The sequence below is a fragment of the Mycetomoellerius zeteki genome, unplaced genomic scaffold, assembly GCF_001594055.1.
Source record: "Mycetomoellerius zeteki isolate Tzet28-1 unplaced genomic scaffold, Tzet1.0 scaffold332, whole genome shotgun sequence".
Taxonomy (NCBI): Eukaryota; Metazoa; Arthropoda; class Insecta; order Hymenoptera; family Formicidae; genus Mycetomoellerius; species Mycetomoellerius zeteki.
In genome coordinates this window covers 703,737-775,825 of record NW_017257319.1, presented here as the reverse complement: position 1 = coordinate 775,825, position 72,089 = coordinate 703,737, and the positions used below count along the sequence as shown (strand labels likewise).

At 33.5% G+C, this 72,089-nt stretch overlaps 2 protein-coding genes across 16 annotated transcripts in view; both read left to right on the top strand.

Moving 5' to 3' along the window:
• The first annotated feature begins 32,525 nt into the window (after positions 1-32,525).
• On the top strand, positions 32,526-65,214 carry wupA (troponin wings up A). Of its 15 annotated transcripts, none has more exons than XM_018452156.1 (15): positions 32,526-32,719; positions 36,313-36,356; positions 41,002-41,019; positions 41,656-41,784; positions 43,114-43,237; positions 47,407-47,507; positions 54,771-54,814; positions 55,202-55,343; positions 58,896-58,913; positions 59,674-59,712; positions 62,710-62,932; positions 63,150-63,407; positions 63,931-64,095; positions 64,377-64,457; positions 64,766-65,214. In XM_018452156.1, the coding sequence occupies exons 2-15, from the start codon at positions 36,342-36,344 to the stop codon at positions 64,777-64,779; spliced, it is 1,371 nt and encodes a 456-aa protein (XP_018307658.1). In that variant the 5' UTR covers positions 32,526-32,719; positions 36,313-36,341; the 3' UTR covers positions 64,780-65,214. The 15 variants fall into 15 exon arrangements, with proteins under 15 accessions (XP_018307658.1, XP_018307659.1, XP_018307657.1 ...); XM_018452157.1 differs by lacking the exon at positions 47,407-47,507 and adding an exon at positions 46,363-46,463; XM_018452155.1 differs by lacking the exon at positions 47,407-47,507 and adding an exon at positions 49,418-49,518 and having other exon boundaries at positions 32,527-32,719.
• A 3,821-nt stretch (positions 65,215-69,035) lies between these two features.
• Positions 69,036-72,089, top strand: part of LOC108725260 (CD151 antigen) — a 143,017-nt gene continuing 139,963 nt past the window's right edge. Inside the window, exon 1 of the mRNA XM_018452171.1 lies at positions 69,036-69,377. The gene's annotated coding sequence lies outside the window, so the exon portion shown is untranslated. The remainder of the gene's footprint in view (positions 69,378-72,089) is intronic.

The following is a 72,089-nucleotide window of genomic DNA, read 5'->3' as shown; positions in this document are numbered from 1 at the left end:
GAAGGGTGACTTTAGACAAGAGGGGCCAATGGACGTTCTGCTTTAAGGCTGCAAGACACGTGTTCTTCGGAAATAAGGGCACAAGAATTACGGACGAAATCGTACCTTACTGAAGTTGGCTGATCGAATGGCAACGGCCTATCTGCACGTTTAATGATCGTTTCTGTCCTCAATCTTGATAAATCGTATCTCTATCGCATTATCTTTCGAAGGATTTAAAATAACGAATTCATTTACCAACTAAATCTACATTGTTGCAATAAGACGCTTCCTCTGCAATAAAACTAGCGGATAAGTTTGCAGCAGTTATATCTTTGCATAAGTCATCGCGATCTTCTCAGATTTTGTATACATTTCACGTGGAAACATTTTAATTATTTGTTATTCAAAGAACCTGATAGACATATTCAATTTCTGCGTCAAAAAGTTGATCTTCAGGGCGGAATACCGTCCCCGTTGAGAAAACAATCTGGGTCTTTTCATTTTAAGGGCAATTGCGACGTTGCGTTTTTGCCGATTGTGTAAACCCCTCCTACGAACTTACATAAGAGTTTAGGCTCTGGCCTGGCCGCATTGTCGTTTGTTACAGCCAGTGGTTAGCTGGTGGTGCTGGTAGTGGTGGTGTTTAACGATATTGTGAAGAGGTGAATCCCTAAAACGTACCCCACATACATACCGACGTGAAGCAAGTATTCCGTTCGGTAAGTAGTGGGATCCGGCATTAGGTCGACCTAATTTGTGCATCTTTCATCGCGTTATCGCGATCATGACGGTCATCATGATGGTCATAGATATCACTGATGATTTCCATACATGGGGTTTCTTCGGAATCGAATTTTGTCAATTGTTTTTGTTTGGCATGTTTTTACACACGATTTCCATGCTTGCACATTAAAAAATTAATACAACGCAATTCTTACTACATGCATTATACAAATAATGTGCAAAAACAGTAAATGATCATTTAATTATCATTGATTATCAATTTTCCCGGTGTTATTTTACTGATACGTATCAGCAATTTATACATATTAGCCTCAAATAAATTTCCTATTTCCTACATAAACGTGCGTTCGCTTATCAACACAAATATAATGCAAAAAGGAATTAAAAGCATTGCATTTATAGTGAGAAAATTATGTATAAACCTTTTTTATCTGTACATCTTTTTTTATCTTTATATCAGAATATATCATTTTATATTTTAAACTGTTATCGTACTACACAATTATGGCAAATTGCAAATTTGCTGATTTTGCAAAAGAAACGTGCATTAATACCTGCGGTATTATCAGGTTACTGATCTGAATAAAACTCGAACATGTCATTAATCGTGCAATACAATTATATAATATGTAGTTGGAAAATGTGTATTACATTTAACACATTTCAAGTATTTGAAACGGTTCACTTAAATGTTTGTGTTAATTAACATAAAAATATATTAGAAAGTAACACAAACATTATGTAAAAATTAACATAAAAAATATCACATTTGACATAATTTGGAGCAAATTGTGGAAGCAAAATTCTTCAAAAAACTTAATATTTATTTATATTAAATTAGTACATATATATATATTAATCTTTTATTCATTTATCTTAGAATTTATGTTTTAAAAAACTACGTTATTAAATAGCGTAGCAAACTACTTTATAATTTCACAGTGTCGAGCTTTATTACGTCCGTCCGTCCGTCCGTCCGTCCATCCGTCTGTCCGATTGTTCGTCAGCTGGAGACGATTTAACTTATTCAAATTTTGTTTTCAACAATAGATACTCAAAAATCTTAGCTTCACCTAAGTAAATCAATTGATCGTAAGGGGTCAAAGATTAAGATCAATTTTAACGAAGTTTTCCCAATAATTACAGGTTTTTTGTTGCATTACTTAATTGCATCCGTTGCAAAGGATTAATTTTTATATTATTCATCCATTTACTCATAAATTGTGATTTTAATATTAAAAAATATCAATTTAACATAAAATATTCAAATAACACAATCACATTGTCTTAGAAACACTCGGATATGTTAAAAATTTAACAAAGAACAGTTTTAACACAAGGACAGAATGTTTTTTATCTTGTATGATATTATTGAGTAAATATTGTTGATAAAAATTCTAAAAAATCGTTGCTTCCTACACAAGATATATACCATTATAAGACTGTGTATTATTGCGTCAGCAATATATAAATTACAGTTAGTTACAATTAGTACTAAAACAGTTAGTACAAATCGGTACTGCATAATAAGCGAAAATTTTCGTGAATCTGCACAGAAATGTAGAATCCTTATGTCAGGTCAGAAACATGCGCAAGGAACATCGATGCAAGGTAGAGACAGCAAGGTTCGGCCCGCGCTTTGGCTATATTTGGCGTGCAATACCGTGTAATTCTTGATTATAAAACATAGATGATGAAAATTTTGACAATTTTTTTGAGAAATTAGAGTGAAAATCAAATAGAATTCGGAAATATATCTATTTTCTTACTTGATCAGTTTTTTCGAAAAATTATTTTAAAAAAACAGATATTCATAAGCATTAATTCATAGCTCATCAGATATTCAACAGATATTCTTCAAGCATTGATAGCGTATCTCGTTTAATCCATTATGGCTTTCACAGCTAATTTAATTTAGTGCAATGTGAGAACTATTTGTGTGTGTCGCACTTTACAATTTTAATTTTCACATCCTAGAAAACGTAGGCCAGTAATTTGAAACACGATAGTCTTAAACTTTTCTCTATTTTTACAAAATTATTATTATTATATCCTTGAAATTTAAACTCAACCTCGATTTTGACGGTACAGACCTAAACAGAACAATAGATCATGATAATATCAAAATAACGTTAAAATGAATCGTTACTGATTGAGAGATGACCTTTAGTAATCATTTTGGAGTCATTTTAACTTCGTGATAACTTGTGGTCTGCTTGGGGAAGGCGCGTTTGCTTGCGAAAAAGATTTTGTCAGGACAAGCGAACAAGCGTTTAAAATACGCATGATGGAAAACGAAGGGTTAGGATACCGACTTTACGCCCTTGTGTGTACGAAAGGGGACGCGTGCATCCTCCGTGCAAAAGGGGCACAACGAGGTGAGCCAGGAGTGTCGCGCGGGTAACACTAGCCGAATAAGCTCCGGACACTTTTTAGGATTCATGGCTTATCACCCCTGGTTCCTCAGGCTTCTGTCTGCCTAGGTCTGACTGTCCGCCACGGACACACGCGACTAGGACTCGTTCCGTTTTTCTATGCCAGAAACTTCTTAACTTATGTCTTACTTGCCGGTCGCATTACTCTGAATCGTAGTGATTTCATTTCGTTCCACTGCCGTCGCTTCGTGACTCGACGATAATAATCCGCTATGCTACCACAACAGATTGCTTAAGATAAAACGCTTTTCTCGAATTAAATTATAACATCCTGTATAGAGCTCACACAATAATTAAATGTCTTTTCTGTAGCTGAATTAGTATACACTTGTGAAACTTATGTGTAAAATAGATATATGTCTTTAATTTCAAAAGAGTTTCGTAAATTGAATCAAGAATGTATATGATCGTGTTACTTTAATTAATCGATCCTCTAAGTGTTAGACTCGAAATAAGTACGTATATAACTGGCAATTTATTAGGAATTTGTATCATAAGTCATTATTTATCATGCAAATTTGTTATAATCAACGCTCAAATTGCGATCTGCATAACTCATTTCTTGGTTTTGCAAAATTTTATAAATAACATCTTTGAAAATTTAAGTAGTATTACAATAAGTAGCCAAGTAAATGTATTACTTTCAGTTTTATCTTTTTCGAAACTTATTCTTGCTTTTTTCAAAAAGAAACGTGATTGTATCTCATGATTTGTAAACGTTGCATTTAATTGCGTAACTTGCAATACATGATACAATCTTTCTATATTTCCTATAGAAAACTATTACTAAAATTAAAGTTACACAGATATCAAGATAGAATTTTGGAGAATTTATCATTAAAATTAAAATCATGATTTGTATGGGACATTGCGAATATTTGTTCATTAAAATTTTACTTTTTTTTTGTGAAAAAGATAACATCATTGAATACTATCTTTTTCACGAGAAATCATCTCACTGATTGTACCGTGACAGAACATTGCAATTAATAATTTACAATAAGTAAAATCTTCTCATATATTCTGTAAAAATTTATCACTAAAATTAAAGTCACAATTTAGAACTTCGAGACAAAATTTTGGAGAATCTAATTAAAAAATTAAAATCACGATTTATAAGATATTGTGAATGTTCTGTATCTGTAAACTTACTAAATTTTTTGCTTACTAAGTTTTGCTTACTAAATTTTTACGTGTTGAAAAACACAAAATCGTCAAATGGTTAGCTTAAACTTCATTTGTTTGATGTAGGAAACGATTCACTGATATTTAAATAACATTATATGATAATGATTTATATGATAATGATCATAATGATAAATAATTATAAATAGTTGCATTATCGTGATACTTTAAAACAAATGTAAGGCACACAACATATTTTTAAGCATAACTTATTATTAATAATAAACAATTCGCTTTATTCATTGTTTCTCAATGCTTTCAGTATTTTTGGAGTTCTTTAATTTTCTTATCATAAATAATTATGATGTTTTAATCCATCGTAGTTGAATTCGTCGATTATATAAGCACCCACCTTAAGTTTATGTCATATTTCATCTTAAAAATTTATAATGAAATAAGACAGAAACATAAGACGGTTTGCTTATGATATACTTTTTCCTTTGGTTTCGTCAGCTGTTGTCTCATTGGTTCCTCTTCGAGTCTTCATATACTATAACTGTTCTTAATTAATAATAATGATAAATGATAACATCATTACATTCGTAATAGGAAGTTTAACCTTTCGACTACAAGCGTTGTTCATATATTTTTTGAGACGTTTATAGTAAAAGTAAATCAAATTTTAGATGAACAATTGTTTAGAACTTCTATTAATTTATGACATTATTATTTTATACAAATTAATATAGAAATAATAAATCAGTACGATATAACATTAAAAAAAATCTATTTCTATCTTTGTCTGTAATTTTAAGTTTTAAGCAAGATTTTATGAATATTGCAGCCAAAAGGTTAAAATTAATAAAAATCTAAATTTAAACAGCTTATTCATCTGCTAATCACATATGTCCCACGCCCAATATGATACTCTACAAAGCGTTTTTATTCAAGAATATTATTGAGAATACAGTATTTCCTTTCTAAGTTGTATCGTAACATTGATGTTGTCCGAACACTTTTGTATTATTTGGATAAATTTTTTGATATTTTATCCTTGTATCAACAAACTTATTAATAGAGTTACTTTGTTAAAGGCGAAACATGTAATATTGAAGAAATTGCATAAAAAAATTTAAAGCGCATGCTATAAACAGTTTGAAAATATGTTATAAGTTCATCGACTATAAAAGTCATCAGTTATGTAGCTTAGATGACCTATTATAAATTATCGCAGGAGAGTTAACAATATCAGGCTCGGGACATTTACATTATCTATATGCAACGTGTTATCTAATATGTCGAAGACGTAGGATGTAAGTAAAGCTCTCTTGTATAATATATGCGTTCTTGCGTAACGAATTTATGACACACATATTTCGCATATTATTTTTTAAAGAATAATTATATCCAAATTGTTTCAAAATTATTACTCTATCTTTGTAATAAAAGTGTTTAGTTGAAGTACAATGGATCTATTATTATAAAGAAAACATTTATTACAATTTTGCAATTACTTAATATTTTTGCGTAGGCTTTAAATGTAATTAAAGCAATTGTCATTTTGAAATTAATTGAAAAATGTAATTTTGATATCTATTTTATTATCTGAAGCTGATGTTCCCAAAAGATCCACTTTTCTTTTTCAATCATTTATGACTCGAAAGTTTTTGACATTTCGATATTCTTAAAACAATAAAACTGTTTCCAAATTTACCAAAGAACTTTTGTTAGAAGGTCATTCTATAATTTTACGATATATGTAAGTTCTAGCACAACTTTTACTATTTCTTTATTAATTATCTAAAGAAAAAGTTATTTAACAATAGGCTTCGAATACAATACAATTCATAATATTCTCTGTATTATTTTAACATAAAATTTGCAAATATTATGCAAAAAATAATGTTTTCGTTGTAAAATGATCAATGTTAAATGATATGTAAAAATGCCGGCGCAATTTTTGCGACTTTTTAATTAATTAACTTTAAAAAAGTGTTATTTGACAATAGGCCTTGAATGTAGTACAGTCCGAAAGATTCTCTGTACCATTTTAGCATAAAATTTACTGACATTATGCAAAAAACAATAATTTCGTGTTAAAACGATGGTGAACAATAAGTTCTAATGCAGCTTTTGCCATTTCTTTATCAATATACTTTAAAAAAGGTTATTTAACAATAGGCCTTGAATATAGCACAGTTCAGAAGACTCTCTGTATCATTTTAACATAGAATTTACAGACATTTTGCAAAAAATAGTGGTGTCCTTTGATTAAACAATCAATGTCTCAAGGTGCGTCGCGATTAATTTTTGACGATACTGTACTATGTTTTTGCATCAAGGTCGAACACGAAAAACGAACACTATTAGCGTAAAAGAAAAATATGTTAACTTCGTAATAGAAGATGATTTCTACGTCAATGAGATTGGCAAGGCTTCTTGCATGGGGAAGAAGGGATTAATCCCGTTTACTTCGTGCAGATTTAAGGTTTCTTGTGTAACTCTTCGTACCTACGCATGCATGCGTGACAGTCTTTATATACACATTTATATACATATAATCAGTAAAATAAGTATGCCTCGTGTTAAAGCCATATCTCATGACAGTCTAACAATCAATCTCTTTCGCCTTTTATCTCTAACTGTTGAATACTGATGTAACACGTTATACTTGCGTACCAAATCTACAGTACTTTCAATCATTTTAACATTTAAATAACACTGAACAACGAAATTTGACTCTTTTTATATCTTTTATTGTATCTTTTTTGTATTTTTTTCGTATATTTTATATTTGTCTATGTCACTTCCGATGTATTTTGTCTGCTGAACGTGAATCTGTTACTTAAATTTGACTATTAGTTCGTATTTTTAAGAAAAAATGCATCAAAAATGCAAAAATCGATCGTTTTAAAGGTATTCATTCGGTTGTAGAACTGAAAGAAAATTTTTTAAATTTTTATTAATATCATATAAAAATTTCAATTTTTAGCTTTAAAATACGTTTTGTTCCGTTTCGATATGATATTTCGTTTTCAAGATAGCAACTTAGAAATAGCTCGTTTCTCATGTAATACAAAAAAAAGTATTTATTTCATCATTACATTATGTATTTTGTTGACATATTTGTTATTAGTACCACAAAATTAGTAATACAAATATAATATTACACAGGAAAAAAGATATTCGAATTTCAAATTATTATTATACCTCGAAAAGGAAAAATTATACCGAAATGAAACAAAATACATTTTACAGTAAAAAATTGATACTTTCGCATGATATAAACAAAATTTAGAAATGAAATTTGCTATTGGTGCTACAATATTATTCGTTATTGGCGTCACGAAAATCTTCAAAATCATCGTTTTTACTCTTAAATCTCATTTTTTCCAAATTATGACATGACAGCCAAATTTGGATAACGGATTTGTATTCAGCAAGCAAAAATACATCGGAAATAACTATTCATAATCGCATTGCAAAATGGTATTAAACAATAATATCACTTTATTCTTACATTAAACCCACATTTTTCAAACTTACAATTAATGTATTATAAAAATTAGAGCTAAGATTCAATATTTATTGACATATTCGTCAACACCACAAAATTAATAAGAATTAACTATTTTGGTACAAGATACAATTTCAGTGTTGACTAGTGTAATAACAGAATTGCTTATTCGTATATTTAAAATTCGTTGATTTAGAAAAATTAATGATAGTAATAAGTGCAAAATCTGCTGCGACCAATAATTTATATACAATTATACATTATAAAATTTATATTTCTTGTTATATTGACTGTTCATTTGTTATATTACTTATATTATTAAATATTTCGATGAACGGCAAATTTTTATCTGTTGGCAGAGAAACAGATTTGTCTCTTATTATATCATTGATATTTTTTATTTTCTCTTCTCTTAGATAAAAAATTAATAGCAGAAATCATACAACTGTGTACTAATAATATTGAAAGTGAAAGCAAATTCATCACAGACTATAATATTTTTTTAAAAAATAAACTTCTTATTTTTTTTAATGTCGAAATGTCGAAAACTTTCGAGTCATAAATGAATGAAAAAGAAAAATGAATTTTTTGTGAACTTCAACTAATCAAATAGATATCAAAATTACATTTTTCAATTAATTTTAGTATGGAATTTGCTTTAATTACATTTCAATTTAAAGCCGACACAAAAATATTACATAAAAAATTGAAAATTTACAATAAATATATCTTCGATATTTTCTTTAAAAATACATCCACTCTACAACCAAAAAATTTTACTAAAATAATAGCAATGATTTTGAAACAATTTGGATATAAATGTTCTTTAAAAAATAATGTAACAAAAGAGAGAGAGAGAGAGAGAGAGAGAGAGAGAGAGAGAGAGAGAGAGTTTATCATCTTAAAATTATCGTATGAAATATTATATTTCAATACAAATTCTTTCATGTTTCTTAAAAAAGCAACTATAAAAATATTAGTAAATTTCAAAGAATTATATTTATTTATTAACTTTGAAATTTTAACTGTCCGATAACTGCTCCGATCAGAAATTTGCTTGATTGATTTAAACCTAATCGATATTCGCAAGTCTAATGGACCTAAACATTTTCTTCAACTACACTGTAAATTGTTTATAACAAATGTTTTTTACAGCCTTATATAATTTTATTCCTCGAATTTTGTTGAATACAAAAGATTCTCATCAATCTAAATTCGTATCATATTGTTCTCGAATTTTGACCTTTATAATGAAAAAAGTTCAATTACATTAAATTATATAAAAAATAATGTGTATTTATATATATTTTATCGAAATTTTCCAAAATATTTGCACTTCCATTGTTTTTATACGACAATTACAAGATTGTAAAATAAAGAAAAAGCAAATATTATATCAGTCTCTTCGTAAAATTTTACAGAATCAAATTTTTTAATTTTTATTTAGTATAGGCATCAAGTATAATTGTTAGAGGAAGGTCACCGATACTGACATAGGTCATCTCCTAAAGCGACATCCCTTTATTTCTTAGAAACTAATCTTTGCACCTTATTAATACTAATACTAATAAAAACGTGATCTGTTTAGCTAATTAAAGAAGTACAAACTCATAATTCATATATTTGTGGCTTATTTCTATATCAAGTTAGCTAAAAACAAATTCTATGAATCCGAGAAGAAAATTCTTACGGTGTTCTTTTGCAAATTGCGTAATTAAAATAATAGTGACTGTATTATTGATAATATTATGTCATTTTAAATGTTTATAGTTTCATAAATTAGTTTTCTTTGTAGAATAGAAATATATCTTTATTTATAGAATAAGAATGTTGGCATTATTACCTACTATGTTTTGGAGCCCATTTTGTCAAACGCTCATTTTTGCATAACTTACGAAAAACTTAATTATTGCAAAATTGCAAATAGTATTATAAAAACTGCTTATACCATCTGATAGAAGACACTTTTTAATTTGCATTTATGTTTTTGAAGTTGTATTTTTACTTTTTGTTTAAGAAATATTGTTTAAAAACAAAGTGGTATATCGGTATCGGTGATTTTCCTCTAATTATGAAAAAATTACGGAAAGAATAATTACTCGAATACCTCGAAACATTTTTGAATTCAACTTAATTTACATATTGTTTTAGCAATAATTAAACAAGTTTGCAATATAATACGAATTTTTACATTAAATTATATAAAAAATAATGTATATTTTTATATGTACTTTATCGAATTTCGCAAAATATATATTTGCACTTCCGTCGTTTTTATACAATAATTACAAAATTACAAGATAAAGAAAAAGCAAATATTATATTAATCTCCTCGTAAAATTTTACAGAATCAATTTTCTAGTTTTTATTTTGCATAGGCATTAAGTATAAATATAAATCATTAATTACAAAAAAGTTACGGAAAGAATAATTGCTCGAAAACCTTGGAATATTTTTGAATTTAATTTAAGTTGCGTATTATTTTTTAGCAATAATTAAACAAGTTTATAATATAATATGAATTTTCAAGTAAATCCATTCTTTTTGATTACCGTCGCACATAATGCGAAGATAAAGATTACCTTCAAAATTTTTTACAAATTTGTGGGAAATTCATTGAAAATTTCATTTAATCCTTAAATATTTAACTGAAATTTTTGTAATTATAGTCATAATTATATATAGATCTTTTCAATATTAATCTGCATTTGATTATATGTACAACAAATTTTAAAAGTACTGGAGATTTCTTTTAATGGAATATTTCTTTTCAATTCTCAGCTTAAATAATATTTTTTGGATATTTAATAATAAAAAAATAATCATATGTAATTGCATTTCCTGAAAAAAATTTTTTGCTATACATTTCAAATAACATAATATAACGTAATAATGAAATATAAAGTCATCTTGTATTTATTCTCAATTACGAAATATTCCAAAAAGAATGTTTGAAGGAAAATGTTATAAGTGAAACCAAAATTAGCAATTTATGCTTTAAAACATTCCAGCTACGATTAATAATCGCGCACTATTAAAAGGAGAATATAAAAATACTACGCATTTATAAATATTAAATTATATTTCTTAGAATATGTTATAATGCATAAAATTTTTGTTGTACTGAAGAATAAGAATTTTTATTCCATATTGTTGGCAAAATGATAAAATAATATTGTAGATTTGTTAGCTTTGCGTTGCAAACTGCTTCGTAAATTTTAGGCCTACGTGCGCGATGATATATCGTAACAAAACATCTCGTATTTCGGCAAATATTACAACTTCAAAAAAAAAATTATATCAGTTTTTTCGTGAGGTCTTATAGAATCTAATTATCTAATTTTTATTTTGCATAGGCATCGAATATAATTGTTAATTATGAAAAAGTTACGGAGAGAGTAATTGCTTGAAAATCTGGGTATGTTTTTGGATTTAACTTAAATTACATAATATTTTTTAGTATTAATTGAACAGATTTGCGGTATAATAACAATTTTTACTCGCATTCTTTTTTTGTTTCCGTTGAATACAATGTATAGGTAACGTGTAATGGAAATTTTTTGGGAATTTAGTGAAAATTAATTGCATTCAATCTTTAAACATTTAATTGAAATTTTTATAATAACAATTACATATAGATTTTTTCAATTTTAATTTGCATTTGATTATGTCTAACAAATTCTGTTATACACATATAACAACTGTTTTATTTTTGTTTACGACTTTATGAAAATATAACCATATGTATATAAAAATGACATTTTGATATTTTAAAATTGTTGATACGTTCTTAATATCAAATATTCAATATTAATAGATAACTGTATAATAGAAAAATAGACAACTGTTATACGCTTAAAAAAGGTGTTATAATGAGAAACAATATACAACTGAAGTCAATAACCATAATTGGGTTTTATTCTAATTATATACTTCTAAAGTAAAAATAAATTTTTTAAATAATAACATAACATGCTATATTAAACAAATAGTTACAAATGGTGACTATTAAAAATAGTAATATGCAAACACAAAATTTTTGATGTAGAAAGTTTTAGATTTTCTACATTTGTTGCGTAACCTTAATATCGAAAATAACAATTAGAAGTATTTAAGAATCGTGCGTAATTAAATAATTCTCACAAAATAGTAGTATAAATGCCAGTCGCGCGTAATTATTTTATTCTTAAAGTTTTTTACATCGATCCACGAACAGAGAAACGATTTTCGATCAAGTGGCGAATGATTGCGAAGGATCAGGCACCGCCGGGTCGAAGATTTTTGAGATTCTACGCGGTCCACGATTGCCAATTGCGATGAGATAATCATCAAGATATATGGGATTAAATCGCATGCTAAAGGAAAGTTTAATACGTACCTAACTGCGGAGAAATCACTGATTTTCTTTGTGGGCACGAAACAACCGGAGCCGCATTCGAAGTCGATCCCGAGCGACGGCAGGCAACGCCGTTCGACGCGAACGCGGCGACGATGATTTTCGGCGCAATGAAATGTCGATGATCGCGCGGCCTAATCGCAACGGAAATCGGACAAAAGAAAGGAGGCCCGCTAATAATCTCTCGCGGATCCGTGCTTTTTCCAGAATAATTGACATAGCGGATGCTCGCGAAGCGACTGCCTGTATAGGAGCTCGTGGCAGATCAATTTGCCAGTTTCTCGGAGTTTACCCTGCCATCTGGTACGCGGATGCAGCACTAGTGGCTTTTATATTGTTCGAAATATAAAATATTTGCAATATCCCCAAGATCATTCCGAGATTCCTCTTATTACCTAACATCACAGGTTTCGCGATTTCTCGCATATACGTATAAATTGGATTCCGCGAGATTAAACAACAACCTATGTCCAAACGTTCGTTCATATTTTCTATTTTTTACGATAATATGCCTTAAACTTTCCTCAATTTCTTTTTAATGTTCTCAAAAATATGAGTTGAAGTCAGGAAATTTTGTTTCCAATTTTCAATAAGCTCCTTAACAGCGATAGCTTCCTATTAGAATGCAACTGTTGCCATTTGCCGAGGATAGTATGTAAAATAAAAACTTATACTTTAGAATATAAGTTGAGCGTCTTTAGCATAGATTACTTTAATTTCAATGTTATGCCAGATCTCAATAATATGGATTTCTTATCTTAAGGCAATGATTTTATAGTAAAACATGAGCTTATTAAACTATATATCTGTAATTTATTATTATCCATCTATATGCATGCAATTTTGAATCAATTGACAATTAATTAAATCGTGCTGTTAAAGTGAATTCATTCACTAACAATAAGATGTGTCTTGTATGCACGTACATAATCCAACTAGGTCGATTAATATTCGTGCTGGCAGACAGTAGAAAAATATCGATCCCTTATGTTAATATTTCACTAACATAAGTCGTTTCATAGAGAAATGTATGTCAATATAAAATTGATAGTTTTGAATTATCTCAATTCACAACTTTGAAGGATTTTTTAAGTATCAAATAAACGACACAATATAGCTTTGTACTTAAATATCTAATATCAATTTCTTTTATTTATTTCAAGCAAATTAATAATACTACTAAATATTACCTATATTAATATTAAATATATTTTCAAGAATTTTGTCCCTATTCTAATTATGATCTATAATGTGGTGGAGAAATTATTGCAAAAAATTAAGATATGTTGACAAGACTTTCAGCTCTCGAAAAGATTTTTTAGTGTCGGCTCTATGGTTAATAAGATATTCATGGCTAAATATGGGATTTATTGCGGAAAAGTTGTGAATTACATCGATGATGATTTATGAAATAGCTTTCAATTATATTTATTTAAACTTAGGTTTTTCAGTTAAATACGAACTCGATGTCAAAACTAACAAATTCAAAATCATAAAAGACCTCTATGCATAAATTTTTGCAACAATCCAAACATTCAAGTTTTTATATGTGTCCATATTGAATGTATCATGTTGAATTTGTCAATTCTGATTCATATTCAACAGCCTAAAAAACTTTTAAGTTTAATTAAATATAAACTGAAAACTATTTGGTAAATCATCAATGACAATTCACAACTTTCTACAATAGACCTCATATTTACTATAAATGTCTTATAACATAGAAAGAGAGTCCGAAAAGAATACTTTTTATTCCTGATCTACGAAATGAATTCATTTTTCATCTCATTTCTATTTTAAAAGTATTTTTGAATGTTCCAAAAGAATTCACTTTTATGTAATCAATTGTGAGCTGTTTTTTAGATTCAGAAGATTTTTTTTTCTAATCTCTTTTTATTTCTCAATTTTGTAAAGGAGAGAATAAATCATTTGTTTTTATACAAATTAAATGTTATTTTATTAAAGATAATATATGTATACATAAATATACATATATATATATAAACATAATTATGTACTTTTTAAAATTCTTTTTGAGTTTATTTCGGACAATTTATACTAATTCATAAAGAACTCAAGAAAGTAAATTCTTCTCGAGAGTTCAAATAGATTAGTTGTGCTATTTTAACCATAGTCGACACTCAAAAATTCATTTGCGAGCTGAAAGTCTTAACGACATATGTATTTAATTTTGATTGTAATAAACCTTCTTTAGCACGTCACATATCTTAATTATAATATGACAAAATACAAATAGTACTTTTTTCAACTTAAATTACTTTTCAAAATTATGACGTGATGGAGCAATGAAAATCAGATTCGTATTCAATGTTTAAAAAACTATAAAAAATTACTACTTTTGTTCCGATGTTCGAAAAAATCATTTTTTGTTAGTGTTATCTATACTGACGCGCGCGCGCGCGCGCGTGTGTGTGTGTGTGTGTTATATTTAATATTCTCTAGTAATGTTCTATTTGTTAAATATTGTTCATATATGTTCAAGGAACAGCAGTTGAAAAAAAAATTGCAGTTGTATAAAAAATATATAAAAGTCTTAAAAAGGCTTACGAAAGCTTTTAATTAAAAGCAAATATTTACAAAATCAGAATTACTATAGTATTAAAATTACTAAAATTTCGTAGAGAATATAGTTAGATTAATTGAGGTTAATGAATATATTTATATTATATACGGAGAAAAATCCTATATATATATATATATATATATATATAGAGCATCGATTTTTTCCTCCAGTCTACCTTTATCAGTAGAAAAATCGCGTATTCATTCAGACAATCGTCGTTGCGATCGCAACGCTCTTGAATGCTCGTCGAATAACACAACGTTTTACCGTAAAAGGAAACGCGTCGATCAAACTTCGATCGAGACTTCGTACGGTAAAGGAACGGGGTTCCACCCTTCCGTCTAGATTATCAATGCACAGTACTCTATCGGCCGTACATCGGTACTGCAGTCTTGTCCGTGCATTATTTCACCGAGAGCGTTCCGTTTCCTACGGAAAACGCAATGCTACGTCGACAATGTCATCCACTGCCGACGACTAGAAAACACCCGCGCCCTTGTCCCGGTATTTATAACGCGCGGTTGAAGACCATGTTAATAGATTTCTCGGATCAGCGTCAACGACGCTTTTTACTTTGAAGTAGTGCATCGAGGCATGTTATTTGACGTCATTATTTAAAGAATTTTTTTACATTGACATTCGTATGTGTAACGACAGTGTCAGGCAGCGGCGTTCGATGACGCGCGAGTCGTCGATGACGTCAGAGAGAAACACCGCTTGCACCGGAGGGTAATGAACTCGTTGCGCCAGAGAGGGTGCGAGGTCATCGTTGATAGAGAGAGAGAGAGAGAGAGGCAAAATACGAAACCAGGGCAAAAGCCAAGGATAGAAGATAGCGTAAAAATACCGACGACGGTATACATATCGTCAAGCGTACATCGTAACGTAGTTAAGAAGAACAATTTTAACGATCGAAACGGATCGTTTCAACATTTAAACGTTCTTGAAAGGTCTCACGGTCTAAGTTTTATTTAACGAGCGCGTAAAAGTTGGAAAACGTTCGAGGAAATTACCGTAATCTGAAAGATCGCAAATAAAGTTTCACCTAAGATTAAGAATATCCTAACGTATTTTCTCAATAGCGCTCCCAATACCAAATTATCGACCTTATATATATAAATAGAATGTATCCGTAAATATCCTGTATAAAGGTCAATGTTGGCCGTTCCTGTCTTTTAAACTAAACTCGCGATATCTGTGAGAGAGAAAGAGAGAGGGAGAGAGAATGCATATATGCAAATACATAACAAATTAGGAAAAATATACTATAAATCAGTACATTATAATCATATTGATAAAGTATGGTTTGTAATAAAAAATAATTTTAATTTTTTTAATTAAATTTATATTTCGCTTTTTGTTATAAAATTTCCGGCCTGTTAACCGTATTGTCCGATTGCGTATATTAATAAAATTACAGAGAGGAATGCATTCGTGTTTGTCGCGTCTCCTTGCTCGCGTTTGATACAGACCTTCGTTACGTTGCGCATGTTGGGGTCGTTCATCGGGGGTGGTTCTATAAATAGCACGTCACTCTGTATATAAGTATTCGGGTTAGTAGGAGAGACTATGAAGACAAGCCAAGGGCGAACTTAAAATTTTCTACAAGTGTGATCTTTTCCTAAAATGAGTTCTCTTATTAAAGACTGTATGAACCTTTGTTTTTTATGAGAATTCATTTAATAAAAAATATTTCTATAGTGAAACATTTTAATTGAAGAAAATGAAATTTGGAGAGAAAAAATTTATTATTTTATATTATAAAAAAAATATATATATATATATAAACACAGAATTTCCAAAAATATGAATAGTGAAGATAAAATCAAGCCGTAAACGAGAAGTTTACTACTTAAAATTTTGCCTGAATTTATTTTAGGATAAATGTCACATGTGTTTAATAAAAAATAGAGAGGTGTATTTTTTCATATCTTTTGTCTTACCTGAGAAGATCACCTATTCCCAATTTAATAGCACAAAGCGACTCGTTTATATTCACACGATGGGAATCTCGTAAATATACTTCCTTACGCGAATTTGCTTTACGACACATTTTACGACGGTATTTTAGCCTCGCAACGTTTTTATAGCACTCGCGATCATCAGAAACGGCAGAACCGACAGCACGCATCTTCGGAAAGATTTAAGAAAGCACCCTCCATCCTTCTCAAAGATCCTGCAGGTTGACCCAGATTCTCTTATGTATCCCATTGACCCAGGGCGGATAGTTGCCAAGCAACAGCCGCACCATGAGCCATGGATACTTCGCTTTTGACTTACCTTACTCACACAATAACGATCGCGTATCTAATACGGCCACTTGACGTTCAGCACATGCCGGAATTGACGCGAGTTATCGTTCTGACTATTCGTAATCTAGACATATCGACCGATGCAAGACTGTGTGATTAAGGAATAATAATTATTATGACACTATAATCCATTATTAATTCCGATTATCACAACAATGATACTTATTAATTTGAACCGCATATGACACTGTTTTAAGAATAATGAACGCGTTGGTACTGCTGATCGCGCGTCCTTGAAAGAAGACCGAAAGTCGCTGCCACTGATCGAGACGCCGTTCGATTCGCGATTGTCTGTCTTGCTGCCTCACGACCACCGTCGCGTTCATCCCCCTCGCCATTTCCCTTTGTATCTACCACTATTTTAAATGCGTGTAGTTACCAAGGCTCGGCTGGTGGGGAGAGATTGTGAATGACGCAAGTCATGGGAAATCTGGGTCAGCAGGTCATGCTACCCCATCCCCTGATGAACTTCTCTTCAATGGGGCTTTATTTATGAAACTCGTAGCCCGGCCAAGGATCTACCTACCGATGTGCAGACAGAATCGCGATACGCGATTAACGCGCCGATCATGAATGATCTCACCCGGATGTTCCAAAGAACAACAGTCTTAATGAGATTTCAACTTTTTGAGTACAACATTGTGTAGCCAATGAATAATTATTTTTCGTAAACTATTATAATATCCTACGCATCATTCCTTTTTTAATCTTTCCAATAATAAACTTAAAATTTGGAATATATTATAAAGAATATATAAATCAGTGATTGCATAATGTAGATATTCGTATCCGACAAATTATTATTCCTTTTACGAAATTTCTTCCGATTGAAAAATTTAACAGCCGAAAATTGCCGAAAGTTAAAATTGATTTATTCGAGTAACTATCGAAAATCTTATTTACTTTTGGAAAAAATTTTGTTCTGCAAAAAAATAAATCTATTCGGAGATATAAGTGAATTTTTAGAAAGAGAATTTTTACGAACATACATCAATTTGTGGATATAAAAAGTTTTATTTATATCAGAAAGTTATTAATACACAGAGTTTTTGACGTCGCGATCAAATTTAAACTAGCAAAACGTGAATATTCGTCGATCAATAATGGTTGGTGCGCGGTTATATCGAGGTACAGAAAAAATTACCGCATTTGACAATGTCAACGATTTATCGATCTGTCCGCTACACGAAGGTCACGGAAACTCGGTCAGGCTAAAGCAACTTGACTACCTACATTATCAAGAGTAACTCGAAGCTTTTAAAAAATCGAACTTTGCTTTTATGCATTAATCAAATTTTCGAATGTGAGCCACGTTACAGTTAAATCGTATGATTAATAAAATAACCAGATTAGTAAATTACAATATGAAACAAAAACAGATAATTCAAAAGAAAAAAACGACAAACATTAAGATTAAATTGGATGATTGAATTTTCGGAAATCAATTTACTTTCATATTAATATATATCAGTGATTCTATTTTGGAGAACTGCCTACAACTTTGAATGTTTTATTTATATGATAAAAAACAATCAATATCAAAAAATATAATTATAACTGAAATAAATTTTTCATGATATAATAAACTTCTTATTTCTTTTGAAAAATAAGAACATAATTTAAGATTATTTAATTTATGTACATTGTAATATGGATGAGATGACCTACCCCCATTGCAGGAATTCAAAAGCCCAACGAGATGAAATGAAGAAATCACCAGATGTGTATGACAACGTGAACGGAAAGAAAATATGATGAATGATCTTTATCACGATAGAAGGGTATCTCGGAGAATTTGAAGACTTGGTGAACAGCGAAGAAAGTGAGAGAGGAGCACGGCAACCTCTTGGGTCGAACAGCCTTGGAAAACTGTGGCTTTGAACTGGCATGCACCATTTCTCGATACCTATTGCGCCCCTCCGCGCGTGACATGGGGTGGGTGAAAGCAGGATTCGCGATCGAGATAGCAGGGGGTCCAAGGGGGGATTGCATACAGGCGCATATAGAGACTCACCCCCGTGACGTCAGCGAGCTTTCGGCCAATCGCCTGTCTGCATTCCACCGACGTCATCACCTCCCCGTTGTGACGTGCATTCCAAGGAGAAAGGGAAGAGGGGTTGCAAGGGTTCGGTAACGGGGTTGTCGTGGCGCACGAGGGGGGGTGAGATGGCGACAGCGGCTACGGAAGGTACAGGATGACAAGGATGAGGGGTACGCCATATTTTGACCCAATTAACTGGACTAAACGACCGCTGTGAAAATTTGCTCGTTCCTTTGGACGCGCCTTGCGATAATATATCCTTAGCGCCTAATTCTTAGTCAAATTATATTTCAGATATAGACAATTTTAATATCGCCCGTGACATTATCAAAATTTAATCTGTACAAAATTAAATGTGTACATTCTTGAACAAAATTATTTTTTCAGTTAAATAAATTTTTCGATTATTCCAAATAAAAAAAATTTTTTAATGATTGCATTTTCTATATATATTTATTAACCATTTGAAATTAACGTCTGTAGTTTTTCTTATATTTAGATGGCAAATAATACTTTTTAGTAGGTACGACTCAACTTAATAGAATTAAATTAACTTAATAGAATTAAAGGAATGGAAATGAGTTATCTATGTATAATATCGTTCTATAATATAGGAATTTTTTTATTATATAGTAACCTTTTCATAATATCTTTTTATAGTACTGATTTTGTAATGACATTATAACTTTTATAATGCTAACAGTAACGCCACAATTGAAAAAGTCACTTTTGAAAGGTAACTCTTTACTATTACGCGTTATTCATTAAAAAAGGTTACGTAACAAGTAAAAGTAATACTGTACTATAATGCGTTATTTGTTACTTGTAACAATTAAAGTGTTGAATTATATTTTTCAACAAATTACGAGTAAAAAATTGTAACATCATTATTAAACATGTTTTTATAAAAAAATAACAACGTTACAAATGACACGTTACTTTCCATCCCCGGCTTAAGCATTAAAAAAAACGTTCTAAATAAATGTAAGTGTCGCTAATTTTATACTTTGCGACTTTTCTTAAGAGTCTCACTGAATTTACGCCATGCGACACGAAAGCGTCTAGACCTAACTCGCTCGATCGAGTTCACCGAGTGAAAAGTAGGGCAATGATGGTGACGGTTAGAGATGCGTCATATCGCAATGAAATTTTCGTACGAACTAACGAAATACTGATCAATATAAAAAATATGCGAAATATATCTGTAATTTTTTGTTTGGCGACAAATACTGTGGAAAAATTTATCTATCACAGTCACACACGCAATCAACTTTTAAAAAGGAAAAGATCACGTATGCTTTAAAGTTTAAAATAAAGGTAAAATTGACGATTGATATAGATTTTTTAATTTCAGCAGTTGTTTTACAGTTTTTTCGAATCAGCATGTGTAACATAAAATTGCGGATAAATCGGAACTTTTACATTGATTTTAATTTTGACAATTATCGCCCATTATGTGAAATGTCATAAAATTATTTTTCTGAGCGGAAAATAAGAAAATTGAGATTTTTGTTTGATAAAATTTTGACCTCTGAGGCAAACGAGAGTGAGGTTGCTGCACTCTCACTCTCGCAAGGAAGCAACGGCTATATGGTGGTTTTCCGAAACGTGGGCGTCTCGTCTGTTGAGAATTCCGCGTAGGCGTTTGTTTGGGTCTATCTCGAATCACGTGCTGCTTTTCTCGCGACGTAATACCACATTGAGTTTTATTTTTCATATTTCGAGTAATTGTGTAATGTAGCTTTTTTTAGAAATTAGAAAATTTGCCCTCGACTTTTAAAGTTTGATACTTTAAGAATTGTTATATCTTGGAATTTAATTCTCTAATTAAAAAATTCTTTACTCTTTCGACGCATGCTGTGACATTTAATGAAACTAACTATAATTCAAATATCGCTTACAATAATCAGTTGCTTATTTAACAAGAAGCAAGAGAGTGCAATCTTTAGCAAGTTAAAAAGATACTCGTACAATAATCTTTTTATCTAAAAAGATTAAATTTTGACTGGTTAAATAAATTAAAGAGATTGGACTTATATCTTCAATGTATAATATAATATCTGTAAGGAAATTAATTTACTATTTCCACACACTCAAAATTCGTTTTTGCTAAGAAAATGAAAATTTTTTGGCTATTACACACCAGCACTTACCTTTCTCCAGCTCGCCGTGGTGCACGATAAATCAGATCTGTTGCCAACATCTTTCCACTGTTCTTTTTCGTAGACTGTTCCTTCTTCACTATCTTTGATCCAAATCCCTCGCAGAGAATGCTTTATGACATTTTCTGAAGTTGGATCTATTCTTTCTTCTGATAATCAGTCATCGTAGCTCTGATCGCGCTGTCTGAACTTTGTTCGCAGGCCGTGCCGTCGTAATAGCACTGATGATCCAAAGAAGTATCATCGTGAACGAACTTCATGATTTTCTGTGAAGAATCGCCCGTCGAGAACGACGTGAACGGGCCGTCGAGCAGAGAGCGTCCAACCGCTCGAATTCACGTCTCTCAGTGATCGAGGCCGAACTGCAGTCGGGCCAAAGTCCGATGGAACTCGCTGAGTTTCCACTTGGACCCCGAGGCTGGCGGGTTTGAATGGAGCAGGTCTGCGATTGGTCGGGATTGCTGACGGTAACGATGACGTCATTACATTGATTGTCCCGCGCATGCCGCACCACGTGGCTCCCCGAAGATCGTTCTCTCTTCCTCTCTTCCTGTCCCTCTCTCTCTGGCACCCTTTTCATCCTCCAGCCTGTCGCTCCACTGGCCTGGGTAAAAACTACTTGCAGGATATGCAGAAGAGAGAAAGATTTTTCTACTAATCTGTCACCTTGTGCTATTTTACTGATAATATAAAAATAGTATCTTTCTAATTGAAAAGCAATTTCGATAGACATCTGCAATTATAAAAATTATACGTATCATTAAATAAAATTAAATATAAGTATTGTAATAAAACTATGAAGAGAGAGAGAGAGAGAGAAGAATGTAAATGCAAAACATAACATGAGACACAAGCAATATTTAATAGTCAATTGAGATAAGAAGTAAACAAGGTAATTTTAAAAATACTTTAAGTTCATCAATAAAAGATTATAATGAAATACCAAGGAAGTGAAAGGATAAGCTTTGGAAGTACAATTTTTGAAAACTTCATATCTACATATTTTGCAATATTTACTTTAATCTCCGTAGAACGTATCACTCATAACGACAATTGAAAGAACGTTAGAGACAAACTTATAAATAATATTAGTCAATATTTTCTAATCAATGATCGATCGGATCGCAATCGAATTTGAACTGTAGCGACAACATTGTCGTGTCTCATCCCCTCTGTACCCTTGTCCTTCGTCAGCTCACCGGAGGCTACGTACTCCGGGATCGCGCCCAGGCATCCCAGGAGAGTGACGTCTGTCCTGGATGCCTAATTCAACGGTTCCAAAAATACTCAGTTAGAGAAGCAGCAACGACTCAGCCACCACCACTAGCCACCACAGCCGGTTGCTCTTCTCCAGCAATCTCATTCACCCAGTTTCCACCATCCACCCGTCTCTCCCCCTCCCGTCCCAACTCTCCGCAGGTTCTGCATACTTCTGTGTGCAACGAGCTTTCGTGCCTCACAACCGTCATATCCCGATCCCAGGAAGAAGTGGTCCGATGTACATCTTCATATCTCGCCGATTATTCTCGAGAGTGAATGGGAAGGAGATAGATGCCAATTATCCCCGGAAAATCAACTCATTTGTTGTAACGCGAAAGCCATTCTTCTTCTATATATTAATTACAGCATGACACGTGGCGTTTTCGACCTTGCCTTAAAAAATACTTACGTTGAAAAAATATTCTGATTTACTAACGTAAAGGTACGAACAAAGTACATTTTGATACTATCAATCAGAATTCTGGTTGTCGTAATTGAATTTTTGCCTTGATTAGAATGTTCGATATATATTTAAACATAAGTGTAAAGGTACAACAATTTGTACCTTTATGATTGAATTTACCAGAATTCCAATTAATGTCAGGCTTTTTTTTAAATATAATATCTAATTTTAGTAGCTCGGAATATATGTCACTTGTATATCTACATAATGACCCAATGAGTTGACATTAGAAAAAGACCGAACCATTTTTAGATTGATATATATTTATTGTAAAAAAATAAATAGAAAATAGGAAATGTTTTCACTTTTAAATAATTATGTTCTTTATACTGATAAAATATTTGATTTTTCATTATTTTTTTTATTTTTGCAGTAATTTATTTGCTTGGTTCTTTTAGTAAATAAAAAACATTAGTACTAATGTTAAATCTACGAAATTTTTATTAAAAAATTGATGGCAATAAAGATTTATATGTATAATAAGAGAAAAAGTTGTCACAATATGTTTTTACACTTTCTCTCGTGAATTGCCGCTTTTAGTCGAAGAAGCAGTGATACTCATTTCATTTCTAGAGTTCTCGATAAATGCAAGGCCATTTTTTGTCACCGCGCGCGCTCAATCATCTTTCAAAATTCCCACCTTTTCCTCGTTCTCGTCAATTCGTCGAAAGGATGCAGCAAACTGATGCTTGCGCGAGCGAGAGAGACAGGGAGAGTCCTGGCCAGGCAACCGGGGGTTTCAGGTCGATGCACCCCTATGCTCGCTTGCCAGCGAGAGTTCGACGCCCCGCGTCATCCTCTGACGTCATTCTACCCTACCTCGCAATCCCGGGTTATCCCTCCGCACACCGTCGACACCAATACAACAACGGGAGTCGACCAGATCAAATTTTCGTCCTTCGAAAACTGGATTGGAATCTCTTCTCGTTCATGTCGATGGAATTGTTTCTTAAGACCGATATTAATAGTCGATTCTTGTATTTAAGGTTGTCTTAAATACAATCTTAAGATATCCTGAACCAATCAGAGAGCCGTATTAGTATCTTAAAACATTACTTAACATAGTCTTGAAATAAGAATGAATTATGGAATATCGGCTTAGTTCTCACTTATCATATCTTAAATTTACAAAAATGATTTTTCTATGTATAATTTGTCTTTTGTTTCGTGTATATTACTCTTGCAGATAACAAAAAATGAAAAAATTTCTTTAAAATTAATGTCTAAATGTATTATATGAACAAAATGAATGTAGGTATACATATACTATAATGAATGATGATATATATTATAATAATTAATAACCTCTTTTTTTCGTAAAAATAAACATGTTAACTCTTTGACTGCTGCATGGATTGTAATTGATCCCCTGGCGCTATATTATTATTTTTTATATTGTATTATATTATATTTTTAAGTTAATTTTTCACAAAAATGTTTCCTAATACGTCATCAACGTCATTATTTTAAAATATAGTTTTTAATAAAAATTGTTGGTAAAGTTGATAGGTCTTTCCAAAATTCACAATATAAAATTAATGCAAGTATTCTTAGTTTCTATATCTATAGATAATAGTAGGAAATATGTATTAAATTAAGTTTTAAACAACGGTCTGTCAGATAAATGTGTGTTGAATCGAATATACATGATAATCAAAGTATTAATAAATTATGTTACTTTTAATATAATATTTAACATATTAAAATTCTATTAATGTACAGTGTAAAAATCTGTATAGGGGATATTTATACATATAATTTATACATAAATTCACAAAGTTTGAAACGTGGATATTCAGTATACAGTACTTATCTATGGAAGATGTTCGTAATTATTGTGACGGAATGTTTTCCATCATAGATATGCTTCATAAATATTCATGTAATAATTCTATTTTAATACATTATTGTCGATTACTAATAGTAAAAATGCCTGAAGGAAATGCGATTGCAGTCAGTCTTAGATATTATATCTAGCGTATAATAGCATTCGATATAATCAATTGCCGAAAGCAATAGAACAGGCCTTCCATGGAAAATAGTTGTAATCTCATCAGAGAATCTCGCCGTTCGTTCGTTACATCCGGCGTGGCGATTGGCGTGTTATCACGCAAATTCCCAATCGATGCCACGAATTAATATTCTCGATGCGGCCGTTGGTGCAGTCGATAACCTGTCCCTGACGTAACACCCACGCGTGCAGTTGGCGGGGGGATGCTGTCTCTTCCTCTCTTCCTTCGACCAAGAGCGAGGAGCGGAAAGGCCGGGGGGATGCAGGGGCACCAAGCAAAACTGGGTCACTGGAGCTTCATTCACATTACGCGGCCATTCATGAGATTTGCCAACCGTTCGGTTTTCGAGCTTTCGGCATATCCCATGACTTTTTCCATATAATTCTTTCCTACTGGCCTATTATGAGAGAACCGCTAGTTATCTTCGCAATCCTCAATTCGTAAACGAATCTTTTTCCCCTTTCTTTAGAGAAAATACACCAACTGATATAGCCTCAGGATTGAATAGGTTTCTCTGTCATTTATCTTTTCTTTACCTCCTGCTAAGCAAATAATAGCAAATCGCTCTCTGAGCCATTTCGATATATTCTTGATAACGATCTGAGTTAGAAATCAAACAACTCGATATCAATCTTGATGGATCTTCTCAGAACATAAAGTTTATATTACGCTTAAGTTTATAGCTCGTTGCATGTTTGCTATAAACTTTTTATTGCGACATACATCGCAATTTCATTAATTAATTAAAACGCAATATATCTACTTAGTCTCGTTTAAAATTAAATTTTGTATTAAATTTTATATCAATAATCAAATGTAAATAAAGATTAATAAAATTTCAATAAGATTTTATTAGATTTAATTAAATATCTAAAAAACATAAAATTTAATAATAAAATTTAATTTAATAAGATTTTTATTTTATATATCAATCAATTATATTTATTTCAATATATGTATATTCGATATAATGCTTTTTAAATTTATGTTTTACAAATTTTAATATAATTCTGTGAAATTTTAAATTTTCTATTGTAAATCTAAAATTGAGAAGTCACAAAATTAAAAAAATATCAAATATTATTGAATACTGCCATATTTTTTACACAATTAATTAACAAACATTAACGATAGAGATGAAGTGGTCACGTTTTAAAACATTAAAATTAATATTTAAATAATAATCTTTTTTCTTTTCTTCTCTCTCTCTCTCTCTCTTTCTTTCTCTTTAATTATGAAAAGCACTAAACAAGATGATGAAAGTGCTTCGATTCTACAGCTGATATTTTAAACGCGACTGTTATTAATGTCGAATACAATACATGAGAAAAGCAAAGTTCTTCCTGACGATTTAAAATTTGTCCCCGATAGGACAGAAATCAGTCGAGGGAATTTCTCAATAAACCCTCCGACCTCTCTTCCGGTAGTCCGCCTGGGTCTGCCCGACCTAGTTTTCCCCGGGCAATGACGTCGGTATGACGTCACGGAGGGCACAAACTAGGTCGTGGGGTCGAAGTACCCCATCGACTTCCCGTGGATACTTACCCGCTTGCTCGGTCGCCCGATTCATTGAAAAAAAGGAGCGGAATTAAAATGGTTACTATTGTCGAAATCGGACGTTCTCTTATGTCCGCTCGTTTATCGCCTATCTAATCGGGATTTGATTTTTGTAAATACATTGTAGAAAAACAAAAATATCAACGTTAATTCTTTTACATTCACATACTTCATAATCTTATAATTTATTTGAATGTAATTTTATTAAAAAGTAGATTTTTATATCCACAGTTTTCGCAGAGGAAAAGTAAACATCACATTTTGTACTTGTACATATAATATTATATGACTATAATATAAGAAAATAAAAAAATTTTAAGTTTTGAAAAATGCATTTGCCTTGAAGACCGTAATGTAAACGATAAACTCAGAAAAATTATATAAATCGGCTGAAAATTTATATATATAAAAGGTAAAATCTTATTTAAACAATTTATAATTTATATGAGAATTGACAGGATTTAATTATTTATAATTTTATATGCTGTGTAGTACAAATAACATTACAAAAATCAAAATACACACATATACGAAAAACATATATTTAAAAATTTATATGTAGTACATATCATTTTTCTCATTTAAAAAGTAAGAACTAAAAAAAAATTAAGTTTCCTAGAAAAAAGAAAAAAACTATTTTTCATTTTAACTTGACAGAAAATTGACTATCAATCAAATAGTATCAGCAAAAGAATATATTCTTAGTATGATCAAATGTTGTTTTCTTTTCGCAATCCTTAAAAATCATCTTTTTTGAGTTGTGATAATTTTGATGATTTTTTTATAAAGTTAAGTTAGTTTATTTCAGGGTTGTGACTAATGTTTTTTTTTTAAGAATAAAACATACTATGTGTTTCTTCTTAAATATTATATATTTTTAATGCTTTAAATATGCTTTAAACAGTATTATAAAAAAATATATTTAAAACATATTAAAAACATCAATTTAGCATGTTTTAAACATTAAAAATAAACCAGGGTTGGTAAAAAAAATATGTTTTAAACGTGTTTTAAACTGTTTAAAACACGTTTAAAACATGTTTTTTTACCAACCCTAGTTTACTTTTAATGATTGCTAAGGCAATGTTTAACTTAACTCATTCACGGTAATTCGAAAATTAGTTTTTTATGTCACTTTTACAGTAAGGAAGAAATATTAAAATACACATAAAATTGTAAGTAGAATTCTTTTATTAAATTTGATATAAATTATAGAAGTCCAAAATCGCGCGTGCGCGCACAGTTTCAATCTAAACAATATAAAATCGTGCAGCTTTTTCAACACACACACACAATTCTAATAATGGTTACAAGATCTGTAACACGATTTAATTCTGATATGATAGTTGTTATTTATTGTTTTCCTGCAATTAAATCATGCTCTAACTATTCACTACGACTATCATGAAAAACCGCACATTCACACATGCTACACTATATACCATAAGATTTCTAATGTAAGAAAAACCCCGACTTAACGAATAATGATTTATTCATTTAGCAGAATTCGCAAGAAAATGAATTATATACAAGCATAAGTTAAGTTTATATTTTATATTAATTAATTGATGACACATCAAAAACATGAGAAAAATTGTGATATAAAAGTCAATAAATTTAATACTATTACACACTTATTGATAAAAAATTGTAAGACATCAAGACATCCCAGGAATTAAGCAAAGTCTGTATTGTGTTACAAGTGTTACAACACGTATAAGATTTTCAAGTAACTGACGAGCGACGAAGAGTCCGATAAAAAATAATAAAGTTAAGAATTAATATTTGAAAGTTTTTATTAACATCAAGAAGTGCTTTTTACGCCAAAGTATATGTTGAATGAAAATTGCATAGATAAAAATTATTCTAATCTTATCCAAGGCAAGCATTAAACTTTGTTTGCGTTCTCTTCCGACTTTTTTCTATTCTGATAAATTTGCGTTATCTAGCGATAGTTTGCAGGATCGCGAGATCAACAGCACGATTAACTTTATACATACATTTCTCATCACTCAATCGATAATAGGAGTATTCGAGTGACAATGCATGCACCTCGATTTCTTCACCCCTTTATGGAGTCCGGTCTAGTCACGAGAATGAATTGACGTGTGGCAATAGTCTCTCATTTCAGCCGCGAGGATGACTGTAGAAGAAACGAAGAGAGAGAAAGAGAAAAATACTTCGTAAGGAGAGAATAGAGAATCATACTGAGATATATGCGAGAGAATGGTGGCATCAACAAGCGTGTGCGTGCGTGCGTATATGTATTTGTGTAATGGTAGAGAAGGCGAAGGGTGAGAACAGCCGATGAGAGACGGGAGGGCAGGTCGGTAACGGCTATTTTTGGAATGTGGGTCACCCATAAACCCCGGCTTGTGTGTCCCGTGACGTCACGGGATCGTCGTCGTGGCAACAGGGACGCTGGGTCAATCACCTCGGTTCAACCCTCCTTGTTCCTCTTTTACCCTGTGATCCGTTCGAGCGCACCACATTCAACCTCATCGTCCCACCCTCCCCCCCAGGAGCTCTACCTGTAACTCCCTCTGAGAGGGAATAGGTTAAAGGTTACGACACCGATGATACACGCATCAAGAGAACCTGTTTTTTACCCTTCAGCTCGTGCCCTTCTCTTTCTTTCCATCACCCTTTCTGCATACACGTAGGTCTACTGTCCTCTTTGCTCGCGTGCATCTTCATTGTATAGGATTTTGGCTCTAATATCAGAGGTGAACATCAAGGAAAGTGATTGTATAGGGCTGACTAAGCAATGCACGGACAATGCCAAGTGTATAATTATTATGATCTTGATATTAAGCGACTAGATTACGGTCAATGTAAACGCCATAAACTTCAATAAGGTTAAATTACTAGATGCGAGGTGACTCGGAAAATTTATTTATACCTCTGGTTGAATATTATTTTGGAAGAATCTTGTCAAAGGAAATGCTAAAACATCAACCTTGGTAATTAGGGGAGGCATTTCGCAAGATTAACGCCCCGGTAAAAAATTCTTTATACATCAATATGTATAAATATGTATAAACATACCTAAACACGCATAAATATTCATAATCATATATAATTACACATGAAATATGTCCATACGTCTTTCTTTCTTTTGTAAAATTACTTTTTAGTGTATTAAAAATAATAATAATAATATTGAGAAAACATCAAAAATAGTTAATGGGACAATTTTCGCATTGTTTGTTTTAGAAAAAATAAAGTTTGGCAAAAAGCAAACAAATTTTCTCATACATAATTATGTATAATTTTACATGCAATTATATATGAGCAATTCTTTTACATTTTTCCAAACTTGATTTTTTCTAAAACAAACGATGCGAAAATTTTCCTTTTTGATTATTTTTGATGTTTTTTCATTATTATTAGTATTTTTAGTACACTCTAAAAAGTAATTTTACAAATGAAAGAAGGATGTATGAACATGTATGGACATATCTCATATATAATTACATATGTTTATGAATATTTGTATATGTTTGTACATATTTATATATATTCATGCATGAAAATTTTTTTACCGGGGCATGCGTCGTAGAATCAACTTTCCCTTGCTTCATTTTAATTGACAAAAAATATTTGCAATAACAATGATACTAAGAGCTTATTGATAAATCTGCAATGTTGTAATTTTTATCAGATGTCACCGTGACATGGTCAGTTGCAAAGTACATACACGCATTGAATTGAACATTTTGTAGCAGTGAAAAAATTTCCAATTCCTTCGTAAGTTCTCGCCATCTTCTCGACTACGCAGTATCTACGTCGCGAGCTTTATATATTCTGCTACAACTTCGCAGAGACCTGTATTATCCATTCCTACTAAACTGTCCGACCAAGTCTCGATATGTACCACGTACTTGTCCGCGCGCGCTTTTTCACTTGTGCGTGTTTTTTCCTTTAGTAAAAAGTTCGATTCTTTGGAGTTCGATTGAATCGCCATGCGAGTGAAAGGCATGCGAATATGATTTTTCTACAATAAGAAATAGTAATATGTAAAATATCAATATTCACAATGAAGAAACGTTACCGATAATGAAGTTTACCGTAGATATGTTACCTGTGTTAAACGTGCGACGTAACATCGGCGTGTGCCACATGGCTGACTCGGCGGATTTGTTCTACTTGATTTTTCGTTCTCTACTTTTGAGATAAAATTATTGTGATTTATTTTATTTTTTTTATTATAATTTTATTATAATTTTCTTACGATATTTCAAATGGATTTACTGAGGAAAAATTAATAAAATTTCACTATGTATAATGACTGCAATGCAATTTATTATATAATACATAGTCATAATGAAAAGATTTAATATGTCCTTAAAAAAGTCCTTGAATGTCTTCAAAATATCAAAATTTTTTTAAATCGCTTATTTGTTACATAATACATACAAAAACTTAAATAAATATTTTGTTGTAGCTATTGAATAATTTGAGAATAAAAAAGTTAATTTTTTAATAAATATCCACACAGTAATACAATATCTAATAATAAAATAATAATGCTGCTCACACTCACACACACATATTTACAACTATATAGTAAATATTTTCCTTGTTTATTTAAATGTATAATTTGATTAATATTTATAATAACGCATCGCGCATAATATGGTACAATATATATATAATTGTACATAAACTGCAATATAATATGCACAGTTTCTACGTAATGCAATATTACAATCCTTGTATATATGAGAATTGTATATCAATAAAATTATTTTATATCGATAAAACAATAAAGTGGATCATACTAATATTTACAAACGTGAATCATTGTTAATATTAATATTCTATACGGTTAAGTTAATGCTGTAGAAGACATTTGACAGTTTTTGCAGATAAGGGATGTTTAACAAGTCCTTCATAGCACGTGGAACTTCTACTTTCGAGCCAAGAGTTTCATTGAAATTCATCGGTGACATTACGTCAATATGATTGTATTACGTTGGGACGCGTCATCGTTACCGCGTTTGGTGCCAGCAGTTGCAGATACGAGAAATTTAGAAAGTGCCGATAATATCTTAATTTTTTCTAACCGAGTTGCGCGAACGAGACATTAATAATTTTTACAAGATTTGAGACATAAGTTTCTCATTTTTTGTTGCATCTCGCTACACAACGTGTGTTCGACTTGTCTCAAGAATAATGTATTTTTTTGTTCAAATTAGATTTTTCGCGGAATGTTAAGCAATAAAAAATAAAAAAGTATTAAATACAAATGAACTTATATTTTACGAATATTTATAACTGTAAAAATATCTATTATAATATTCTATCCTGTATTAGCACGAATGAATGAACCACTTGAAAATTGTATCTCTTAAAGTGCAATAACATCAAAATAATGATGAAATGAATCGTAAATGATTAAAAAGTGATTTTAGTCATTTTTTTATGTCATGATATTTTATATTAGTTGCTTGGATACTTAAGTAGAACATCAAATAGAAAGTCATAATAATATCAAAATGGCTACACAAAGTAATTATTAAAAGTCACTTTTCAAAGTATGATTCATTTTAACATTATCGTAATTTGTTCTACTATTATTAAACATTCTTAAAGAATATAGAAAGAGATCAACTAGTAAATAAAATGCTCAATTTAAAAATTAAAAAGGCAGGACATTATTTAGATAATTTTTTTTATACGAATACATTTATAATATATTTACTAAATACTATTCCTTTGATTAGAAATTCTACTAACGTTAGTAAGTAATATCGTTTTAATAACCACCATTTTAATTAATAGCGTGTAAGAGTAATCGAGTTCAAGACCGCTCCATTCTTGCCTCATAACAGCCGCGATAATAAGATGAACGAAATCAGAAGGCGATGCGGCGAACGAACAGTTTAGCGACCAAGCGAGCTCGGCTCCGTTTTCAGTTTCTGATTATTTTTGGCAGCAAGCAGAGCGGGCAGAGCTCTCGCCTAAAAATGCTTACGACCAATGGCGTTGCCGTCATTGGTTGTGCTTGTACCACGTGAACGGCCTATGTTGGAGGTTCACAAAGTCGACTAAGTATCCACGATGGTACAGTCAGCTGCCTAAGGTCCGGTTGGCCAGTCGCAGCCAGTGAGCTTTCTCCACAAGGTAAGCCTACTTCCTGTAGTCCTCCTGATTGTTCTTATCATTATCGCAGCGCAAGAGTATCTCGAAAGGCCGAATCGACCGTTTCTGTTCTTCAGGAGGAAGTCTGGAGAATCTTTGAATAGGAGAAAAAAAAATGGGAAACTCAATTTCTTCTTCCAGGAATGAGTTGTTGCTCTTGAAATGTTATTTCGATGTTCGAGGATAATCGTTGGGAAGTTACCGCGTTCGAGTGTCAGTGAAACGAGTGGCTGTATGAAAGATACTTTTCAAGGTTGTGACGATTGATTCGCCCAAGACCTCCCGAGACAGTGACTGATCGGCAAGCAATCGCTCGTCTTGAAAGTGACGCGGAGTTGAAAGTGATAGACAAAAAATTATTCCGTTTATAGACCCAACTCAGCTATTGACTGGTTATTCAGGATATTTCGGCAAAATACAAGTGTAATCGTTTTTCAATCTTCTTCCTCTCATTTTAATCTTAATAAAAAGAAATCGTAAAATTTTTAGTTTCATCAGTAGATAGTGTTAGATTATTATTGTAATCGTTATTTTACGATCAATTTTCTTAAGACTTATAATTCTCCAACGTAAAGAAAACTTCTTTCTTTTACATTTTAATCTTAATCGAGAGAAATCGTAAAATGTTTAATTTCGTCAAAGGATGATTGTCATGATCTTGATTATTATTTTACGATCAATTTTTTTTAAATTTACAATTTTTCAAGATAAAGAAAATATATTTGCGTTATCTTCTTTACGGGAGAGAGATTCAACAAAGTAGAATATAACTTCTCCTAAATGGTAATGCTATGTATTTTGTATTTTCTCCTGAATGGGTTTTGCCCTTTTTGCCTAACGTATTATATAATTTAATGAGATTTAGCGAGTCTATTTTTACGATGCTTGCCTCTTTGATATCGGAGATGGTATCGTATGTGTCTCGATAGGATAGGACGTGTCTCGGAATGGTTCGAGCGCGAGGAAATCTATACTTAGCAAAGGCGATCGTTCATAAAAGAAGGCGCTGCAGCAAGTACGAACAAATAATGGACCAAGAAAAGAACTTGATTATTCGATGATTTTCATAAAATTTCAATACCCTTACAGTATTTTCGCATTGACATATTCGCATGCTAACGTCATCTATGATGTAATCAGTAATGCAACAAAATTATATATATTCTGATTATACAACGCTCGTTCGAATTTTATGTTAATTGTGGAGTGCTTTGTGTAAAGATAGAATATAGATGAAAACTAAGCATTATAACATTTGCGAGAGATATTTAAAAAAATTTATTTCTGTGTGAAATCAGCTCGTAACGTTTAATAAACGATTCTTATTATTTGACGATAATTTTAACCAAAATTTAAACGATGTCATTTGTGGTTGATCAAAAAATGGACTTTTAATAATCATTTTGACGATTTTATGTGTATTAAAAGTATTTTGGTTAAGTACTTTCTTAATTAACACATAAAGATGTATGTATTTATGTAAATTATTATATGCATTATACGCAACGCACAAGCAGGAAAAAAACGAAATAATGAAAATATTCATAAAGAAATGATATATTATTCAAGTTGCTAATGACATTTTGTTTCGCCGTTGCCAAGTGTTCGTTGCAACGTTGCGTCAGGTTTCGCTTGTACAGCCGTAACGTTCCTAAGTATTTTCGGAATGCGGAGTGTCGCGGTAGACAAGGTACAATCCATCTTCTTGAATGTTTTGGAGCTGCGACAACGAGCGCGTCGTAGCGAGCTCCGCTAAGTGCGCAATTGTTATCTCTCTCTAACCGAATTGCACAATTTCGGATGCGCGCACAGAAGTTTACCTATATAAGTTATCTGTTTTGAAACTTCGTTGGACCCCGCCTTATCTCGTGGCAGAATGTTCTCTGGCGTGTCGATACTTCGCATCGGCACGATCCCGCGACGGGAGATCTTGGCTAATCAGAGGGATCGGCATGTCTTACCAATATATGCGTGATATTTTTCCCTCCACGCACTGTTATAGCTTTTTCAAATGAAATGTCATACGCAAATAGCGCGACGTGTTGACGTACATATTCGTCGGCGAGATCTCTTCTCTCCCCCTCCCCTCTCACACCCTCTCTCTCTCTCTCTCTCTCTCTCTCTCATGGTTATTTTATTTTATTAATGTTCTTTTTGTTTTTCCGATATCTTCATTTTGCAAATCGCTTTTCCCCTTATTTCATATTATTTTGATTATATTGTTTTTATTTTTTCATTTTTATCGTTATAATTCATGTATTCTGCTATTCTTAGCTCATTTTTATAACTTTATGTTTGTTCTTAGAGGGCTTGTCCTAGGGCACTAATAAACGTATTATCTATCTCTCTATCTTTCTATTTATCTATCTACCTATTTTTTTCTTTTTCTTTCTCTCATAGAGAGATGTTCATGACTTTGTTTATCTGCTCGCCTCGCTGGCTGTTTCGACATCGAATCTAGTTGAAGCCGCCGACGATGGGATATCTACCGTGGTCGTTGCATCCAAATTTGGATCGTCGACGTTACCCGACGTTCCTGACGACGGCACGTCGCAGAAAGTGGGGACGGCCGGCGTCTATTTTCGCGCGCCGGATATTCTATACCATCGTCGCGCGCGCGCGCGCACGCGAGAAAGAGATGAGAAAGACGACTTGAGTTCGTCTTTTCGTCCCGCCGCGCGAAATCTACGCACGTGAGACGCATGATTTATCGGCATGGAGCGAACAAATCGATCATGCTTGTCGGAGACACGTTAGCGATCAAATTTTTCTCTGGTTATCTAATATTATTTCCGTCGTGCGCTGAATGCGAAAGCGCTGACGGACATCTGAGTTTTCATTTACCATCATTTACGCCGTTGGCGTCATTCCATTAGTCTGTTTTTTATTCTTGCATTAGAGTGCAAAACTTTCTGTCTTGCTCTTGCCAAATATTAAACATATGCCTATTTCACTTTAAGTTCCAAGAATGTACACTAGTCCAGCTATAGAAAATAGACCTTATTTTCGTTCGCGCTATTTGCGCGCATTTTGCTACGCATCACGGAAAAGCGCGAAAGCGTTTGAAGATCGTTGAACGTATGCATACGCAAATACTTCACAAAATGTTGTTCGATCAAGTTCCAAGCGAGATGCCAAGAAATTGCAATTGCACTCGAGCAGAACAACAGGTCACAATAATATCAAAATGACATTAAAATAAATCATGACTGATTGAAAAGTGATTTTTAATAGAATTAATAATATAACAAAATCATTTTGTTATATTATTTTAATGTTATTATTATGACATCAAAATAGCGTCAAAATAAAAATTTTTATTTGTATTTTTATTTGTATTTTTATTTGGTTATAATAATATAATCATATTAGAACCGTTTTGATACTATTTTGATGTATAATCACTTTATATTCTGCTTAAGTTATTTATTATTTTAACGAGAAGGGTTAGCCCCTCCTCTTTAGTCGTTAAGATAAATTATTAGCGACTATTAATAGCATGCTGGTGTATCAAGGTTTTCAGCCACTGTACATATATGACACTAATATTTGCATCATTTTATATTATTTTTTAGGTAGACGCGCGTAACACCAAGACACCACCATGGCGGACGATGAGGTTAGGTGTGTATTTGGATCTGGAGTCTTTTGTATCCTCACGTTTTTATATTCTTATTCATTAAAAGATCAACGATCGAGGAAAGATGGCATGCAGTTCCGTAAAAACGCATAAAAATAACTCTTAACGTTACATTCTTTTTTTCATATTGTACCTTCGGTGGATCTTCGCCCCATTGCTGATTTTTACATTGGACAACGGAAACACTGAAATATCACACACATCCTACGTGTTGGACTCGCGCAGTAAAATTAGCATTACTGTCGAAAGGTATGCATTGTTTGTGCTTTCTGTGATTCTGTGAGAGACCGCTAGTATAAATTGTAGTTTTAGCGAAGATAGTATAGACCTTGTCAATAAAAATAGAACATTGGTTCTACTAAATGTTTTTATCGCGAATCTTTCGATTGACCTTGTTAGAAAGTGTATTTGATGGACTCTAATTTCAGTACCTGATGAAAAAGTTTAAATTAAGCATATTAAGTTTTAGAAATTATTATCGTTAAGCAAATCAAATTTAAAATTAATTTATAAAATTTAATATATTTATAGGATGTTTGGTAACAGATAGAAAAAAAATTTAATGATAAAATAAAATCGCGAATACGATTAAGATTTAGTTTTTTAATTATAAATGTTTAAATATTTACATAAAAAGTGTCTAAAGCATGAGAATATTTAAACACTTATAATTAAAAATTAAAGCACCGCGAAATTTTATTAATTTTCATATTGTAATTTTGAATGTTTAAATATTCACGTAAAAATCTCTAATGTACTTAAATTGAAATATTTTTTATTAAAAAACGAAACATCCATTTGAATTTGTTCTCCTTGATTTCTGCCTTATATATTTTATCATCTAGAAAAACCTCATAAATTGTTCCTATTTGTTACCTAATGCCCTGAAAATTATATTTATATTTATATTTAATTTTATAATTTCATTATTTCTGGATAATAAAGTTGGTCAATTCTGTATACGTATTTTACATAACGAAAAGAACATACTATTCTAAAGAAATAAAAAATTCAAATACACATTTCTATGAATAATTCATTTCCCTTCAATATACTATACTTCTATTATGATATCAAGCTTTTATGTGTAAAGCTCCGAGGACTTCGAACAGACCGAACCTCGTTTTTTTTCTCCTACAGTTTTTGAATTTTGCAGCTTTTAGTAGAGGATATAAATGGTGGTCAAGGATGAGCCATATAGTTTGTACGCTCTGAAAAAGATTTATATATATGCTACGTAAAATGACGAGGCGATCATAGAAGCTCGCTTCTCGTCGTAATTATATCCTTCGTTCTTCTTTTTCTCTTCGCAAGAAACTTTCTACCATCTCCCAATATTCCTCGTCGTTTCATCTCCCGTCGTACTTTTATTTTTTATTTGTTTGTAGTTTGGTATTCTTTTCATTCTTAATATTTGATTTTTCTATCTCGAAAGAAGAATCCTCAGGAGATTCTTGAACAGAAATTTTCCACCAGTTTGGTGACTTTCATCTCTGCATTCTTATAAAAAAAACAATTCATTCCCCACGCTCTTTACCTTGATGATTGTGACATCATTCCTACGTAATGTCCACCTCGCGGACAACAATTCTTCGTTTGTGCGGTGGGATAGTGGTTTTCTTTCGTATAATGAAGCCAATTTGCGCGGCGCGAACCGCAAATGTAAAAGTTAATGAAGGTTTTTGGACTCGTGCAGAGTAGGGAACATATATTCCGCAAATTTCACCGTAAAATTTCCGCTCTGTAGAAAACGGAAAATGGGACTAGCCGTATTACGACCGACATGTCCGTTGTCTCCGTTATATGCTCTATGGCCCGATTTTTTTGTCTGATTTATCGTTACACTCTGGTCCTTATTTCGGCATTATTTAACGCGGATCTGGACTATATTCCGAATCTCTTTGTCTTACTTTATATCTCTTCTTTCCTGCTACTCGAGCAAGCTATTTGTCACTCGCGTTATCCTTACGGGAACAAGTCTTCTCAGATTTTCAATTGTAGATTCAAGTCCAAGAAGATCTGTGATCTTGATTCATTGATCTCCGTGTATCGTAATAATTTGTGTATTTTACCCTGTACTTTTATCACCTTGTATCTTTCCAAAATCGGATTTACCGTTTCTCTTCTCTGTTTCTTTCTTATATACTTATAAAACGATTCATCCACTTGTCACATTTTCACTCCTTTTGCTCATGATGGCACGAAGAAGATGAAATTTTGTCTTCGAAACGAGAAAATATTTGATATTTGTCAGTACATATCGCGAAGCAAAATTCTGCGCATTTAATGAATAACAACGTCTACCAAAGATCGGTAGAATTTCCATTTACTGATTAAAACCGTTATATGAACGCAGTTTTGCAGATGGTTCGTTTATTCAGAGTCACGAGCGATAATTTAGCAAGTCGAAGCAGGAAACGTCTTCCTTATACAAACTTTCTATTGATAATTACGAAGCTTGCATTATATAGATGCTACATCAAGTGTACAGTTAAAGTTATTTCAGTTTCATCGTTGTTTAACGGTGTATAGGATGTTACAAGTTCCTAACAGAGCTTTTACAGAAGATCCCCATTAAAGATTTAAATTCCGTTAATAGATTTAAATTATCTTACAATTTCATAATATGTTTAAAATTTACATTCAGAGGAAAAGTGATGGCTAATATAAATAATCATTTATAACATATACCTAAATGATACATATATAAATTTTATTTGTAGAATTAATGTATTGAGGACAAAAAAAATTAAAGTTACTTATTGATCTATCATATTTATTAAATCACCTACGTATTTATCAAAGTAAATAATAAAAACTGTGCATTAAATGATTCTTGTTCTTTGCTGTGTCATTGTGAGCAAACTCATAACAACTTCTTCACATAAACAGTGTTTTTGTATTTTTCTTCAATCGAAATTAATTGGAGAGCTGTTATATAGTAAAAGTAAAACATAAAACTTTCAAGAACGCGCACTATACAGACAAACATAAAACGATCAAACAAATCTGGGGTAAAGTAGATATCGATGTGTATAAATTGCATGTGGAGTGATTGTTGTCTTCAAGCTGTTCTTTATAGCGCTACATGTCTCTCTAATGCTTCTTTTTTCTTTCATTATAAATGTATAAGTGTATAATATAATATAGTATATCTAATATCACACATCACGGAGTTTATGCGCAGCACGCACCGTATATAGCAGTATATGAAATTTAAATCAGCACTTAATATTGAAAAAAGGTTAATAAAAGTGCATAAAGAAAGAAAAAAAAATCGTTGCATTTTTAATCGCGTCTCGCAAATATGTAATCATCAATTATTAATAGCATTTGTAACAAATTGTCAAGAAAGTTTTTTAAGTGTACAACATGTCACGGTGTTATCATAACGTTTATTCGAGATGTACAGTCGTGTTACGAAAATTTGCATGATATCGCTTCTGTGCTGTATGCGACTACACGGAAAGAACGTTTTGCTGAAGAATTTAAAGTTTAGCTAGATACAGATCTAAAAATAATTTTGTAAGTTATTAAAATAATTATGTAGGATGCTTGGCTCGGAAGTAGCTACCTAATTTTTTTTTACGTAAACGTTCACTTTGGATACAAAAACTACCTAATTAAAATTACTATTATTAACAACATATTGTATATTATTAATTGTTATCCCATTTATCAGTACTTAAGAACATTATGAACGTAGATATAATCCATAATTTTCAGAATAAGCACATTAAATAGCTTATTGTGATATTTCTAAAAAATAAAAATTTTAATTAATATAACACTTTTGTATTGCGGGTTTTTGCAATGAAATTGCACATTTAAAGGTTCGCAAAGAATAGTTATTAAAAAAGAAAAATAAAGAGATGTAAACAAAAAATGAGAACAAAGATATGTTAAATAATATCCATATAAAACAATATTTTACAATTCACATTTTTTGCTAGGATGTAAAAATACTCCAAGTAACTATTGTAAGTAAAGTATAATAAATAATATTGCCAAAAGTTTTGATGTTCTAATAATCATCTTGAGCGTCTTAGGTACATAATTATTTTAATGGTGAAAAGCTATTTTCAAACCAGAGATACTTTAGCAAAATATATTATTCTTTCCTTGTACGATTTATTTTTGATCCACATAGCGCGCCGGTTGGTAAGATTTGCACAGCTTATAGAAGGCAGACAGAGCTAATGGTCGGCCGAAAGCGCCGCGCGTAATGTCATAAGCGAAAACGCGGCAGTTTGCGCAAAACGATATTACAAGATGCTCGCTGGGTACGCCCGCGCCGTTGTAGCGCTTAACAGCGACAAAGTTATATCACTTAAGACAGACTCCATTAGCTCTGCATCGCCGTGAAACACGCGAAAACACGGTCGCTACGCTAATGCTTCGTAAGGTATTCCTTGATGGCGAAATCTGGAACACTGAACGCGTAATCTTTTCTTCCTCTTTAACTCTCTCGTGCTTTGTCACTCTTTCAATATCTCGTTGAGAAATATCCTTTTTCACAGTCGAAAGGATCGCGCTCTGCAAAAAGTGTTTTAGATATCCCCGTACGTGCGACCCATGACACAGAGAATATACTAACGAGAAATGTTCTTTCTCTTTTTTGCAGAGAAAGCGCATCGAGGATGTACGTAAGAGAAGAAACTAGCTATGAAACGTAAAGTCGCCTCTTAAAGGACGGCCACTTACCAGGCGGATGAAAGAAATCCTTTCATCGGAACAGAGCTTATGCTCGTTTTATTACGAAATAAAACTCATTGCAAATATTTCAAATTAGCTATATCAATTTTGTAAAAATAATCAGAAACTATGGCTTAACGTTCCTTGAAGTAGACTCGAAATATGATGTATAATATACAGAAAAAACTTCTTGTTTATGTTTTTATTTTATACAACAAAAAAGTTTAATATCCATAGAGAGAGTGTGTAATCAATAGTCCTAAATGTGGTAATGACAGAGTTTTAGTGTTTAGAAAAGTTATTATTTTTCTTCTAATATGTATTTTACTAAAATATATTATATTACTTATAATTTTCTAATATACGTATTTCGCAGAAAATTTGTATTGTAGTAATTATTACAAACTTTGTAACTGCACTTGCTCTTTCATTTAAGACTCGTGAAAGTTTAGGCAGAGGGATGGGGGTGCGAAAAATGTTAGTTGTTCGTATTGTGCAATACTTTCTGAATTCGCGTTCCCTGAGACGCTTCGGGGCTTTCTCAGATGAGATGTTTTAAGGGAGTTTCGCACGAAAAATGCAGGAAAAGAAGAGGAAACAGGCGGAGACCGAGAGGAAAAGGGCGGAGGTCCGCGCCCGCCTCGAAGAGGCTTCCAAAGCCAAGAAGGCGAAGAAGGGTTTTATGACCCCCGACAGGAAGAAGAAGCTTAGGGTAAGTCCGTTTTTTGTTTCTTCCCTTTTGAATTTGGTTCGCACGACCAAGTGTGTTCTTCAAGTCGCGGGGATATCCTCTTTAAAAACTCGATCGCGGTAAGTCACCGCGAATCTTTCGTCAACGATAAAACGGGCGTTAATACCGCGCCAGATTTTCAAAAGTATATTTTATATTACATTAATACTGCCGTCGCATCGAACGTTTATTATCGACAACTAACAATAAGTTGATCTTCTCGTTCCCGATATAACCTGATTGCCTTATCGCACGCCATAATTTTCTCCTGCGTTGTTCGAGCCGCTGAGCAATATCGCGGTAATCATCTCTGCACCCTTTGTGCGCCGATTTTCTCGCAAAATATTTCTCGTAATGGCCACATCCATTTCTCTGTTACTTTCTCTTATTCTCCCCACCTTCGTATTTCAATGTTCTGTTTCCCAGCGATACGCGGAGCATCCGAAACTTTCTCAAGTTTTATCTCGCCTTTTTACCTTTACTTTATGGTCCCGCCTTACGTTCGCTATTCTGTATCCATCGTCGTGCAACATCCTACAGAACATCCATGTATCTCTCCCTCTCCGGTCCACGTTTCTCTTCATGCACCGTCGCGAGCATTCGCAGTCGCAGTACGTAAAGTTTCCGCGTGTGTATGTAGATTACCTCTTGGAGAATCTTTTTGCGTTTGCTGGCCCCGCGCGCGTCGGCATGTTATTTTCTCGTAAATCCACCTTCCTTCCTTCCTTCCTTTCGCTACGTCAATATTTGCTATCCCACCGAATTCCAACCGACGTTATCTCGCCGTTGACCGAAAGAGAGAAAGGCGTTAGTCGCGAGCTTAAATTATTTCGTGAGTAAACCACGAATGCTAATGTTTCTCTTGAGCATTGTGAGCTTAGTACATATGAATTTACTTCCGTTTCACCTTTCTGTTATTGTACGGTACATATTTATATATAGACACAAAGATTAATTATATTGTTGCATTTAAGTCTATTTGTTTTAATAACCATTTCAATATATGATTATAATATGGACGTATATAAATGGCCAATTTTATATTTATTAAACAAACATAAAAATAATCCACTTAATTGCACATGGTTTAAATTGTTCATACGGTTTATATAGCCTAGTATACTACTGAATATACAAATTCAATTTCCATTTAAATTATATCAATTTCATGCGATTAGAAATCGATTTGTTCGTGAATCCTGTAAATATTTCAGAGTACATTTTCCTGGGGAAACCTTTCCTCTCGTCTATTTACGAAATATTTTTTCTTCCTATTGAGTCGAACCTCACGAATTTTTCATATATTTATAGTTGCTGTTGCGTAAGAAAGCCGCCGAGGAATTGAAGAAGGAGCAAGAAAGAAAAGCGGCCGAAAGGAGGCGCATAATCGAGGAGCGCTGTGGAAAGCCGAAGATCGTCGACGAAGCCAACGAAGGTACTTTGCTTCGTTACGCAATCCTGCGAAATACATTTATATTTAGCAGAGATATTTTCTATATTCGGACAAAATTCGCGTTGTCCTGAATAAAACTATAAATTTACGTTTATCTCTATTTAATCATTCAGTTAGCAACAAGAATTATTGCACAGAAATGATGAATTCGAAATGTTAATACAATGCCGACTTGCGTGAATTACGAAAACAATTTTGAAGAATTTGATTTTTAAGAGAAAATGTTTTTATTTTTTAGATATGATTTGTACAAATAGTTTTTATTTTGGCACAATTGCATTTACATAAAAAATATGAAATTTTCGATCAAGTCACAATAATGATACGCAGTGTTCATTTTTAGTTTCACAGGTCGAAATTTTATGTTATCACATTTCTCACCGTGCTTTATTAATCTTTTTTACAATTCGTTGTTAGTAAATTTTTTTTCGAAAATGTAGAACATGCGGTTGATAGTAATTGGTATACGATTTTCAAGATTTAATTAGCACATCACTGAGAATTCTTTCTACCCTAAAATAATTTTTCGATCCCAATAGAAAAAAAGTGTACGTGAGAAAGTACAATAACTGAGACACGTTTCAGACGATATACGTGAATTGCGACGTTTTTTATGCGCGTCTTTATTTTGTTTTACATTATTTTGTTTCTGATAAACTACACAGAGACCGTAAAGCGCGTGCTGCGCGAGTACCACAATAGGATCTCGTCATTGGAGGATAAAAAATTTGACATCGAATATGTTGTTAAGAAGAAGGACTTTGAGGTACTTTTGAGAGAGCAACAATTGCGAGAACGTTTACGCGACGTGCAGTATGATAACGCGGCACTCACAATACAATAATAATAACGATGTTCAATGTTGTTGCACTTGTGTAACGCACTGATCTCCGCCCGGTTGCACATTTACGTAAAGCGATGACAAAATGTAATTAGAGTTTTGGCAAAGAGACCATCGCCACGAGATTGCTGGATTGCACAATTTTATAACATGCCGGCTACATTTAGCGCACACTCGATGAAAATAGCACCAAATGATGACAAACAATTAAAAAATAGAGCAATTTATTTACAGAAAAAATTTTTCCTAAACAGAAAAAATGGAGCAATTCAGAACTTTTAAAAAAGAAATAATAAAATTGTATCTTTGCTATAATCTCGGCCAAAAGTATTAACTATTATTTAACATTTTAGCTTAAAAATTGATTTATAGCATTTGCTGCGAAAATTATTCTTTATTTCAAAATCCTTTAAACTTACGTATAATACTAGTAACCAATAGGAAACAATATAGAATATAAATAGATAGAGATAAATAAAAAACTATAGACACCTATAAATACTTTTGGCCAAGGCTGTACAATTATATTGCTATGATTATTTATTATTACAATTATTACAAAATATCGTAATTAAAAGCTTTCGTATTCATTTTAAGGGGATTTGCAACTTCGGCTTATGTGTCGCGGCTACTTTCATCAACCAATGAATAATCGTTATCGAGCAACTCCCTGAATGATTAACGGCTCTTTACTGAAACTTGAATCTTTCGTCGTAACTTTCGTTCTGTAACCGGGCAAGAGACACGAGCTTCGCATTCTTTCGTCGCACCGTTTTTTCATTCACACTTTTCTTTTCTTTTTGTTCTATCTCTACGTAACACAAAATTGTCGTCGATTTCTTTTGATTCTGTCAGCATCTGTTTTCCTTCGCATTAATGTGCGCGCGATTTCTCATACTGTCTTCTGTCTCTCTCTCTGCTCTCTCCGTTTAATCCTTTGTTCTTGAATCTTTGGCAAATTTAATGGCAATTTAAGAACACTATGGATTATTCGCATCTTGATTATTGTATTAATACGGCTTGTCACTACTTACTTTATTTTCGCAAAACACGAAAAGTCAGAATAACAGAATAACATCGATTTTGAAACACGTTAGGTATATTCGAATATAATACATTATTATACATTGCTTCATACAACACGCACCATAATATTTTCTAGTGATTTTAATCATTTACGAGAAACTCTGATGCTTTTCTCATTTTGCGAAGTATTCACCGTTTCCCTCTTGCCGTTATTTTCGATCTATGCGCGAATATCTATGTGCATCTGTATCATCGCTCCTAGACGACAAGATTGTTTCAAATTTCATAGTGATGTCTACACTTGAAAATCGTTCTTGGAAGACGGTTTAAGAAAGAGCTCGCTTTCATTCACTGGAAACTTGAGACAGTCTTCACACCATTGCGAAACAGCGATAGTTTATAACATTTCGACTTAGCTTTCACACTATCGGTCTCACTCCCTCCCTCAAACTCACGCTTTCCACCCTCATGTGTCGTTCGTTCAAGTATACACACACATATATATATATATATACACGAAATGGACTCCGTACATATTATTCGTGAAAAGTTACATGCAATACATCCGTTACGCAATACCGTCTAGTACACTCAGAGAAAAAGACAGAGGTGGCAACTGTATAGGCGGTAATTATACAAGGTTTATCTATAGAATTAAGGTACCTAGTTGAATAAATTATTTTATAATTATTGCCATTATTAATACATTAATTCTACAATAATGTAAAGCTTGTACAGTTACTATCTATATGTTTGATTGTTATCACTATATTTTTTTACAATTTGCGAAAAATTACAATACATCCGTTGCAACAATATACCCGTTACTTAGAGAGTACTTAAAGAAAAAAACATGACAGTAGCAATAGGTGAAAACTGTACAAAATTTTGATAAATATTTCGAACAGGGGAAGCAGCTCTAATGACCTTGACCTTGACATATGTTATCAAGGTCATGATCCTCAGTAACCTTCAACAGGTTTTACGCGCTCATTTTATTTTCCCTGTTCTAAATATTTACCCAAATTTTATATATAGAATTAATGCGCATAGTTGAATAAATTATTTCATAATTATTACAACTGTACCTTAATTCTAAATATAAAACTTGTATAATTATCATCTATATAGTTGCTACTACTATGTTTCTGAATGTAAGTAGCGATATTTACGTCGATATCTACGACGTAAACGGTTAAGTCGCGAGCATTTTTTCAAGGAGTGACTTGAATTTTAACAGCTAGTGTGAAGTCCATTCTGATCCAGTATCATAAGAGGATCAACGTTCTCGAGGGGGAGAAGTACGACCTTGAGTACGAAGTCGCCAGGAAGGATATGGAGGTCGAAAAAAAATTTTTTTTTGCAAACAAGATGAGCTGCGATTAACGCCAATACTCTTTATCCTCTAGTCGTCTTTTTTCTTCTTACTTTTTTTCACGCGCGAAGCATATCTCACTATTTCTAGCGACTGTTCCGATTTGCATACTCATAAGCTGTCCGTAATAATATTAGGCGTAGACATCGAGGCTGAGTATTTTCTTAGCAGCAGCTCCTAACGTAGCACCCCTCGCGACTTGTAGAATCGCTCAACGTAGATCTGTCTCAGTAACGTTGATTTCTCGCAATAAGTAGAAACTTTCTACTAGAAAGAACTTTATTCACTTTATACTTGCGAGTCCGCACTACTAGACTCACATCCTTTCCACAGTTCCTGTATTTCTCACCCCGCTGATTTCCTTCCGTCGAATTTCTCTCATCTCCCACTTGCATTCCGTGATAGGTTAACGATCACGCAATTGTCAGCTTCGTGCTTCTCGCTTCCAACGCGAAAGACTCATTTCTTTTCTATTCTCCCCGTGATAATTACATTCCCTCACAAATAATCCTCTTAGTAGTAATAATATAAATCATCACAGAAAACCGCAGGTCGTCACATGCATTATTTTTCATCACATTTTTAAACATCACAAAGTTTTAAAAAAAATAAAAACAACGGAACAATTTACTGATACTGATATATTAAAAATGATAACAAATTGAATTAAATGTAAAAGTTGTTATCATTCTCATTCTACCGATATCAATGAATTGGAAACAGCCGTTACAATTTTATATCTTTATGTAGTGCCGTAGTTGTTATTTTAATTCCTGCATTTTTTATTTTTGAAGCTAAACAATTATAATATGATAACGAATTTTCAAGACAGCCGACGGCAAGGATGACAAAACACATTCAGCGGATTCCATTCTGCCCTTTTTTTCCAATAACTTTTTATTCTTTTAGCCGAGCTGCAGACGATCTGTTCGGCATATTGGAACAGACTATCCTTACTCGAGGGCGATAAATATGACCTCGAGAGGCAAATTAAGTTGAAAGAGCTGGAGGTAATTACGATCGGCTTGTCTAACAAAGAGAGAGCCTGTCGAAGTCCACTTGCATAGATAATTTTTGCCCAACTTTTACCCTTTCTTCCCGTGCCCTTATCCACATGATTTTTTAACTCCGCCACGTGCTTGACCGAGCGACATTCTTGGTCGAACGGTTCTGGTTGACGGGTCTTTGAACCTTCGGTTCGAGCACGTTTGCACGTCTCTTAGATAGGGAAATGCCGCGAGACACTAATGTTCCAAACTCTCTATGAAACTTTGAGAACAGTTTGAAGGAACGTAACCAACATTAACTTTTTTATTTCGCATCGCGCGAGCCTTAACGTTAACATCTTTTTGTTTCTATTTTTATTTTGCGCCATTGGCCATTGCAGCTGTTACTTCGACAAGACCAGATCGCATCGGAAAGTGCTCGCGCGAGAATGGAAAACAAAAGCAAAATTTCGTTTTCATCTTACACAATTTCATTTAAATTGTCTCCTTATTCAATTGTTTTAATCAATTCCCAGTTAGCACCAACATCAATATTATATTTCATTTCACATTCAACGATATAACTGTTACGTATAATACACGTTACGTTTATGTTGTTGAGTGTGCAATTATAACATCGATACGATGTTACTGTTAGTGATGTTTACTGAGTTTGGATTAAAACTCGTTCAGTTTTAGACTAGTAAACGAGAAACAGTAGAATAATAGAATAATAGAATTTTTTATAACATATCGTCGACATGGTATTATCCGCGCATTCGTGTCGGTTTATTTTTTCATTCGTGGCGCTTTCAATCACGTTCAGGATGATCCGGGACGTGCGAATGGTCGAAGATCGAAGTTTCGAAGGTGTTCAGTTCAGCCGAGACCGCGGCGCGGCGGCGCGGGAACCGTGCATATGTCCCCCGCGATACATCCAGCAGGGCCAACGACAGGGTGATCTCCATTTTCATCACGGAAAGGGACTTCAGGGCGGAATTATGCCCGCTTTACCGCGTCGAGGAAAGCACCTCGAGTTTCGCCGACGTTCCCGTGCGATTAAGCATTCGAGCATCGCGCAACTTTTATTACCGCGCACGTGGAGCGAGAGAGGGATCGCCAATTTACTTGAATCGGAGATTTCGGAAAGTTTTGCTTGTTGCGAGATCAAGGGCTCTCTCATTGGGATTCCAGTGTCGTTTAAGGTGTACCATTAGTATTCGAGCCATGCGGTTTATATTCTTCGCTAAAATATGTAAAGCTGGGCTCTCACACGCTTAGATTTTATAAAGCAAAAGGAACTATCATTCGATATCATTTATTTATTTACTAAACAACAACATTGTCATTATTATTAATAATGTTAATGTATATCAGAATTATAAGTTCCCGAAAATTTTAAATAAATTTGCAGCTATCTGTTACATATGCTGTAATGATCTTTTTCTTTTTTTATCACAGTTGGAAAATTTATGTTAAATTTAAATATATTTTACATGTCCTAAAATATATTATCCACTTACTCATAAATTGCGTTATTTTAAATTGTATTATGTTAAATTAACATTCGGATATGGTAAAATTTTAATAGAAGAATTTTGACAAGGATCGATTTTAACACAAGTACAAAATATTTTTTAATATGTACATTACATTATTTAAAAACTCCAATCTTAGAGATTAATTATTTTTCTTTTTATATTCCACGTTTAACTTAATGTGGAGCTGAATATAATATGATAATTTTCACTTTTTCGTGACTCGAGATTAGCGGATGATCCTAGCTTACATATCGCACGTCGTGCGCGATTGATCGCACGCTAGAGCCGTCTGTCTCTCACTCCGCCTGTGCTCCCTCCGCTTCCTAAGCTGTCAGAAAAGCAAACATATCGAGGAACCAAAGATTTCTGAGAGACTCTCCGTATTCTTTGTAGTGGAGTTGAAGAAGATTTGCCAAATGTATTACGACCGCGTCTACCTTTGTGAGGGTCAGAAGTGGGATTTGGAGCGTGAAGTACGGAAAAGGGACTACGAGGTACAGGAAAAGTGAAAAGCAGCGACAACGGCGAACAATGCGAGGAGAAAGAGAGCAACCGCCAGATCGCACGTTTCTTTTTGATCATTTCCTCCTCAAGTTGCCGACCCCTCCCCAGCGTATATCAGACGATATGGGGGTATTACTCTTCTCCCGCCCCCAGATCTCTCTCTTCGCGTTGTCTCTCGTTCTCCGCCCATCCCCCTTTCTGTACATACGTTTCTCTTTCGATTGTTGTTCTCTCTTTCACGATGTTTTTCTTGGTAGAAAACACACTTGCCGCGCGAACACAAGTCCGCTCCAAGGCGCGAAGCAATGGGAAAAGTTCTCACGATAGAGACGTGTGGAGAAACCTTTTGACGACGTCATTTTTAATATTCTATGAATCTTTATAATCTTGATCAGTCCTGTCTCGATAATCTAGCCGACGATCTACGACGATCTTTTTTTTTAATCGTGATCTTTTTGCGAAACGTGACGGAACGGACGAACATAATTAATAAGGAAGGGGATTTTTCTTTTTTACGTGGATATGAAGTGCCGCAGCGGAAAATATTTTTGTCGGTCACATATTTTTGCTCTACCCCTTTTTTCTCTCTCTTTCTTTTTATCTATTTCTTTCTTTTTACCGCGTGGCGTGCCCGCCTGTTTACTTCTCTACGTCTATCTTCGCTGTCTGGCTAAACGCACACTGTATCCACTCGCTCTCTTATAACGTATTTATTTTTCACAAGTCTATACTGTCTCTTTTTCTCTCTATTATCTAACCATAACGCAAATATATCTCTCTGAGCTTTATACTAACTCGCCAAAGAAAATAAAAAAAAAGCTTTATTCTCTCGAGTCAGGGCTGGGCAAGCTTATAGAGAAGACGCCATTATTGTATTATTATATACTCGTAACTCTGTATACTGTATACTGCATATATACTGCCTCTTTATATACTTTCTTAAATTTGTAGTGTTGATTAACACGCGGATTTGTTGATCGCGGATTGCGATAATTAACGTTGCATCTCGCGCGCTGAGAAAAATGATCGTGAAACGAGATGGGCGCACGATTTCCCAGTGAAAGAAGCAGTTGCCCTAGATTTGTTGCAAAAAAAAAAGAGTACGCAATCGAAGAAAATATACCACCCACGAGGATCACCGAAAGGGATCACTCCTTCCCTTGGTCTCACGCGAGAACTGAGCTGACACTGTATGCTTGAGACCACGTGCGCGCGTGTATGCGCGTGCGTGCGTGCGTGCGTGCGTGCGTGCGTGCGGTGCAAAATCAGAAATGAAAATGAAAAAAAAAAGAAATATCAGTGCACACATTGGGAAAATACATTAATTGTTACGATTTTTACGGTGTCTTCTTCTTATCTTTTTTTTTATCTCTTACGCTTTATATCTCTTCGTCTCTCTTTCCTTTTCACGCGTGCGTTTTTCTCTTTGTCTCTCTCTCTCTCTCTCTTTTTTTCTTTCTTTCTCCTTCTCTCTTTCCGTCTACTCTGTTCCATTGCTTATCCCTAACATTTTGTTATACAACGAGGATATCTTCCTCCATCAAGCACAAACAAATTTGCTTTACCGCGCATGCATGGCTTTTCTAACTATTAAACTGTTTAAGAGATGATATATATATATATATATAGGCGTAATGAACACGGGTTAATTAACGTTGTTGGACATGGTAGCAAATTATGAGGAAACAGGCGAATAGCTCCATTATAGTGTGGATTAATTTCGCGTTATTGTAGACTTGACCGATCGCTATTTGATTTCAGAGCGTCACGTGATTAGAGGTACATTTGTATTTTGCCGAAATATATTGCCGGAATTACGTATCTCATTACACAAATTAATCACCACCAAATAAGTACTCTCGTTATCAAATTAATATATAATATATTTGTATATGAATAACATTTATGCAATAATAAATTGACATAAATTACACTTCTTTTTTAAATATTTATTTATCTTCGAAGTTATCGGAAATCTAATTCATGTCGAAATAGTTATTTAAATGAAAAATATTTTACGTTACGTCAGTTTTAGAGATATGAAATATATTCGTTACATCAATCGCAGCAGTTTAATTTTCGCTGCGGAGTAACACACACACACACACACACACACACACACACACACACACACACACACACACACACACGAATGGATTTTTGATTGAAAGGGAACGATAATGGTGATTTATGAAAACGAAATGATTTTTTGCAGCTAAATTAACAGCATGAACGCCAACTTTCCTGTTAATCTCCGTGAGTATAATTTATAAAACTCCATTTGCAACGGATATCTCGAGTCGATTGAGTTAATGGAGCTTAATTCGCGTACACTTTCGTAGCTATGCGATAAAAAGTATGGCACTTCATATTCATCGCGAAGGAAGAAAAACGAGCAACTATAGTAGCTGATCATCAATATTCTTATTTTATTCTAATAAAACAGTGAGTGTGAATTGTTATGACTTTGATGTAAGAAATATGGCTTTCGTCGCTAGCGTTTTAAAAATAGTACATCTTATTTGCGTTATGAATTTATAAAAAACGTCAAAAACTTATAAAAGAAACGTAATTATTTTGCGATATTTACGATATTATGTCGAAGAAAGTCATTAAAAAACATTAAAAAAAAGGTTCGATGGTGAGTACATACAAATACTCGGTCGACGATGGGTACAAATCAGTTTCATGTAACTTTGGCGAAAACGATTGTCGTATACATTCGCATAAACACCGTAAGGTGATATATTCAAATAAACTTACTTGTTGCATAACCATACGCATAAAGAAAGTTATCCAATCACATTTCTATCATAAGGACGTAAAATGCGATTGGATAATTTTCCTTATGTATACGTTTATGCGGTCATGATAGTTTATCTGGAAATAGATTAAAAGTTGTAGAATCGGTTGTATTCTTTTATTTATTTTTTTTCATTTTTAACTCTCACAAAGGTGGACTGGCTCAAGAACGGATTAAAAGATCATGAAACCGAAGTGCCATGCTGTGAAAATCTTCAGACCGCAAAAAAATCCTCCCCTCTGTCTTATTATTTCTTTTTGTTCCATCGATCAAACCCCAGTTCACGCCCATTTTATTTTGATTTTCGTGAGACAATATAAATATGTACATGAAATGCCCAACTCACACGAGAGAGACATTGAATTAAACAAGTACAGACGTCTACGATGTCTTTAAAGTGAAGCGAAATTGATTTTGTACCGACTCGCACGCACCACACCGACTGTCAGTGTCCTCTTGTCATGGTGTTTTCAATTAGGCTGTAAATAGCGGACCTTCTTGGCAGAACTCTGTTCTCTTCTTTTTTTTTTATGAAGAGATTTCGCGAAAGAAAATTATCTCCTTTTCATCATTTTTTAATAGAATTTCGTTGTCAGTTTCCAATCAATTTTATTACGAGCTTAAACTATTTATGATATAGATATAGTCACATAGTGCATTATGACATTGCCAATGATTATCTTGCAGCATTCAGTTTCAATATATTCACGCGTCGCTGCTTTGAAAACAAACGTTATTTTGAGATAATTGGAGCGTATTACATCCGATATAACATTAAACGTTCGAGTACAAAATAGCAAATGAAATCACCCGGGTATTGATTTTGAGGGATTAGTTTCACGCTTCGAATGAGACGAACAGAGCTCTGGCAGTCTAGAAAACGGATTGTAGTGGATTTTGTAATTTTTTTCTCATCACCCACGGCGGACGAAAGAGCTGATCGTGACCAGCCGGTCCCCTGATTGGCCAAAATGAAATTCACACCCCATCGTATCCAATTCCTCTTTCTCTCTCTCTCTCTTTCTTTCTTTCTTTTTCTCTCTCTCTCTATCTTTCTTTCTTTTGTCGTTTCTACTCTCTCCCTTTCTCGTAACTTACGCGAGAAAGAGAATAAGTTAGGGAAAAAGAATATAACGATTAAATGATTCCTGAGAAGAAGAAAGGGAGAGAATCCGACAAGTGGCTTTAGAACAAAGCTTTGCTCCTGAAGAAACTGTTTCAGAAGAGTAGAATAATCAATGTCATCCGTAAGAACAACAAGTATTTTCAGAAACAAAGATGAATTCATATAATGATGACTATACTATGGCGATATGAATCGACTTGTATTTAGATTCATTGTATTCCGAGATTTTACGTACGTAATGCAACAAATTCGTAAATTTCTCTACTCCCTGCATGAATGTCTTATATACATATATACGTTCAATTCTATGGAAACAATTCCACAATCAACCTGCTTATCTATCCAGATACAAAAATGCTCATGAAACCTCATTGCAATGTGTACGAAACTTTCTGTTATCGCTATGAAAATGCGATTATCAATTTTTACATATATATATATGTGTTTGTTTTTTTATGAAGCTGAATGAAATGATTTTAACCGCAATATTTCAATCGTAATACCTCTATTTGAAAAACATAGCGAAGTATTATTTCGCCGCAGAAATATCACATTTTCGAGTAATTTTTGCTAAAATTTTTACTTTTTATCAGATATTTTTGTACATGTGTCAGTAAGTTTTGAATAGCGAAACTTTCCAATTTTCCAGATATTATTTATTCCACAGACCCCCATGTTCCCTCTGTTTCCTCTATTTTTTCAGTTATCATTCGCGAAACCGCTCCTCTATTCCCGAACCCATCGCCGTCATCCGCTATTGCAGTTAATCCGCAAGCCAATTTACTGTCAATCTCGATCCGTCGAGTGGCTCACCAGCTGAATATCTGCCCGCTTGCTCAACACGTGTAACTCCCTTTTCTCTTTCTCTCTCGCCTGTGCTTTTGCCACGTAGGCCGCACGCCGATACAGTTTGTTTCATTTGTCCATTTCTTCTTTTTCTTGATTAACCGTTTGTGGCTGGATTGTCATGCTGTTCACGTGAGTCCATTAATCCGCGTTTAATCCTAATACGCAAATTTCTTTACTGTATACAAGAATTATTATTGCACAACTGTTTTGGGAAAGGCTTTCCCTTTTAAATCTAAAAGTTTAAATGCATAATAATCTGGTATTTTTTATATAAAGTATTTACTCGAATATTGTGTGTCTCATTGCAATTAAATACTTTATTGCGCAATGGACATATTCAAAATGGTAAAAAAAACTATTCTTTTATATCTTGTATATAAAAAGAAAATGATAAGTGCGCATGAATAAATTATATCGTAATATCGAATGCAATGGATGTTAATAGAAATATTCGATACGTACAGATCGCAGACTTGAACAGCCAGGTCAACGATCTCCGAGGTAAATTGTAAGTATTTTTCCTGTCTATGTCATAATAACAGGAATCACGCAATACAATATTTACACGGAAAGAACGATTTTGCTGGGGTATCTAAAAATTTAGCTAGAGAGATCTGAAAATAATTTTGTTAAACTATCAAAATAATTATGTAGGAAACTCAAGCATGATGAATAATGCTGCAAAAAGGTTGCCGAGTTTTGACATTCTAGTAATCAGTTTTAGCATTCTATATAATTATTTTGATAGTCCAAAAAAAAAAAAATTATTTTGAAGTCTTTTTAGCTAAATTTTTAAATATTTCAGTAAAACTGTTCTTTTCATGTTGCTGAAAAATTAGTACTTATACTAACATAAGAATATATTTTATTGTACAACATTTTTTTGTCGTTTCAGCATGAAACCAACCCTGAAGAAAGTGTCTAAATACGAGAACAAGTTTGCCAAGCTCCAAAAGAAAGCCGCCGAGTTCAATTTCCGTAATCAGTTGAAACAAGTCAAGAAGAAGGAATTCACTTTAGAGGAGGAGGATAAGGAGGTAAGGACGATCGTTTTCGATAAAATCTTCGCATCTACAAGCGACGTGAATCTCTTTTTGCAAAAATGTTTTTTTTTCCCTATCCGTCAAAGGTCCAAGAGTTTTTTGCATTGTTCTTCATTAATTATAATTGTTTTGATATTAATGGTGGTAGAGAACGTTTTGACGACATCCAGATTTAAAAAAATGGACTTTTCAGTTTTTGTGGAAAACTTTTAATTTTTTTATTTCGTTTTTATTCATTCAGTTATGTATAATATTTCTATGTTATTATCATGTACTTGCATTTTTGTTTAATTTCTGATAAATTCATCGATACTTATTTTGCAAGGAACGCTTATTTTTTACGACCGCACGACGGGTAGATATGCAGTAGCATAGTAAATGTTTTATCAGTGAATCAAAAAAACAGTTTTTGTAACCCTGGTTTTCTTTTTGTGTACAAAACCCAATTGGCAGGTTTTCTTCGTTTAAGTAGTTTTTTCATTCAATGTATTATGTCCAATTTAGGAGATCGGCATTACATAGCCTTGTTTGAATTTCGATATTGCTGCTATTAAAATATTTATGATGACATACATTTCCCTGGAGGAGCATTATTTTATCAGCTAATTTGGAAGCCAAAATTCTCGGAAGTCTCGAGCAATGGGTAATCGTGCGGTAATTAATCATCGATTCATTGAACCGCGGATACTTTTAGTTAAATATATCAGGCTATTGTCATATCGAGGATGTTGAATTTATGCTAATCGATTAACCGCAAAATGTATTATTGCAATAATCAATGATTGCAATAATTTGAATTATGAATGTCAATAGAGTGTCTTCTCGTAATTATCTTGTAATATTCTAATAGCGCGTATTTCGAAGAATAAGATTAAAAATAAAAATATTTTGAAAATTAATTGGATTTAAAAATCTTCATAAATTAAGACTATCGTAATTATTTGTTTATAAACAGCCAATGTTTAATTAATAAAGTTCATGCGTTTAGGCTCGTAATTGCTCTTACATTGTGCTTTGTCATTTGTTATTGATTTTGACAATTCAGTTGATATCAATTTTTATTGTTCGACTTATTACTCAAGTTTCTTACGTGCAAATATTACGTATATCATAACAATTAGCTGATATTAATAGAAATAATTCATTCAATATAAAAAATTATTTCTTTCGTTGCATAAGCAGGATCTCCTGAAAAGGACTGTCTGTAGACATGTACATACGTATTCGTATTGAAAGTGTAGTAGTAGTGGTAGTTGATTAGGCAATTTGTGTTGTTCTCCACAGCCCAAGAAGTCCGAGAAGGCAGAGTGGCAGACCAAGAAGTAGATTTAAAATGAAAAAAGAAATCAGTTTGAGTGCGAAATCTCAATAAAATACAAACATTATCATTACGACGCAACAAAAAAAATCGAAAACAAACGGGAAAGCCAAGAAACTTCTATACACAGCGTACACACACATTTGAAGAAACACTTAACATAATCACATTTATATGTATACAATCGATTTAGTAACCGCATGCGCGAAAATGAACCGTGAAAACACATATGGGTAAAAAGAAGAAAAGGAAAAAAAAACAAATGCATAAACACGTAGAACGTTTTTGATATTGTTTCCATCGACGTCTCGCGTGTTCACCAGCGCGTTTTCGCCGTCGCGTTCATTCGAATTGTTGTCAAACTAGTTCGTTAGCACTGTGTGTGCGGAAAAAAATTAACAAGTGAGAATTGAAAATTGTATGAACAATCCTAAGAGTTAGCCGACATTTGATTACATCTCTCTTTTGCGCGGACTAGATGGTCAAAACGAGCGAGACATAGGGAGAAGCTGACTCTGCGTAAATATTCACGTACAACTGTTATATATAAAAGCGATAAGTTGTAGCAATAAATCGATCGAAGAAAACGCACGTGAATAAGTTAGATGTTCTCCTCTCGTGCCTCTGATATTCTCTCATATCCCTTATCGGCAGATTTCTCCTTCGTTCTTTTTTTTGTTTTCTTTTTCTTTTTTTTACGGTTTATTCCTCTCATCTCTAGGATTTCTCACTGCAACAGATAGCTCTTGATTTCCATTTCCTCTTTCTTTTGCCTTGGCGTCTATCGGATGCGAAACTCGATAACTCGAATTGATCTCAATTCCCGATTGTTTCCGTTACACGGAATGAAAACGTGACGCTGTGTATGAAAATGTTAATGCGTTCATAGCACCTTGTATTTTATGCAAAATCAGATACGATTTTCGTTCCGGTGTGGTCGTACTTTTGCGTCGTGATAAGAGAAATTCTTTCAGACAATGTTACGCGCGAGCGTATTTCAAATATTCGATAAGGTAAAATATCGGCTGTTATCGAGAATCATACCGTTTTTCTTCCTCTCGTAAAACTTTACTAATAAACTTCGCTTTTCTCTCAGGCACCATTTTAATTTCCTTTATCTTGCTTTTTTTTCTCCGACACATCACGGCAATTAGAGTAGTGTCCAATTTGTATCAATATCTGCATCTTTTTATTTTTTTCGCGTTCTTCATTCATTCATGTAACTTCGCAAAAATCTTCGGGATAGCGTAATCCAACGCAAAGTAAATAAAGTATAACATTAAGAGGGACGCAAAAAGGTGAGATTGGCTTGCCAAGTATATTTGAAGCTGACAGTTCCACTTTTATTTCATACATAATGGCAGAAGCGCTTTACTCACACACATGCCTGCCCACTCGCGTTTTTCTACTCTTCACCATCTAATTATATTGTTGCCTTCCATTTTTTTTCGCACACTCGCCTCGTTTATCTTCTTTTTACACGTGTTAATTGCCGCACACTTTCTCACACGCAAAATCGTTCGTTCCGCCGGATTGCTACCGAATGCAAAATGTTAAAAAGAGTGATCAATAAAAAGAAGAACGTAAACTCGCCTGAAAAGAGAAAACAGAAACAGAAACACGCACTCTTGAAACTAAAGTCGTTTGATCACGCAATTGAAGCCCTTTTGTAGCTTGGCTTATCACCATTACTCGGCCGCTATGCTTTCAGACTATATAGAATTTGTTGCTCTGTCTTTTTGTCTTTTTGTTTGTGCACAATCGTGTACGCATTTTGACGTTTTATGTAAAAATCTTTTATCTTTTTCTACACTGAAAGAAAAGTATTTGTGATATACATATGTATACTAAAAAATATATATAATTAGCACCCAAAACAACTATAATGAAAATAATTATAATAACTATAAATATAATTATTATTCCTAACATTATAGCTGTAATAACTATGAAGATGGAGCTCCTAATCATAATGATTTTACCATAATTATTTTACAATTATAATCACAAATACCAAACTTTTCTCTCAGTATCATTTACAATAAATAATAGTTACAAAGAAAATATTTTCAACGATCAACATGCATGACGATCACGATGTCGATCATGGCTTACGACGTGAGCCATGAACGACGTGTTACTCGTTAAGTAATATTTAAATGTACGCTTAATCAGTGTCCATGTCTTATCTGTTGACTAATTATATTGCTCTTGCATTATGTTCGCAGAATGCGTCAAAAGATAAGGTAAAACTTTAACAACCAACTTGTAGCTCGACATGCTTGTGTAAGAGAGAATGACGTGTGTGTGATAGATGAGAGTGTACTAGATAGAAGAACGAATAGCTCGCGCGTGTATGTGTGGAAGTGGGAGAACGGAAAGATAGGATAGAAAAGAAGCTTCCTTCGTTTTTAACGTTCGTGATGATTCAAGTGCAATCTTTTCTTCAATATTATGTTTCGTTTGTTCGTGAATTTCCTTACAATGTTTAGACGCATAGCTCCCAACATTCTCGACATCGTTGGAAGCCGTTGTCTTAGTTTCTCTATTTCAATTTCCTTTTATTTCTTTTTATGTTAAAAACTCGTGATTCTCCTTCTGCTGTATTTTTTTTTCTTATTTCTACTAACAATCTGCACGGCTTCGTAGATGTTCCGTGACTGAGCGTAGTTGCCAGGCGACGTTCCCGGAAACGTCGAGAGAATTTTTTGATAGTATGAGAGAATTGGCGATCCAGAAAGCTGGTGCAGAAATTCGCAATTGAACGGTATATGGCGCCGCGATCCACGACTACGACCACGAAGCAATTTTTGTCTAGATCTCGTTCTCTAGATTTTTGGCATTCCGAATTGAATAGCCTTTTTCAGAAGTTTTTGATCCCGTTAGCATTATTCCCCAGCTTTGCGAACGTTCACCCCGACACTGCTAACCAGTGTGCGAGTCTAATTTTCAACGTGTAACGAGATTTCCATTTGTATTTGACGCAACGTTTTCTCGATTTTGCAGAAGAAACCCGACTGGTCGAAGAAGGGCGACGAAAAGAAGGTAAAGGAGGAAGAAGCTGCGCCACCAGTATCGGTGGAGGAATGAGAGAATTGAAAATCTCATTCTCGTCGATCCCGAGAGAAACATCAGGATTCGCCTGTCCGCATTCGTCAATAACCGCTCTATGCAGAAACTCCAAAGAACCGCCTCTACATTTTTTAACGATCGATTTATTAATTTAATATGCCCCACTATCATGAATTGCACGCAAAAATCTTGCCCATCCGTCTGTCCGTTACAATTGCTCGTATGTACATCCCAGATTGTATCGAAATTTTTTGACATTCAATCCGATCCATAGCTTTACTCTACACTCTACTCGTACCTGTCCTATCTTTTTTTATGGATGTAATGTATTTTTTTAATGGACCTTGTAAATCATCATAGAACACTATTAGAATTGCGTGCAGGATTAAAAAAAAAAAAGTGTAATCAAATTTGTCTTTCTGCAAATCAAATGCGAGGGGAGAAATGTTATTGTAGAGAATAATGGGGGGAAAATGTTATTTTTCGTAAGGTTTACTGTAAAACAAAATATTTAACGATACTCAAAACCTCTATGTGTGGTCATTTTCCAATGTTTTTTCATATTCCTTCCACATTCTGTGAGAGTTTTCGTTCTGTTTAACCTTTGAAATGTATAATAAGATAATATAACCGACATTTTATGTACGTTTCATGTTTAATGTTAATATTTATTTTATTCATTTCTCGTTAAGTAGTTAGTATAAAAAAAGACTAATTAACATTTTTAATGATATAAGGTATTACGTACATAATAGCATTTTTTTTTAAATTAATTATTGAAGAAACGTTTTTATTAACATCTTTATCGAATATTTATATATTCTTATTTATATTATATACTTATTACGATCAAAAATTAAATACTTTTGATCCAAATTGAAAATGTTATGTTGATGAAAGATATATAGTTCTTGGAATTTTTCTTATTATTTCGACTTTTAGGACGGTATTCATAGTCAGTTCTTATATTCAAAACCGTTTCAGTTCTGTCTTAAGTGTCATGAACCAATCAGAGGGTCGCATTAGGGTCTTAAAACATTAAGACAGTCTTGAAATAAAAACCGACTATGAATACCGGCCTTAGTAATTTTTCGTGAAAACATAAGTGATAAAGCGTATATTGTAAAGGATTTGTATTTCTACGCATCACAGCGTAAAATAATAAGAATAAGCCAAAAGCTTTTTAATTTACAGATAAGCCAATATTCAAAGACGTGGTAGGTATGTCACTAACTGGATTTCGCGCTTTATAACTATTCGCTATTGAGTGCACGCTTTTGACACAGCTTTATCACGTTCGCTATGATACATAAGCTCTTATGTGCTTTGACGATTTCTATTTGCTTTATTGATTTATAAATCTGTTCATTTCCCCCCCATTTGCGAAAAGTTTTTGTACCGACTAGTATTTTCCAAAATGAAACGCACGTCAACAACAATTTTGATCGACAATTTATTTTGTTACTATCATTGATATGCTTGTAATTAGATATGATTTGTTTAATTAATTTATAGAAAAATTTCAATCCCGTTTGCTTTTTCATATTTGCCCTTCTATTTTTGATAAAAAATATTATATTTGAAATCTCTCACATGATAAATCTCTGTTCGTTTTTGTACAGATTTTTTAAATTAGGTATTAATTTTATGTTTAATTTGAGGTTATATTATAAGTCTCTTTTATTTGCGTTTATTATTAATTATCGCGCTAATTTGTGTCCCGATAATGAATATTAATATATCCAATTAATTGGCACTTTCAACAAAGCCTCATTATATCAATTCTGGGCAAATATCGAATGTCCTTTTTTACTCGATCGTACGTTACATGTATCGATTTTCACAATCACGTAATTTATTTTCGGGATCCATCGATCGTTTCCGACATACTGGCGTCATCTCGTTCGACGCGGGTTTCACGCAATCGATCGTATTTATAATCATATCGGGTGTCATGCACATTGTTTAATTATCTTGACAATATTCGCTGATCATAATAACCGCGATGATTTATGGCGCAAAACGACGTCATCGAAGCCATGGTCCGGGAAGCGCGCGGCGCGTCGTAAGCTCGTGGCCGAACGTTGCATAAAGCATTATTATCGAGAGCGGGACATATCTATAAACGGTGGTTTAATGCGAGTACATTTGCGAAACGTGCGCGTTGACCGTTAATCATGCAACTTAATACGCGTGTCGATGACGGCTTGCGCTGCAACTGCACGCGCAATTCTGTTTTGTTCGTGGGAGCGCTTTTCATGACGATCTCCGTGACCAGATGTTTCCGGTTATCAATCGCGTTTCCTAACTCGAATCACTTGATTTTTTTTTTATGTAAATGTCGACCTGGAGTGTTTTTATATCCCAGATTTAAAATCACTACTATTATACACAGTATATATTATTGATTGTTTTCCAATTTAGTCGTATTTGAAAACATTATAAATTAATCACAATTTTCTGAAAGGATAAGTAGAAACCAAACAAATTCAATAGGTAAGCATGTCAAATAGCTTATTATGATAGTTATAAAAAATAAAAATTTTAATTAATATAACGTTTTTTAATTAAGAGTTTTCATTGGAATTGCATAGTTAAAGCTTTGTAAAGAATAGTTATTAAAAAAAAAATGTTAAACAATATCCATATAAAAAAATATTTTATAATAACATTTTATATTTTTTCGCCACTGAGGTGTGAAAATATTCCAGATGACTATTCTCGATACTTAATAAAATACTTTGCGCCTCTTCTACTTTTATCTGATTATCTTTAGCTTGGAAAGAAACGCACACGTTTGAAAAGAAATGCTATTATATGATCGAACTTTCGAGTTCTTTGGTAACTTTAAAATAATATATGTATTAATTTATTGATATCAATATGCTACATAATTAATATGTCTTCTAGATGTTAAAGATACTGCTTAATAATTAATTTATTTTGAGTAAGTACGCGTTTTTCATGTAGGAGGGCGAACAGGCTGAAGCACCTGTAGAACCACCACCACCGGAACCAACACCAACCCCAGAACCGGCGCCAAGTCCAACTCCTCCGGCTCCTGTACCTCCGCCAGCGGAACCCGCACCAGTTTCTGCGGTGGCACCTCCAGCCGAAGGTGGAGTTCCAGCAGCTCCTGTCCCAGCAGCTGAAGGTGTCCCGCCGGCGGACGGAACTGCACCAGCACCTGCTGGTAAATTCCTAAGCCTTAAATATTTTGAAATATACGACAGTTTTCAAGATATTTTCATTGCACAGCGATTCGTCTGTTTATCAAAAAATGTTTCTTTGTCGAAAATCTGATACACAACGCGCCATTTCTATCTTTTTCATAAATATTAAATAAATATTTTTATAATTATTAAGAGGAAATTAAATTTTGCCTTCTGAATGTACGATTTTGTATACAGAAGGCGCACCTGCAGTAGCCCCCGCGGAAGGGGCCGCACCACCTACAGAAGGAGCTGCACCGCCAGTGGAAGGGGCAGCGCCACCAGCAGAAGGGGCTGCACCACCAATAGAAGGAGCTGCATCTGCAGAAGGAACAGCCCCACCAGTAGAGGGCGCGCCTGCTGAAGGAGCACCTCCAACCGAAAGTTCTGCACCTACCGCTACTCCTGCAGAGGGTGCACCCGCAGAAGGAGCTCCTGTCGCAGTTCCAGCTGAAGGTTAATTTTATCCTATTTATTTTTTATTCTTTTATCTTATTCTAATTTTTTATGATAAAATAAAATTTTACAAAAACCACATTACATTATTAAATTGCAAAACATATAGAATGAATCTAAATTGTACATTAATTCTTTAACCATAAACATACATCGCGCGTATGTTCCGTATGGAATTCGTTTGTAGCAGAAGCAATTAAAAGTTTAAATGAACAATCGGTGATAAAAGCTTTTTGTTGTCAATTTATAACAATATTACTTTATGCTAATTAATATTAAAATAATACAAAACAAAGCATTCTGCTTGTCGAGAAATTAAAAAAATAATTTAAAATGTCTTTTTTGAACATTAAAAGATTTATGTCGATAAGCTATTGCCAATTTTAATGCATTCCTAATGTCGCTGCATTTATGTAGCTTTCGCTTGCAAATGGGCATACTGTAATGAGAGAAATTGTGATTAACCTGTTATGTGAAATACAAATTTCAGTATCTTCCATAAAACAAAAAAATAATTGTGTAGGTGCGACACCAGCAGTACCAGCGGAAGGAGCTCCTCCAGCCGAAGGAGCTGTTCCTCCAGCAGAATGTGCACCGGCCGCACCAGCTGAAGGAGCCGTACCTGCAGCTGCACCTGCAGATGCGACACCCGCAGTTCCAACGGAAGCTGCACCCGCGCCGACCGAAAGTACGTGAAACATCTACGATTTGACTTATATTACTTTTCAGGTTACACACAGTGAAATTTTCGCTATAAACGCAGATACTTTATTCTACTCTTTTTTCATAAATCTATAATAATTTTGTAAACGATCCATTTTTTATTGGAACATTTGGCGAGAATATTTTGAAATCGAACATTTCACATTTTGCAGAAAGAGAAGACACAGGAATTTTTTTATCGCCAGTTCTACGTCACTTGACAAAATTGGCTTCGTATTAATTTTGCGTTTTTAACTTAATTTTTAGCTAATCTAGTTTTGATATTACGAGTTACAATCCGCATCAGAGGCAGTCCCGCGCTAAAGAGCGCGAAATACATCATGAACGGTATGTCAAAGCCTTCAAGTATAAAATGCAAAGGACTAAAAAAAATCATCACATCCGATGAACTAAAAAACAAAACTAGCGTATTTGGCATGTCGCGAATTGCGCACCGATCAGACATCATCTACATCGGCACTAGTGTTCATACAATTTCGGATTTTCCGGAGGAAAATCGATGAGAGCTACTCTCCTCGGCTTTATCATCGACTTATCATCTTAGCTCTAGTTAAATAATTCTGTACCCGTACTTGCCACGGCGCGCGGTGGTCGCTTCCCACGTTAATATTCTCTTTTTTTTCCTCCCCATGTAGCACCCGCATCGTAACTGGAAGAGTGGAGACGAGGGGTCATCTTTGTCGCATACTCTCCTCTCGTTGACGTCAAACTTTGCGGAACATCTACAGCGGTAAAGATACGGATGTATGCGGAACCAGCACCCTACCTGACATCGCGGCTCGCGCTTTTCTTGTCGTCATCATCATTATCATTACCATTATCGCCAGCATCGTTACCATCATCTCCATCGCCGCCGTCGCCGTCTCGTCGCCGTCGCCTCCATCGCTCACGTCTTGCATATTCATCACTCATGCATCACGAAAACTCGCACGTGCCGCACGAGGTTCAAAGAAAAAAAACGAACAAAAAAAAAGGAGAGAAATGTATGCACGAGAAAGGGTCGCGTGTCACGGGCACGATATGTCTTGTGGTCGAGAAACGCCGACTCGACGTGGGGCTCATATTTTCGCCTCATATTTTTTTTTGCCGAGAACGGAAAGGAAGGATGCTGTCCTTATTCGACGATGTCGCGATTGCTAATCGAGATTATGTCGAGCGTGCATCTACACACATTTCATCACGTTCGCTCGAGCAACTTTTCCACCACGCGCAATCAAACAATCGCTACTCGTCGCATTACTCAACACAGTACGAATAACTAACTTCGCGTCGGAATAATCCTGTAAATAATCCATGGCACGTCTCTCACATCACAGTTCTCTTTGCGCGGACATCGATACCGGAAACGGTTTCTGTATACAAGAAATTGGATTTCATAATAAAAACTTTTTCTTCGACTATTGTTATTTTCCTTGTTCAACAGGCACACCTCTCTATCCCATCATGAAAAATGTACTTCGTTCTTTATTCGTAATAAGTTTATTACGTTGTTTGAAGCGTAACATTACTGAGAAAATGATACTTCTGAGATATAATAAAATTTATCTCACTGAAATAAATTCTTCTTTAAATAGCGAAATAAAATTTTATTTCTAGCAAAATAAACCATCTATTTTATTTTTTTACAAATAATGAGATATATTTCATAAAATTGTATATATCTATTTCATTGTGAACACATTTTTTTATAACTAATACTATCGAAGAAAACGTCATATGTAACATTCTCTTGCAAAAATATTCCGATTTTTTTTTAGTGCAACTTATGATCACTCAATTCAATCACTTGCACTATATTAGATTGGTACAAACCCACTCTCATTATGGCGTTTCCGAGTACATACATTTGCTCATTACTGTGTTATATTCCTTAATGTTTGGCATTTCGATAGAAAAAAAATTTGTTATAAAATATTCATTTTTATGTGATATTTTTATACAATACCCAGGTGTTAGTAAGTAATGTGACAAACTAAAAAGTCTCCTCACATAAATTACTTAAATGCATTAGCATAATACAATCAACTTTGAAAAAAGAAAAATATTCTATTAAATAACGTACACTGAAAAAAATTTCTGGTTGAAAATGGACGAATCAGAATTTTCTGATTAAATTTATTAGAATTCTAGTTGAGATAACAGGAATTCTGGTTGATACAATATTTCTGGTAAAATCTACTAGAATTCTCATTTTTCACCAGAATAATTATATCAATCAGAATTCTAATTATCTCAACTAGAATTCTAATAGATTTAACCAGAAAATTCTGATTCGTCCATTTTCCACCAGAATTACTATTTAATCCAACCAGACCATTTTTCTCAGTGTAACAATATCATTATTGAGTATTTAATCGTGTAAAATATTTGTTATATATGTTTTTACATTTAATTTTGCTATAATTCATGTATTATAGCAACATTTAATGTACACTAGTATAATGCAGATGACCGAATTCGCTATTAGCTTAACATTCCTTAATATCGACATAAATTTGATTTTTATATTTCACATTTGATAATAACATCGTCTTTAAACGACCCATTTATATAGTGTACAGATCTTATTACTTCTTAGGCCATAATTCAATGCTTATTGCCAGTGACAGTGGGTTCTTTTGGGGGCTCGACAACCATTTGTTTATCGCTCCGCTACGTGTTTTGCCGTTTGTCGTGCTTTGTTTCACGACACGTACATACAACGGAAAGACACAATGGATGCCCTTTTGTAATGGAGTCTACATAGCGCTGTCTTATTGTGCGTTCTATCACCGCGGAATCTCTTTGCCGTTCATGTGACATTTCCTGTGCACATATATAAGATGTATGTGTGCATATAAAAGAGGAATAATCAATATCTTAATGAATTACGTATAATGGGGGGGGGGATAAAACATGTGTAAAAATGCGTTAAAGTCGATCTTTCACATAATAAAATTGTAATCAGCGCAAAACATCAAGATTACAAATAATATCATTGATCATCATCGATTATTTGATCTTGATTGTAAATTATAATTCGAGTTCATAGCTGCACTTCAGTTCATTTTGCGATCATATATCGATAATTAGCGTAAATGTTTCCGTAATAATTCCAGTATAAAACATTAACATGTTTTGCATAAATCAAAATTGGAAATGTAGCGAAATATGAAAGTCTTTAATGATTGTGTGATCCATCACCGCGGAATCTCTTTGTTAATCATGTGACATTTCCTATGCGTATACATAAATGTACACACATGTGAGATGTGTATATACACATAAGAGGGGAATAATCAATTCTTAATAATAAATTAGTATTGCGCACAATGGGAGATAAAACACGCGTTAAAGCTCATTTCTTACACAATAAAATTGTAATCGGTGCATAACATCAAAATTATAAACATATATATTGTATCTTTGTCCATCGCCGATTATTTGAGCTTGATTATAAATGATAATTTGCGCTCATGGCTACACTTCAGTTAATTTTGCGATCATATATCGATAATTGGCATAAATGATTTCCGTAACAATTCCAGCATAAAACACACTAGCATGTCCTGCATAAATCAAAATTGGAAATGTAACGAGGTAACGTGAAAGTGTTTAATGATAATAACAATAATAATTTTATGGAACGTGCATCATTATCAAAATCATCATATAAAGTCGCGAATAGAAAATTCATCATTATCAATAGGCGGTAATTGAAATATTCAAAGCCCAGTACTCGTATGTTGAAAATGAGGAGATAAAGAGGCGTTTGATACATTTTTAATGGTTTTCATGAGATGATAATTGTGTCGGATTATAAAATTTCAAATTACATGTCGAATGTGTTTATTCTCGTGAAGACTGTCAGAATTGAAAATAATCATATGATGTCAAGGAGATTAACAGATACAACGGGATGTCGCAAACGGCGGAAATACATCGCATGAAATTGAAATTGTATTTTGTTTCCGACGTGGCCGTAATGTGACTAAAAAGGTAGCTAGTGAGGCGGTATTTAATGCAATTATAACTTTTTTCCGGGCTTCTAATTACACGGAGTTACGAAGTTGTAAATTACATATATCTGAGCGTGATCAGAAATCAAAGTACGTCATGCGAAGTTGTATCAAGGTCGACGAAATATCGATTCGCGAAAAAAATAAAAGATTGAAGTAAAGAACGAAAGAAAAAAAATAGAAGATACATGCTGCGTTGATGAAAAAAAGCGACATGAGTAAAAAAATTAGTACTTTTGAGATAAAAGGAAATCAACCTTAAAAACTAATATGTATATTTTTGCGAAACAACATGTATAATTTATTTATGTAGAAAAGTGTAGCAACTCTGATAAAGAATATAAAGTTACTGCGATTGAAAATGTAATACCTATGAAAAGAAAGTAAAGTTATAGAAATAAGTAATAGATTATAGAAATAGCATATTTATACACACTATCCAAATTAAAACATCGTTCCAATTCAGAATTTTAAAAATATTCCATTAAAAAACTGCCAATGTTGAAATACATCACTTTTTTTATCAACGCAGCAAGACATAGTGCAAAATTAGAATTGTTTTCCGTTCTCAGGACATACTTACTTCATTCAAGCATACGTCGCACGGGAAAGAGCCTAAGCGCTTATTTGACACAGTCCCAGCGAGACTTTACGAGACGATAATTGGGCGAAATTATAAAATTGCAAATGACAGGCGGGCGGGCGTTTAACTTGCCGACGCGTAGGAAATAATCGTGTGAGACCGCCCGTGAGAGATTGACAGGTATACGTATCGCGGGACTTGCTCCGAGCCCGAGCGAACACAAGGAAGAACGACAGCGAGTCTGAGTCAGCGAGAGCAAGAGAGAGAGGACGAGTGACGCGCGCGCACTTCACGGCGAACCATTGCCGCGCGCGCGGCGACAGCGGCGCACTTCAAATCAGTCGCGCTTCGACCTTCGTCGTGGAAGGATTTTGCGCGTTACTCTCTGTCAGTCGATCCGTTGGTTGCCGTACACTGTCATTCGTGCGATCGTCGTTCTCGATCGTCCGTCGCGAGGTGACGTACGTCGATTAGAGACACGTCGCGAGTCAGTGTCGTATACAAGCGTGCTCGAGTTTTTTCTTTCTTTCGTTATCGGGTCAGTGCCAAGATACGCCATTACGCGAGTTCCACGCCGGCGGCGGTGACGCGCGTCGCCTGGGATCATCGTCGGTGGATGCTGCTCAGCTGCTCGTGGCTGCTGTGCGAGATCTCAAAAACCGTCAGGTAAGTGTGCACGTATATGTATATGTTCACATCACACACGCGCACGCACAGGCGACGAGCGGGTGGCGCGGCGCAGAGCGTAACGAATTGCCATTCAAGCTGCGCCAACTCACTCCGAGTCCCAGGAGCAGATTTCCACTCGGGTGCTCCCTAAGTATCATTTTATCCTTGTTTAACATTTGATGAAAAACAAGGATAAAACGACACCTGAATGGTGCTCGGATAGGGAATCCAGATATATTCACGGTTAAGATAAGAAACACTCGACGCCGCGTCGCGTCGCGTCGTTTTCGAATTGTTCACATGACGTGATCACGTGACTGCGCGATCGCGGTCTTCCACTTCGGAGTAGAGATACTACAACTCATTGTCAGAGTACTTAGAGTCTGATTACGAGATGGTGAACTTTTGAAAGACCCATCGTTTTCATCAATTTTAGTAAGTTCAAATGAGAAAGATAATATAAGTTAGAATGAGATAGCATATGAAAAGATACGGAGTATACAGAGTATTCTCGACAAACTTAAACTATGAATCTGAAAATAAATAAAATTTTTCTTTAGAAATTTATTTGCAATTCTTCGTTTTTTTTTTAAAGAGATATTGACTTCTTAAGTTACACAGAACTGTAAGGATGAACAATGTCGAAATAACTTTTGGTTTTGTTGCTTTGAAACAAAATGTGTACGAAGTGCTCATTAACGATCTTTAATCATTACAACGCAAGCGTGCGAAAAAATTATACAGACGCACAATCAGCCATTCGTTCTTTTATCGATAAGTTTTGAACAAAAAAAATTCTTATTGTTCTATAACTTAAGAATATCTCAATCTTAAACGAAATATTTGTAAGTAAACTTTTAAAGGAAAATTTTATATTAATATAAATAACTAGCGATATTTTTATCGCGTTTATGTGATGGCTAATTTATATTAGGCGCGGGCGCCGTTAAATACTATTGTTTTTATAGACGACTTATCCGAGATTGCTGCTCGTGTGGCATTAATTCCTTGCTCATGTAATTCACTTCGTGCTCAGCTAGCGACATATATACATATATATTCTTTTCCGAGACCGCTCCGTATTGTGAAATCGAAGTTCGATAAATCTAATTATTATGTCACATATACAGTCGTCAGTTTCTCAACTATTTTGTTTGTTTTGATGTCTTAAATTTATGTTTTAAATGTAACGGTGATTTAATCCGGAAACATCCTGCATATATACTCTTCTTTCTCATTCTTGTTTTGACAAAATTGCTCATAGCCAGACTCTGGTATAAAGTTTTGGAGCACATCCACGACTTCTGCGACTGCTTTTTTTTTAAAGGTGCGAATGTTAGACCGGTTAGACAAAGTATCGAAGACACACACAAGTCGATTTAATCCACCTTTCATTCTCCGAAATAAAGTGGTAACATCTGATTACAGCAATATAAAATACAAGTATAAAAAGATGACATAAATCGAAATTATTCAAATTTCGTATAATGCTGATCGTGTTCTAAATACATTGATCTTTAATTAGGAAAAATAAATTTAGATTTATAAGTTGAATTCAAATACTTCTCATAATGATATAAAAAAATGGCACAAATTAAAATAGTTTCTAGAGTTTTTGTTAATATAATATTATAACAAAGTTAATATCTCATTTTATCAACGTATCACTACTTCTAGAGAACTTGAAATAAGCAATTTATGATTAGCTCTTAATTAACCTTTAGTATGTACGATGATTTTCGAGTCTTTTACTATATACATACAATGAATTCGTGTCTCAGATTAATTTTGATATTGATTTTCATTGCTTTTACAAACATGCAAAAATTATTAACTGAATTTTACATATACTTTAATGTCTTTAGAAAACATTTTGTAACGTTGTGTATTTAAAAAAATATATATAAATAATCAATTATTTGTTGTTTTTTTAAAAAAAAAGAATGCACAGGATACAAATGACCCAATCGTTCAAATGAAGTTCAATTAAAGATTAACGTGTATTAAGATTTAATCCTGCCGTAATAAATAATTAATTTTAAAATACATAATAATTGTTTTTCTTTCTTTCGAACAATGTTATATTTTTGACTTGTATCATTTTATTTGCGGGGACGCCATGTTTATGTTTAACTTAATTAAATGAATACGATGCTTTACCGAAATTTTATTTACGCAACGTGCTCTCTGCCCACACCATTCGCAGAGTAAATAAAGATGCATCAGGAAAACAATGGAAAACCTCGTAAAATTACTCGTGGAAAACGCACGTTTGTTGCGTTCTTCTTAGATAAACATTGTCCAACATTTTGCGCAACGTGAATTTTCCCCGCGTGTTCCGACTGGACGCACAGAGGTGTATCACAGCGAACTGGAAAATGCGACTATTCTTAGAACCCACCCTGGTCAGCGCTTTCTCGCACCCGGTAAATTTAGATTGTCCATTTGAGCATGAAAATTTTTCATATCTGCAGGGAACAAATACGCGCGCCAAAAAATCGGGGTGCGCTAGCCGTTCTTTGCATTCCGAACTGCAAATACGCTGACGGGGATTGAAACACGACAAATAGAAAGCGCGTGGTGCGTATTCTATTTACGTCTCGGGCATTCCCGGGCATGGGTGACCATTGAAACTAGTATTACTCGAGAGGGCTGACAAGCTTTTTTTCATTAATAAAACCAGTCGGAACGCTATACATCATTTTCGCC

Excerpts from the sequence above, each read along its gene's own strand:
- wupA (XM_018452156.1), top strand. Across the intron at positions 41,785-43,113 it reads ACAGGAAGAAGAAGCTTAGG|TTGCTGTTGCGTAAGAAAGC; the intron begins GTAAGTCCGTTT and ends ATATATTTATAG. Across the intron at positions 54,815-55,201 it reads AACGATCTCCGAGGTAAATT|CATGAAACCAACCCTGAAGA; the intron begins GTAAGTATTTTT and ends TTGTCGTTTCAG.